Source organism: Scyliorhinus canicula, chromosome 5, assembly GCF_902713615.1.
Source record: "Scyliorhinus canicula chromosome 5, sScyCan1.1, whole genome shotgun sequence".
Taxonomy (NCBI): Eukaryota; Metazoa; Chordata; class Chondrichthyes; order Carcharhiniformes; family Scyliorhinidae; genus Scyliorhinus; species Scyliorhinus canicula.
This window is the reverse complement of record NC_052150.1, coordinates 47,247,319-47,314,948: the sequence shown is the minus strand read 5'-3', so window position 1 is coordinate 47,314,948 and position 67,630 is coordinate 47,247,319. Positions and strand designations below refer to the sequence as shown.

Genomic DNA, 67,630 nt, shown 5'->3' with positions numbered 1-67,630 from the left:
CATGCTTTTGTCAACTCCTGACTCAATGTTACATAGAACATATGCAGGACAGCACGGTAGCATGGTGGTTAGCATAAATGCTTCACAGCTCCAGGATCCCAGGTTCGATTCCCGGCTGGGTCTCTGTCTGTGTGGAGTCTGCACGTCCTCCCCGTGTGTGCGTGGGTTTCCTCCGGGTGCTCCGGTTTCCTCCCACAGTCCAAAGATGTGTGTGTTAGGTGGATTGGCCATGCTAAATTGCCCATAGTGTCCTAAAAAGTAAGGTTAAGGGGGGGGTTGTTGGGTTACGGGTATAGGGTGGATACGTGGGTTTGAGTAGGGTGATCATTGCTCGGCACAACATCGAGGGCCGAAGGGCCTGTTCTGTGCTGTACTGTTCTATGTTATGTTCTATTTCCAAATTTTGAAGTTGATCTTTAAAACCTATTAGATACCATGCCTAACATCTGTTTGGAAACACAGAATTGTAGGAAGTACAGTACAGAAGGAGGCCATTTGGTTTATTGGGTCTGTTAACACTTTGAACAATAGTCATGTCAGTTAGTTTTGCTACTGCTCTTTTTTGATATCCTTGGCCAGAATTTTGCGCTCCTTCCCCAGGTAGGTTCTGAGGTGGGTTTGGGGAGTGTAATATTACATGGATGAGATTCCCAACAATTTCTGCCCTCCACAGCCTAGACACAATTTCATGGTGGAGCAGGCAGGGCCTTTTCCCCTATTAAGGCCCTTTGGTAGCCACTTAAGGGTGTTTAGCTGCCTAGCCTCAATTTGTAGGCTGCAAGGTGCAGGGTGGGAAACTCGAGTAGAAAGCTCCCTTAGGATTTGGGATGCCCTCCCCTCCGGGACCTGGGATCTCTGGCTCTCCTCCTCCCTGGCCTAACCCCCAATACTGAGATCGCCACCTCCCACCCCCGGAACATGTCAAGTGTGGTCCCAAGACTTAGGCTGAGGCACAGTATTGCAGTACCTCTTCTAGCCACTGCAGCACTATGTCATGATGGGCTGGTGAGCAGTTGGCCAATTCGATCGACCTAAAGCTTTCCAAGATGGGTCATCCTTACAAGAACAGACAGAGGCCCTGCCATCTGCCAATCAGTGCTCAAATGAGCATTAAATGGCAGTGGGACATGCCAATTCCTGCCATGCTGAAAATTCAGGATCGTGAAAATTTCTTTCCTTCAAATATTTATCCAGTTCCCTTTCAAAAGATACCATTAAATCTGTATCCACCACCCTATGAGACTGCACTCCAAATCCTAATAATTTGTTGCATAAAAATGTTTCCTTTATATCCTCTCTGGTTCTTCTGCCAATAACCAATCAACTTTTGAAACCCTTAGGTTCCTGACCCTTGAGTCATTGAACACAATTTCTCTTCTAAACCCTTTATGGTTTTGAGCACCTCTAACAAATCTCTTCTTATCCTTCTCTATTATAAGGAGAGCAATCGCAGCTTCTCCAATAAATTCATATAAGTTATTACATCCCTCTAGCCATTCAAGTAAATGTATTGTATTTCTTCTCTGAGACCTTCATGTCTTACTGGGAATAATACTCCTGCTGCACCCAAGCTGGGGCTTTCTTTAGGTTCAGTAAAATTTCTTGGCTTTTGTATTATATGCCTCTACTGTTAAAAGTCCAGGATCCCAAATGCTTTACTAAGTGCTTTATTTGCCTGTCCTAACATTTTAAAAGATTTGTGCAGAATGGCTATACTACAAAAGGAGAAAGGAAGACAATTAAACTCATTGAATCCACGTCAGCATCTATTTAATGTCATTTAGCTGGCCATTGCACGAGCCATTGTTTTCTTGAAGTCGACCATCATTTTCCTTCCTGTTAACTACGTTTATCTGCAAATTTCCAAATTTTGCCCTGTACCACCAAATCCACGTCATGAATGTATATCAAAACAGAACCACCAGTCTGGAGAAAAAAAAGCCATTCACCACAACTCTGTTTTAGCCAATTTTGTATCCATGCTGTTACTGCCCTTTTTATCCCGTGGGATTCGATCCTAATATGTCCATCTTTCAGATGCCTTTCTAAAGTCTATAAACACAACATCAACAGCACTACCCTGATCCATCCTCTCTTAACCTCCTTTAAATCTCAATTTAACAATCCTGTACCAGCCTCCCCGGAATGTGGCGACTAGGGGCTTTTCACAGTAACTTCATTGAAGCCTACTCGTGACAATAAGCAATTTTCATTTTTCATTTTTTTTTCATTTCATTAATTCAGTCAAACACAATTTGCCCTCAACAAATTCACGTTGGCTATTCTAGTAGTCAATGCTTGTTAATGTTCTACAGGATAATCAGTGTTAAACTGACCGGCCTGTATTTACCAGGTTTATCCTTCTTGGTTCGATGTCAAACTTTGATAATGTTCCTGTGAAGCCTCTAGAGGAGTAGGCTTCAAACCTGTTCCGCCATTCAATAAAGTCATGGTCTGTGACCTAACTTCCACTTCCCCATATTCCTTCATACCTTTGGATAATGAAAATCTATTGATCTCCAATTTAAAATTAACAATTGATTAGTATCAGTGGCTGTTTGCAGAACAGTATTCTGTATTCATCCTGTGTCAAGTGTTTCATCGTTTCATTCTGGAAATGTTAGGTTCTACTTTTTTGACTATGCTCTCCAATTCTACACACTCTAACCAGCAGAAATAGTTTCTATCTGCCCTAGTTTGTTTCCATTAGTATCTTTAAATCTTTGACTCAATCATCCTGAAATTACCAAATTCCAGGGAATATAATCGTGTAATCTCTTTGGGACTCTGCGGGAGTCTAGGTGTCATTCTGCTGAAACGAAAGCAAAATACTCTCGATGCTGGAAATCTGAAACCTGGACCTCTCCATTTGACCTTGTACCCTCTCTGACCTGGTACCACTTTGTTCTCTCAGGTCCAACCTTATCAGCAGTTTGGATGACAATGTTAAGGGTTATGATGCTCTTGTCTGGTGTACTGACTTTGACCGAGCAGAGGCTGAACACCAACTCTCCGACTCTTCCTGCACCCTCCACCTGTCCACAGAGTCCCAATACTGAACATCAAGCTGTCACTGAGCTTCTCTCCTCTGGAGATCTTCCTTCCACAGCCTCCAATCTCACTCCCCCAGCCTCGAACAGCCTGCTTCCACCTCTTTCCCAAAATCCAATAATAGACCTTGCCTTGGTCATTTTTCAACTTGTTCATGTCTCGCTGTACTCATTTAAGAACATAAGAACTAGAAGCAGGAGTAGGCCATCTGGCCCCTCAAGTCTGCTCCGCTATTCAATGAGATCATGGCTGATCTTTTGTGGACTCAGCTCCACTTTCCGGCCCGAACACCATAACCCTTTATTCCTTTATTCTTCAAAACATTATCTATCTTTATCTTGAAAACATTTAATGAAGGAGCCTCAACTGCTTCACTGGGCAAGGAATTCCATAGATTCACAACCCTTTGGGTGAAGAAGTTCCTCCCAAGCTCAGTTCTAAATGTACTTCCCCTTATTTTGAGGCTATGCCCCCTAGTTCTGCTTTCATCCGGCAGTGGAAACAACCTGCCCGCATCTATCCTATCTATTCCCTTCATAATTTTATATGTTTCTATAATATTCCCCCCCCCCCCCCACCCCGGCATCCTTATAAATTCCAACGAGTACAGTCCCAGTCTACTCAACCTCTCCTCGCAATCCAACCCCCTCGACTCTGGGATTAACCTAGTGAATCTCCTCTGCACACCTTCCAGCACCAATATGTCCTTTCTCGGGTAAGGAGACCAAAACTGAACACACTACTCCAGGTGTGGCCTCACTAACACCTTATACAATTGCAGCATAACCTCCCAATCTGAAACTCCATCCCTCTAGGATGGAGGACAAAACTACATTTGCCGCCTTAATCACCTGTTGCACCTGTAAACCAATTTTTTGCGACTCATGCACTCACACATCCAAAGCCCTCTGCAGACTTCCGGTATCCTCTGCACTTTTTGCTTTACCACTCATCTCAGTGTCGTCTGCAAACTTGGACACATTGCCCTTGGTCCCCAACTCCAAATCATCGATGTAAATTGTGAACAATTGTGTGCCCAACACTCATCCCTGAGGGACACCACTAGCTACTGATTGCCAACCAGAGAAACACCCATTAATCCCCGGTCTTTGCTTTCTATTAATTAACCAATCCTCTATCCATGCTACTACTTTACCCGTAATGCCATGCATCTTTATCTTATGCAGCAACCTTTTGTGTGGCACTTTGTCAAAAGCTTTCTGGAAATCCAGATATACCACATCCATTGGCTCCCCGTTATCTACAGCACTGGTAATGTCCTCAAAAAATTCTACTAAATTAGTTAGGCATGACCTGCCCTTTATGAACCCACGCTGCATCTGCCCAATGGGACAATTTTCATCCAGATGCCTCGCTATTTCTTCCTTGATGATAGATTCCAGCATCTTCCCTACTAAACAGTGGTGTCACGTTTGCTCATTTCCAATCCGGCGGGATCACCCCAGAGTTTTGTGAATTTTGGTAAATTATCACTAGTGCATTTGCAATTTCCCTAGCCATCTCTTTTAGCACTCTGGGATGCATTCCATCAGGGCCAGGAGACTTGCCTATCTTTCGCCCCATTAACTTGCCCATCACTACCTCCTTAGTGATAACAATTTTCTCAAGGTCTTCACCTGTCATAGCCACATTTCCATCAGTCACTGGCGTGTATTTCTGTCTTCCATGTGTTCAGTTCCTCAGCCGTTTCCTCATCTCCCCCTATTAAATCTCCCTTCTCATCCTCTAAAGGACCAATATTTACCTTAGCCAATCTGTTTTGTTTTATATATTTGTAGAAACATTTACTTTCTGTTTTTATATTCTGAGCAAGTTTACTCTCATAATCTATTTTACTCTTCGTTATAGCTTTTTTAGTAGCTTTCTGTTGCTCCCTAAAGATTTCCCAGCCCTCTAGTCTCCCGCTAATTTTTGCCCGCCAGGGTATTGAAACCATGGAACGAGGCAAGCAGCTGGCTGCTCCACCTCTGATGTGCACCTTGAGGACACACCAAGATGTAGTGGTAGAGCTAGGAGGGCAAAGCTCATCGAGGATCACTCTGGGCACCGGGGGAGGGGGGCGGGGTGGGGGGTAGGTTGGGCACTGGGGGAGGGGGACGGGGTGGGGGGTAGGTAGGGGGTATAGGGGAGGAACCATTGGGAGAGTGGGGAATTGTTACACACAATGACACAATAAACACCCTTATGCACAAACAGTGTGATGCCTCTGTTGCTTCCTTCTGCAATGCGGGCCGACCTCCAAACCCTTGGCCCATCTCGCCAGGCATTCCCCCCTTCTCTCTCTCTCTCTCTCTCTCTCTCTCTCTCTCTCTCTCTCTCTCTCTCTCTCTCTCTCTTCCCCCCCCCCCCCCACCCCCATGTGCAGATGATGGATTTGAGCGGAGGCCGGGTTCAGACTATGGAATAGATTGAGGAGCGCTGGCACTCTGCTCACTACAAGCTATCATCCCCCCCGCCCTCGACAGTGACCCAATGATGGTGTTGACATAGTCCCAGCACCCTGGAGTGATGTGACACAGACCCTGGGAGGGTGGGATATGAGAATGGAGGGGGGGGGTGCAGGTGACGGTCCAGGCTACATCAGTGAAGCGGGCAAGTACGAGGGCCTCCCTGGCCCTCCAGGCTAGCCGAACCCTCGCCACTGCTATCTGTCCTGCAGCCTCCGGCTGGTCCTCCGGTTGCTCCCTGGCCTCGTCCTCCAGTCCTCCAGCCCCTGCTGGTCTAGCGCCTCCTCATTATCATCGTTCTTCTCCTCATTATCCTCGTTCTCCTCCTCCTCCGAGGTGGTCACATTCCTCTTCACCAACCTCAAGCTCATCGCCCCCTGCTGTGCGAGGTTGTGGATGGCACAGCAGACCACCACAAAGTGGGCGATGCTTAGGGCAGTGTACTGCAGGGCACCACCAGAGCAATCGAGGCATCGGAACCGCATCTGGAGGAGTCCGGTGCACCACTCAATCACAGCCTGGGTGGCCACATGGGCCTCGTTGTATCGGGTCCCCACTTCGGTCTCCGCGCTCCATTCTGCTGTCATTAGCCAGGTCCTCAGTGGGTATCCCTTATCCCCCAAGAACCAGCCGCCCATCTTGGGGTGGTCCTCGAAGAGGCCAGGGATGTCTGACTGCCCCAAGATGTAGCTGTTGTGCGCACTCCCCGGGAAACATGCACAAAAGTGCATGATCTTCATGTGATGGTCACACACAAGCTGTATGTTGAGGAAGTGTTTCTGTTAACGTAGGGCACTCCCAGATGGCCTGGTGAGTGTAGGGCAACATATGTGGCATCTATTACCCTTTGATCCCGGGGCATCCCGGAGATGGTGGAGAAACCGGCAGCTCGGGCACCTTGCTGGGCTTGGTCCATGTCAAAGTTGATGTAGTTTTCAGCCTGGGCTTAGAGGGCATCGGTGACCGATCAGATGCAGCTGTGGGCGGTGGCCTACGAGATGCCACACCGGTCCCCACTCGAGCCCTGTAAAGATCGTGAGCCATAAAAGTTCAGGGCTGTGGTGAACTTAATGGGCACCGGGAATGAGTGTCCTCCTCCTTCTCCAGGTGGTGCCAAGTCCACGGGGACACGGCACAGATGCCGCGCCATCTCCTTGTTGAGGCGGAGCGTCCTGCGGCACGTGCTGTCCGTCATCTGTTCAAACGACCAGCGATGCCTGTACACCCTGTGCCATCGCAGGACTCCCCCCCCCCCCCCCCCCCCCCCCCCCCCCCCCCCCTCTCCCTGGCCTCGTGGGTGGCCAGGTCCTCAGGGTGTGGGGCGAGCCCCAGCACATGGTCCACCGTCTCAACCATCTGTAGACACTGCTGTTGCCACTGCCGCCAGCGTCTGGCCACCTGTTAATTGTATGGAATTAAGTGGTGATAATTGGTTTCCCACCATACTACAGCGGGATCCCGATTTTGCCTACGGGAGCGGGCCGGTTGTGTCGCAAACTGTTTGGCACCTGCCACGGTTCTCGTTTTCGGTCTCCCCCACTATTCACCGCCCTGGTTTCACTCGAGCGAGAGCACAGCGAGGCCGGAGCATCGCGCCCAGGCTTTGTAAAGCTCAAACATAACTTCGACTCCTTGTATTCCGCCAGATTTCCATTAGCCTTTTTCATTATTTTCTGTATCTGTCCATGACATTGTAATGATTTATGTACCTGGACCCCAACAGCCTTTACACTTCCATTGTTTCTATGTTACTTCCTATTACATCATCTAAACCATTCGTGGCTGTGGTTGAATAGTTGAGGCTCCAACACAGATCCTTACAAATTGCATCCTGATAATTAAAGTACCTGTCAATTAGCCTTCCTCTGTCTTCTGACACTCGGCTAATTTTCAAACTGGGTGAATAATTTCCTTTCAACTCCATGAGCTCCAACTTTCATTAACAATCCCTTATGAGGGACCTTATCAAATGAGTTTCGGAAGTACATTTGAATAGCATCCATAGATATCTCCATATCCACTATTTTGGTCACCTCTTTCCATCACAGTCCTGACTTGTGCCTTGTAGGTGGTAGACTGGCTTTGAGAGCGTCAGGAGGGCAGTTATTCACCACAGATGCCTCTGACGTGCTGTTGTAGCCACATATTTATATGGCTGGTCCGGTTAAGTATCTGGTCAATGGAAACTCACCTCTGACTCCCCAGAATCTTTGTATTATTTTCAAGATGCCAGTCAGGAGTGTGGTGGAATACTCTCCCCTTGCCTGGGTGAGTGCAGCTCCAACACTCAAGAAGTTCAACAACATCCAGGGCAAAGCAGCCTATTTTCATTTGCTCAAAACCCATTACATTTTTATCTTTCCTCCGCTCTAAGTTGAGGTCATCAATCTGAAATGTTAACTCTGTTTGTCTCCACAGACACTGCCAGGCTTGCTGATCATTCTGGGAAAACTTTGCCGCCTGATTGATTGGCATCCCATTGACCGCCTTAAACATTCACTCCCTCCGCCAATGGCACGCTGTGACTGTGTGTGTGTATACCATCTACAAGATGCACCGTAGCAGCTCACCAAGCTTCGTTCAACAGCGCCTTCCAAACTCGCAACGCCGGCCATCTAGAAAAACTAGCCAGCGTTGGACTGGGGTGAGCACAGTAAGAAGTCTTACAACACCAGGTTAAAGTCCAACAGGTTTGTTTCAAACACTAGCTTTCGGAGCACAGCTCCTTCCTCAGCTCCTTCACCTGAGGAAGGAGCTGTGCTCCGAAAGCTAGTGATTTGAAACAAACCTGTTGGACTTTATACTGGTGTATCAGGCCTATGGTGTGACGGCCTTTATTGGTAGAGGGATTGAGTTCCGGAGCCATGAGGTCATGTTGCAGTTGTACAAAACTCTAGTACGGCCGCATTTGGAGTATTGCGTACAGTTCTGGTTGCCTCATTATAGGAAGGACGTGGAAGCTTTGGAACGGGTGCAGAGGAGATTTACCAGGATGTTTCCTGGTATGGAGGGAAAATCTTATGAGGAAAGGCTGATGGACTTGAGGTTGTTTTCGTTAGAGAGAAGAAGGTTAAGAGGTGACCTAATAGAGGCATACAAAATGATCAGAGGGTTAGATAGGGTGGACAGCGAGAGCCTTCTCCCGCGGATGGAGGTGGCTAGCACGAGGGGACATAGCCTTAAATTGAGGGGTAATAGATAAAATCCAGAGGTCAGAGGTGGGTTTTTTACGCAAAGAGTTGTGAGGCCGTGGAATGCCCTACCTGCAACAGTAGTGAACTCGTCAACATTGAGGGTATTTAAAAGTTTATTGGATAAGCATATGGATGATAAGGGCATAGTGTAGGTTAGATGGCCTTTAGTTTTTTCCATGTCGGTGCAACATCGAGGGCCGAAGGGCCTGTACTGCGCTGTATCGTTCTATGTTCTATGTTCTATGGTGTTGTAAGACTTCTTACTAGAAAAACTAGGCCAGCTAACACATGGGAACACCACCACCTTCAAATTCCCCTCCAAGTCACGCATCACCCTGACTTAGAACTCCATCACCTTCATTGTCACAGGGTCAAAATCTTGGAACTCCCTCCTGAATGGCACACCACATGACTTGCAGCATTTCAAGAAAACCGCTTACCACCACTTAAGGGAAATTAGGGATGGAGAATAAATGCCGGCCAATCACTCACCAGTTACAGAAGCATATCCAAAATTTAGCCCAAATTTTATTTTAAACTCGTGAGGAACTTCGCTAAATCCTTTCCGAAAGCCCCCCCCCCCCCCGCCAACGAGTGACATCAAAAAGATTCCCCTAGATTAGTCAGCTATGACTTGCCCTTATAAATCCTTAATGACTCTGACGAGCTTAAATTTGTCCAAGTACTCATTCTGTCATGCGCTTTGATGGCATGATTGTGCTATATGAGTAAGTACTTTTCCTTCTATTTAATTTGTGATGCAGGGTTACACACACAATATGATGAACCTTCTTTGTATGTCCAACATTGCTTTGGCTATGAACTTTGGCCACTGCCTATTTATGTATTTTTTTTATTCTTCCGTGGGATGTGGATGTTGTTGGCAAGTGCTGGAGTATGTTGCCCATCCCTAATTGCTGAACGACTTACTTCAGAGTGCATTTGAGAGTCACCCACACTACAGTGGGCCAGGAGTCACGTGTAGGCCAGATCAGGTAAAGATGGCAAATTTCCTTCCCAAAGGGACACTAATGAACTGGACGGGTTTTTACCACAATTGATGATGATTTCATGGGCACCATTACTGAGACTGGCTTTTAATGCCAGAGTTTATAATTGAATTCAAATTCCATTTGAACCCATGTCCTCAAAGAGCATTTGTTTTGGCCTTTGGATTACCAATCCAGTGGGCAGCACAGTGGTTAGCACTGCTGCCTCACAGCGCCAGGGAGCCGGGTTCGATTCCGACCTCAGGTGACTGTGGAGTTTGCACGTTTTCACCTTGTCTGCGTGGGTTTCCTCTGGGTGCTCTGGTTTCCTCTCCCAGTCCAAAGGTGTGCAGGTTAGGTTGATTGGCCATGATAAATTTCCCCTTAGTGTCCAAAAGGTTAGGTGCAGATACGGGGATACAGGAGATTGGGCTTTAGTAGGATGCTCTTTTGGAGGGTGGGTGCAGACTCGGTGGGCAGAATGGCCTTCTTCTGCACTATAGGGATTCTATGACATTACCGCTATTGCACCATCTTCCCCAACTGCATCATCTGAAATTCAGAATCAGGAGGTAAATGAAGTAACACATTTTCAAAAATTTCAGGTAGAAGTGGTCGTTGGACGGATAGAAATCAGACATATTTCCTTATCCTGGTAGCGCAATGAACAGGTAGGTATGGAGCCATGATCTTATTAAATGGCTGAGCATGCTCAAAGGGCTGAATGGCCTACACCTGTTCCTATTTCTTGAGGTCTTACAGAAGCTTGTGCGCTGAGTGTTCAAACCTGAACTTTGGTTGAGGACAGTATAAGACTTGAACATGGTGTTTCAAGTTTGGACCTTGCAAACATTGACAATTTAACGAGAAGATTACTGACCCCACCATAGAGCTACCTTAGGAGGGGATGGTTACAGTCAGCCATCAACAGGACCTCAAAGCTGAAGGTGACTCCTTAACGCCATCTAGTGGTTAATTATTTTATTACCACGGCCTTATTTTTCCACATTGGGAGTGGGCAAGGCTTCTTTAATTATAATAATAATTGCTTATTGTCACAAGTAGGCTTCAACGAAGTTACTGTGAAAAGCCCCGACACCACATTCTGGCGCCTGTTCAGGGAAGCGGGTACGGGAATTGAACCCGCGTTGCTGGCCTATTTCTGCATTACAAGCCAGCTGTTTAGCCCACTGTGCTAAACCAGCCGACTCTGAACAGTCCTTTCCTGCCATCAGTGAATAACAATCTTTCTGATGACTGAATAAATATTAACTTGAGTTATTTTCTTCACATCCTTGCTGACAGGAGAAAAGCTCACTAATGAATCCCTTTCTCACTACAGGGATGTTGTCTCGGGAAAACTGGAGCAGCATTGCACTCTTACTTTCCCAACCTATATTGAGATATTTGAAATTCCCTATTTTTATTACTGTAAAGTTCCTTCGCCTTTTTGCAATTTCTGCAAATTTGCTTCTCTATTTCTTTCTACTATTTGATGGCCTATGACAGGCACACAGCAGTGTAATGGCTCCTCTCATTGTTCTTTAATTCTAATTGAATAGTTTTTGGCCTTGAATACTCAAATACATCATTACTTTCTAGTTCTATAACTATATTTTATTAATATTGCCACAGCCACAATATAATTCCCTCCCTATGTTTTTGAATACATTGTAACCCGGAACATTAAGTTTCTAATCCTCCCATGGTTTGAACTAGGTCTCTATTATCGCCATTACATCACAATCCACATGCTCAACAAGCAACAATATGTTGCTTAGTAACTTTATTTACCACACTTTAGACATTTATATACAGTCTACCTTTTCTGATCCCTCTAATTTCTAAACTATTTATTTGCTCTGAAACTGTTTATTTCTCCCAGTGCTCTGTGCACGTTGTATCTACTCTCTAATGTTATATCTTCATGCCGCTTCCTCTGCTAAATTGGTTCATATCGCACTAATTAGCCTCTCCATGAGGAAATTGGTCCCAATCCTGTTGAGCTGCAACCCAGCTATTTTTTACATATCCCAGCTTCCCAGAAATTTGAGGTCCTCTCGCCTGCACTATTTTTTCAGTCACAGATTTATCTGCCTTGCTGCTTCAATGCTCACTAGCATGTGCTACTGGGTGTAATCCAGAGATTACTACCTTTTAGATCCTACCCTGTAATTCCCCTCTAGCTCCTGAATTTCTGTCTGTAGGGCCCCAGCCTATTTCCTACCCTCGTTGTCTGGCCCAACATAGACCATGACTTCCGGCTGTCCCCTTCCTCCCCACCCACCTGCACAAAATGTTCTTTATTCAGACGCCAGGTTGCCAACAGACCACATGAGACTCACTGGCAGCTGCAGAAACACCCACCTATCAAATCCACTATGTTCACAGCATTTCTACGTTTTGCTGAGCCTCACTATGGAGCTACTTGCCCTACAGTGCCCCTGTGGGCTGACCACTTCCTGGAATGTACACAATAGGAAATGTTCAGCCTTCCATGCTCAGAAACCCAGAGCTTACTTTCAGCCAATTAGAGGCACTTCCTGCACATGAGGTTATGTAGCACAAAGAAGTTCCTACAGTACAGAAGGAGCCATTCGGCCCATTGAGTCTGCACTGACCCACGTGTTTAGCAGTGGCCTGGAGTTCCCACCTGGCATAGCAATTCCAGGCAATGGGTATCGACCGTCTCATCAGTTTGCTTCAAACTTTAGCTATTGTATGTTTTTAAGTTCAGTAACCTTTTATTTTTATTGTTAATTTATTATTTCTGCATGACAAATTTTCGATTAAAGTAATTTAGATTCTATTAATTTTAATACCCACAATTAGTTTAAATGTTATCCCCTTTAGATCTAATTAATTACTCTGTATATTTAATACCTTTTGCCTTCTCTGCACTGAATTCTCACTCTCAACAAATTTCTGTCAATATTCTGTTTAGTAAGCCACTCCATTTAGCAAATTCATCAACAAGCTTTGTGCTCATACATATCGTACAAAAATGTCATGCCATATGACATGCATGTGACTTAGAACTGATTTCTGTGCATTAACCCTTAAGAAAATTAAAATTCATATAGCCAAGACCAAGGTACATCACGTGAGTACCATGAGCCAGAGTTGGAGCTTTGGAATAGGTAAGGATTTTAGGTAAGGTAATAGGTAAGGTTTTAGGCAGTTTCTTAAAGGGGGAGAGAGAGAGATGGAGAGGTGAAGTGATTTAGGGAGACAATTCCAGGGCTTAGGGCTTCTAGGCAATTGTTAGTTGTCCAGCAAATGAAGTAGGATGCACAAGAGGCTGGAGTTGGAAGAACGCATTGAACTCAAGAGAGTTGTTTAGCCCAAAGAGGTTGGTGAGATAGGCCAGGAAGGGATTTGATAACGGGAATAAGAATTTTCAATTTGATGAGTTCCTTCAGGTGGTCCCGAAGCCAATGTGAGATGGGTGAATGGAAAAGAGATCATGAAAATGAAAGCTCTTTCTTCCCATCTGCAACTTCATTGGCTAGATGAGTATGTTACTGTTGTTACTGGAGGCAGGGCCCCTACTCGACCTCTCGATGCAGAGGCATGTGTGTTTGGAACCTGTCTGATCGTGAGTGACTGGGGAGCTGGATAGAAATACCATTCAGATTCCAGCAGAGGGCAACACGCTGCCGTTCCAGGAGCTGTGCGCGCGCAGCCGCTGAGGGGGCAGTGACGTTTGGTATTGTAGTAACGCGCCATGGTAACGCGGAGTCCGTGGCAACGACAATGAATGGGCGGGGTGAGAGCGCATGGGAATGTAACGAAAGTGGAGAGGGGAGTTGAGCAGCAGGGGGCCGGTCGGAATGGGATGCGGCACATCTAGAGCGGTTTCCACACAACCGGAGGCCGGAACCGAGGACAGTCTAGAAAGAAAACGCAAGGTAACCGGCCACGGATAGAGAGAGCAGGCGGTCTACATTGAACCTGGAGCCAGCAAGACAGGTCCCTGAGAGGGTGGGAAAGACACTGGCCATCCCATAGACTCCCCAAATTGATGACAAATATATCTGTAAACACTATTAGGTTGAAGCATTACTGGGAAGATGCAAAGATACAGTATCTGTCTCCATCTCTCTCTCCCCACCCCCCAACACCAGAGGATAAGGTCCAGGGGGATTTAATAAATTATAATTTACAGGATGTGGGGGGTCGTTGGCTAGGCCAGCATGCATTGCCCATCCCGAATTTCCTTCGAGAAGGTGGTTGTGAGCCCACCTTCTCGAACCGCTGCAGTCCCTGAGGTATAGGTACACCCACTATGCTGTTAGGGAGGGAGTTCCAGGATTTTGTCCCAGTGACAGTGAAGGAACAGTGATGTAATTCCAAGTCAGGATGAGGAGTGACTTGGAGGGGGACTTCCAGGTGGTGGTGTCCCCCTGTGTCTGTTGCCCTTGTCCACCTAGATGGTAGCCGTCATGGGTTTGGAAGGTGCTGCCTAAATGGTGAGTTCCTGCAAGTACATCTTGTAGGTGGTGGAGGAAGTGAATTTTGTGAATGAGGTGCCAATCAAGTGGACTGCTTTGTCCTAGATGATGTCGAACGTCTTGGGTGTAGTTGGAATTGCACTCACCTAGGCAAGTGGAGAGTATTCCATAACACTCCAGATGTGTGCCTTGTAGATGGCAGACAGGCTTTGGCGAGCCAGGGAACGAGTTACCAATTGCATAATTCCTAGCCTCTGACATGTTCTGCTAGTCACACTATTTATATGGCTAGTCCAGTTCAGTTTCTGGTCAATGGTAATGCCATTGTATTGTGTTTTATTTGCCACCAGTGCAAAATCACTACAACTAGTTCCACCAAGTGCCCTTGACATTGCACCATCTTCATAAGAATTTACAAACTTGTCTATAGCAGTTCTCTCTCTGTATGTGTGCATATTTGTTTGATATATAAATCATAGAATTATAGAATTTACAGTGCAGAAGGAGGCCATTCAGCCATTGAGTCTGCACCGGCCCTTGGAAAGAGCACCCGACTGAAGCCCATACTTCCATCCTATCCCCGTAACTCAGCAACCGCACCCAACCATTTTGGACATTAAGGGCAATTTGGTATGGCCAATCCACCTAACCTGCACATCTTTGGACTAAAGGGAGGAAACCGGAGCACCCGGAGGAAACCCATGGAGGCACGGGGAGAATAGATCGCGCAGACTCCCCACAGACAGTGACCCAAGCCAGGAATCGAACCTGGGACATCTGTGGCTGTGAAGCAACAGTGCAAACCACTGTGCCACCGTGTCACCCACTGGACTGGTATATCATAAAAATATGCAAAAAATTGATTAATTGTTAGCACAGATAGAAATAATTATGTATGACCTGATAACTATCATGGAGACATGGTTGTACGGTCCAGTGCTGGGACCTGAATATTGATGGAAATTTGGCACTTCGAAAAGATAGGAAACTAGGAAAAGGAGGTGGGATACCTCTGTTAATTAAGGATGTGATTTGTACAGTAGTGCGAGATGACAGCTTAAAAGAGCAAAACGTAGAATCAGTTTGGTTAGAGATAAGAAATAAGAAAGGTAAAAGGTCAGTTGAGGGAGTAGTTTACAGATCTCTGAAGTTGTAACACTGTTAGACAGAGTACACAGGAAGTAATAAATGGGGTGTGTAAGAAAGGTACAACAATAAACATGGATAACTTTAATCTACAGCTACATCTGACAAATCAGATTGTCAAATGAAGTGGGATAAATGAAATTATTTTATTAGGATTGACATGAAAACATGAATTAATAGCTTTAGAATAGATATTGCATTTGGCCGCAAAATAAAGACCTTGTCTGGATTTTTCTGGCCGTTCCTGCCGGTGGGATCTTTCGGTTCTGTTGACGGTGAATGGCCACTGTGGGCATAAAATGGAAAATCCAGCCAATCCGTGAAACACTGCGGAGACATGGAAAGTCCTGCCCCTTATTTACTCAAAGCTCACCGATTTGGAGTGGTTGTTTTTACCACATCACAAGAGTATGCAAGTCAATTGCTGAGAGCAATACATAGTAAAGCCAACCAAGGAGCAGACTATTCTGGAACTGGTAACGAGCAATGAGACCTAATTAATCAATAACAGCATGGTAAAGGAGCCTTTAGGTGACAACGATTATAATATGATAGAATTTTATGTTCCGTTTGAAGGGATGAATTGTGGGCCTGAGAATATTGTTTTAAAGAATAAAGATGATTATAAGGATGCAAAAGCAGAGCCAGCTAAAGTGAACTGAGAAACTAGGTTGAAAGGCGGGACAGTAGAGATGCAGTGGCAGATTCTTAAGGAGATATTAAATAATTCTCAGCAAAGATTTCTCCCAGTAAGAAAGAAAGACTCTTTAAGATGGATGCATCATCACAGCTCCAGGGTCCCAGGTCAATTCCCGGTTTGGGTCACTGTCTGTGTGGAATCTGCATGTTCTCCCCGTGTCTGCATGAGTTTCCTCCGGGTGCTCCGGTTTCTTCCCACAAGTCTCGAAAGACGCGCTGTTAGGTAATTTGAACATTCTGAATTCTCCCCCTGTGTACCTGAACAGGTGCTGGAATGTGGCGACTAGGGGATTTTCATAGTAACTAGTTAATGGAAGCCTACTTGTGACCATAAAGATTATTTAAAAAAATAAAAAGTCAAGTATTTTATCTAATTGAAATATATACTTTACAAATCTGCAAAGATGAGTGTTGGGCCAGAAGATTGGTCAGATTTCAAGGACCAGCAAAGAATAACTTAAAAAAAAAGGGAATGTTGAGTATGAGGAAAATGCTTGCTCATTTCTACAAATATTTAAAGAGAAAAAGAGTAAATAAAGCTAGTGCTGATCCTCTAGAGCAGTGCATCTCAAACTATCTGATGTGGCGTACCGGCAGTTTTTTTTTTCAATGTGCCAGGGACCGGTGAGCGAAACAAGCCAATCCAGGATTACTGTCTCTTTCTTTTCTGGAAACACTCCAAGTACCGGCAGACGATGGCTCGTGTACTGGCACCGGTACGCGTACCACACTTTGAGAAGCACTGCTCTAGAGCATGAGTCTGGGGAATTGATCATGGAAAATAAGGAAATGGCAGAGGCGTTGAACAGATATTGTGTGTCTGTCTTCACCGTGGAAGACTTAGAAAACTTCCCAAAGATACTTGTAAATCAAAAGGTGAACAGAAGGGAGGAACTCTGGGGAAAATGTGCTGGGAAAACGATTATATCTCAAGGCTGACAAAATACCAGCACCTGATGGACTGCATGCTAGGGTCTTAAAAGAAGTGGTGACAGAGATTGTAGATGCATTGGCTACAATCTTCCAAAATTCCTTAGATTCTGGAAGATTCCCAGTATACTGAAAAATAGCTAACGTGACACCGTTATTTAAGAAAGGAGGGAGACAGGAAGCAGGAAGCTACCGGCCAGTTAGCTTGGCATCTATCACAGGGAAATTGTTATAATCCATTATTAAGGAGGTTACAGCAGGATACTAAGAAAAACATAATGTGATGAAGCAGAGTTAACGTGGTTATGTGAAAGGGAAATAGTGTTTAAATAGTTTATTAGAGTTCTTTGAGGAACTAACTGGCAATATGGATGAAGGGGAACCAGCGGATATTGCTTGGATTTCCAAATGACATTTGATGAGGTGCCACATCAAAGGTTGCTACAAGGTAAGAGAATACAGTGTAGGGGGTAACATATTAGCATAGAACAAGGATTGGTTAGCTAACAGGAAACAGAAAGTAGGGAAAATGGGTCCTTTTCAGGTTGACTAGTTCTAACTGGTGAAGTGCCACAGCGATACGTGCTGAGGTCACATCTATTTTATAATCTACATCAATGATTTGGATGAAGGAACTGAATGTATGGTAGTTAAACTTGCCAATGATACAATGATGGGTAGGAAAGTAAGTTGTCAAGAGGAGGTTGAGAGTCTGCAAAAGGATATAGGTAGGTTAACGGAGTGGATAAACAATTGACAGATGGAGTATAATTTGCGAAAATGTGAACATGTCCCCTTTGGCAGGAAGAATAGAAAAGCAGCGTACTATTTAAATGGAGAGCAGAACTCGATGGTACGACAATGGGATGTTCGGACACAATTTAACGGCTTCAATGTGACCGACTTAGTGTCGCGACGAGGCCATTGAATCTCGCGAGGTTTGCGACGCTCGAGATGTCGCGCAAGATTCAACTGAACCTCGCGGGAATTCGTGATCTGGATCTTTTTTTTAATTTAAAATTTAGTGTATTCAATTATTTTTTTCCAATTAAGGGGCAATTTAGCGTGGCCAATCCACCTAGTCTACACAACTTTGGGTTGTGGGGGCGAAACCCATGCAAAAACGGGGAGAATGTGCAAATTCCACACGGACAGTGACCCAGAGCCAGGATCGAACCTGGGACCTTGGTGCTGTGAGGCTGCAGGGCTAACCCACTGCACCACCGTGCTGCCCAGTGATCTGGATCTTACCCATGCTCTATGAAATCTAGATCATTGGATCCCCTGGGCTCCCGGACCTAATGGCCTCAAGGGGGGGGGGGGGGGGCTCACTTAGTTGGGGGGTGGGGGGTAATGTGCGGGGGTGACATTTCCCATGGGTGGGAGGTGGGGGGAACCCTCAAGCTCACTTAGAGATCGGGCACCCTTTTAAGATGGCCGTTCAAAATTCAGCCCCATTGCTGAAAAAAATTCTAACTGTGGGCTGGACTGGGAAGAAACTCCCCAAGGCCCAAAAAACTGATGAAGTGTGGGTGAATATCGGTCTGGATCTCACCCAAAATTCCAGCAGGAAACACCCTGCAAAACTCACCCAAAATGATACTTAGAAATGTTTTGGTTAAATCACATCCTTGGTGTTTATTGCAAGGGAATTGGAATATAATGTTTTACTGCAGAGGTGAGACCATACCTGCAATACTGTGTACAGATTTGGCCTCCTTATTTCAAAAAGGATATAATTGTGTTAGGAGCAGTTCAGAGAAGGTTCACTCGGCTGATTCCTGGGATGAAGGACTTATCCTATGAAGAAAGGTTGAACAGGTTGGGCCTATACCCATTGGAGTTCAGAAGAAGGAGAGGTGGTCTTATTGAAACATAGTCAGTCTTGAGGGGATTTGATAGGGTGGATACCATGAGAGACTAGAACTCAGTGACACAATTTAAGAATCAGAAGCCTCCCTTTTAAGACTGAGATAAGAGAATCTTTTTCTCTCAGGGTCATTAGCCTGTGGAATTCGCTTCCCCAGAAATCTGTGGGGGCTGGGTGATTGAATTTATTCAAGGAAGAGTTAGACAGATTTTAGACAGACAAGGGAGTTAAGGTGCACAGAGCACACGTCGCCCATTCCATATATGGTGGTCACGGTCATATGACCTCATCGTGCCCGACTCTTCGGCGCAACGAGGCTGGTAAATCTCACTAGAAGCCTCTTCAAGACTTACAACACTCGGGATGCATCGTGACATCTAACAATATATCGCGAGATGTTGGGATCTGGATCTGGCCCTTAATGGGTGGGAGCCAGATTTGCATATTTATCAAGTTATGAAATGTCAAGTTAAGCTCGCTTAAATATGTTCGCACCGGAGTCTCCCCAGCCCCAGGATCGAATGGCCGTGCCTCGGAGCCCTCACCATGGTGCCGTTCAACAACAAACGTGGACCTGGTGTAACGGCACCTGGCGAGATCTTTCAGGAAATCGGAGGCCCCAGGGTGGCTGGGCTCTGGGCAGGGTGGTACCCTGGCCCTCCCAATGCCACACAGGCACATTGGCACTGCTACTTGAGCACCTTGGTAGGGTCACCCTGGCAGGGTGTCCAGGTGGCACTTCCAGGCTGTCAGGGTGGCAGGCTGGCAGTGCCAAGGTCCCCGGCGGTAGGTTGTCCATGCCAGGGATCGGGCCCAGGGCGTCCTTGTCCTTATGAGATAGGCTGCGTGAGGCTCGAAGACTCCCTAATCAGTAATTTGGGGCATTGGGGAGTCTGGAGGTCGTGGTGCGGGGGGGTTGAGAGATTGGGGCGGCATTTAAAAATGGCACTCAATCTCTTCCTGTGCTAGTTTTCCTGCTCTCTTGGGATCCAGCCTCAGAGACAGTCAGAGCCTGTGAGCAACAACTAGAACATACACCATTTGGTAGTAAGATAGTCTGGTCAGGTTAGCCTCAGGTCTTCAGTCAACTTAGCATAGTGTCAACCCACAGTTAAAGTATGTATGATAGTTAAGAGTTCAATAAAATAGATTTGCATTTCTTTAAGTGTTGGAAGCCTGTCTCTCTCACTACTGCAATAAACGCAGTCCTCGCAGACCCAGCTTACCCAACACAACATTCTCGGCACTGCAGACAGCATGAAACACCCCACTAAATGGGACTTTTTCCCCCCATTAAATATTGCCCGGTTACTGAGGTGCCATTGAGTCTAGCCAATACTGAAACTGAGGTGCCGGTGAATCTGGGCGATGCTGGGATATATACAAAATAATGTTTTTATTTGGTCAAGGTCGAGCAGCTCCAGTCCCAGCCAGCTTCCAGGACAAGTACAGACTTGTTCTTGCTCTCCTCTGACCAGTGCCTGTGTTTACTTGACCGAATCCCCTTCAGGTCAGGCTGTTTAATTTAGATTGTCCAATTCTGTATCTGGCCTTGCTTTTCAAGCCATTAGCCACTTGGTCACAGCTCCAAGGGTCAAATAGCCCACTCCTACTCCCAAGTCCTTTGTTCCGATATCCACACCTACACACACACTCACACACATGCGTATGCATACAAATACATCTACTTTTACCTCTGCCCCACTTCAAAATCCTGTGGCAATGTACTAATTTTGGTGATTTCCCTTCAGGGCATTTTAGTTGGTTTGGTTTCATTTATAGAAGTGACCTGAATTTGGAAAGTAGGTTTCATGAGGAACAAAGCTGCAGCAAGCTGCAAAATTATGTCTCACTATTTGAGCAATCTGAATTATTCAGTGACTCCGGTATGCAAAATCAGCTGATGCTGGCTGTTTAATTGGACAGACACTAAGGAAATGTAACTTTAATTGCATTTCATTTCATTTTCATTCCTTTTACACCATGATGACCTTAGTTATCCAGTCTGGGATTGATTCCTCCGATAGAAAACCAACCTTACTTATTGCTGCCATTTTTGCTTTGACATCCCTGGGGTAATAGGTTTTGGCTAAGATCAGCGTGAGGTCAGGTGTAATGCCTGGAGCCAGTATGTCTCTCTTGTGGGGACCATGACTTGGATTCAATTTGAATTGGTTTTTGGAGCAGGCGGGGAGCTGGATTACGTGTTTGCCCCCTGTCCACACTCTGACCTCTGGCTTTGTAACTCTGATAAAGTAATAATTTTAAAAATGAGGCTTTGGGAATGGACTGATGAATGGAGATGGTCCATTGTGCTGCCTGCCTGATTCAATAGTTTCTGACATAAGAGAATATAGTGCAGTGGGACTAATTGGATAGTTCTATCAAAGAGCTAACCAGGGCACGATGGCCTGAACATCCTTATGAGCAGTGTCGTTACAGGATTGTATGGGCAGGATTTCTGCACCCAGAATTTGGTGGGGGGGGGGGGGGGGTGGTTAATGGAGGCCGGTGACTGCAAAAATCGGAGGCCCACCTACTGATTCTGTTTTTTTTTAACTTAATGTGTTGTAGAGAGGGCGCCTCAAGATAAAGGCACCTCACTCTCTCTCTCTCTCTCAGTACCTGAACTGCAGGATGTTGCTCGTTTGGAGCTGGGGGGCCTCCTATTGGTCCTTCAGTTTCAAGAGCCCACCCTCCATCCTTAATTGGACAGTGAGCCTTTCCTTTGCTACTTATGGGCCAATTACTGCGGGGTGACTGTTTTCGATATAGTACATGTTTGACCACAACATCGGGTTGTCACCTAAACTGAAATTCTGCCCTATGATTTCAAGCTAAAAATCTGAAGGCATCATGTAACGTTCTGCTAGTGTCCTAGCCAATATTCCTCTCCCTCAATCAAAAACGTTTTGACAATTTCAATTGCTGTGTGTGAGACCTTGTTTTCACTTTCCTGACCAAAAATGTACTTGCACTTCAAAAAATAAGTTATTTAATTCTCCTAAGGAAATGGAAAATATGAAGGTAGGGTAAAGGAAGGGCTGGTATTTGTTCTTGGGATGTGGGATATGTTTGTACGGTTACCTTAGCCATGGTTAAATTTGAGAAGGTGGCTGTGGTGAACCTTTTCCCCTTAAATTACATGTGGGTGGATCCACAATGGTACTGGTAGGGGATTTCAGGCTAATAACGATAAAGACCAGTGATACGTGTGATGCACGATCAATTGCACAAAGACGAGAGTTGAATACAACTGAGGCTTTATCACACTAAGATGTGTGGCCTCCTACAGCAGCTGGCGAAATGGCTGCTGTATGGGGAGAACACATATTTATACTCCGTCTACTGGGCGGAGCCAGCAGGCAGGGAGTACCCCCGTACCTGTAGTGCACGGTCTTACCACACATCTCCTAATATATACAACAGAGGTGATTACCACATTCACCCCCTGTTAAAATTGAGTCCGGCGGGGGCGGCGGAGAACTATATACAGAACAAGTTTAATATATAGAGGCAAAACATTTTTTTTTTGAAGTCCAGTACAAGGTGCTTTAACAGACCCAAACCAATTACAGGTTTAGCCGGTCCAGGGCCTTGATATGACGTTGGGAGCGGCGCAGTGGTGGCGGCGATTCCGGTGGTGGTCTGATCCTCGGTGACTCCGGGAGCATGCCAAAATCCTCTTCATCCTTGGGCGTGGGCAGGGGAATGACCGATGGTCCTGGGGGAGGGTGCTGCTGGGTGCGCGGGGGGAGGGGAGGGTGGCGCCGGTCCGGAGGGGTGTGTGTGTGGAACCTGCTGGTGCCAGGTCCCTGAGGGAGACAGTATCCTGGCGGCTGTCGGGGTAAGCCACGTAGGTAAGCCACACCACGTGACCTTGATACGGTTGAAGGCCTGTTGAGCCTCGGCCGTCAGGGGAAAAAGGGTGGACTGGATGAGTGGGCGAGCTTCTCCGCATAGTTTGGCGCCCACTGGGCATAGTAAGAAAAGAACCCCAGGCAGCGCTTGAGGGCCTTGGGGCAGTGGGGAAGGGGAAGCTCCATGAGGGGGCGCATGCGGTCGGGATCGGGCCCAGAACCTCTGTTCGGGACCACATAGCCGAGGATGGCTCAGCATTTCGTGCTAATTACGCACTTCTCCTTGTTATAGGTGAGGTTGAGGAGAGAGGCGGTGTGAGAAATTTGGCAAGGTTGGCATCGTGGTCCTGCTGATCGTGGCCGCATAGGGTGACATTATCTAGGTATGGGAAAGTGGCCCGCAGCCCGTACCATTCGGTCCATCTCCCTTTAGAAGACCGAGACCCCATTGGTGACGCCGAAGAGAACCCTGAGAAAGTGGTAAAGATGGCCATCTGCCTCGAAGTCAGTGTATGGGCGGTCCGCCTTATGGATGGAGAGCTGGTGATAGGTGGATTTCAGGTCCACAGTTGAGAAGACCTGGTACTGTGTAATCTGATTGACCATATTAGATATGCGTGGGAGGGGGTACGCATCGAGCTGCGTGTGCCAATTGATGATCTGGCTGTAGTCAACGACCATCCTGTGTTTCTCCCCAGTTTTCACCACGACCACTTGGGCTCTCCAGGGGCTCCTGCTGGCCTTGATGATGCCTTCCCGAAGCAGTCGCTGGACTTTGGACCTGATGAAGGTCCTGTCCTGGGCGCTGTACTGTCTGCTCCTTGTGGCAACGGGTTTGCAATCCGGAGTTAAGTTTGCAAATAGGGAAGGTGGGTCGACCTTTAGGATCGCGAGGCCGCACACAGTAAGGAGTGTTAGGGGCCCACCGAATTTCAGTGTTAGGCTCTGGAGGTTACACTGGAAGTCCAGGCCGAGTAGAAGGGCAGCGCAGAGGTTGGGGAGAACGTAGAGGCGGAAGCCGCTGAATTCTACGCCCTGGACGATGGGCGTGGATATACAGTACCCCCGGATCTCCACGGAGTGGGACCCGGAGGCCAGGGAGATTCTCTGATTGGTGGGGTGTACCGCAAGGGAGCAGCGCCTTACCGTATCTGGATGGATGAAGCTTTCGGTGCTCCCGGAGTCCAGCAGACAAGAGGTCTCGTGCCCATCGATCTTCACGCTTGTCGAGGCGGTAGCTAGATTGTGCGGGCGAGACTGGTCAATCGTGACCGAGGCGAGTCACGGCTGGTCGTCGCCGGTGTCGAACAATGGGGTGCCCGGGGGGCATGGGTTCTGGAATGATGGTGGCGCCCATGTGCCGTGGGGAGACAAGATGGCGGCGCCTGATGATCTTGGAGTGGACAAGATGGCGGCACCCACGGGCCGCACGTGTCGAGGGCTGACAAAGATGGCGGCGGCCATAGGCCGCACGTGGTCCGAGAAGGGGAAGATGGCAGCGCCCACTGGCCGCGCGTGGTCCGAGGAGGGGAATGTGGTGGCGCCCATTGTCCGTACGCGAGCGGGGTCGGGGCGATAGCGGCAACTGCGCGGGCCTGGCAAACCGCAGCAAAGTTCCCCTTTTTGCTGCATGCCTTGCAAAGGGCGCTGCGGACCGGACAGCGTTGGCGGGGGTGTTTCTGTTGCCTGCAGAAGTAACATCAGGGGTCCTCGGGGTAGGCTGGCTGGTGGGTGGCACAGGCGTAGGGTTGGCTGAGTGGGGTCCCCCGTGGGGAGGCCGACTATGGAGTCCACGATGCATAGGAGGGGTGGGTCGCGGGGCTGGGGGTGTAGGCCTAAGATTGCGCAAGGCGACCGTCATCGATAGCGCCAGCTTTTTTGGTTTCTGCGAGGTCGAGTGTGGCCCCCTCTAAAAGTCGCTGGCGTATGAGGTCTGACCCTATCCCCATAACAAAAGAGTCCCGCATGAGGAGGTCCGAATGTTCTGTAGCCGTGACGGCCTGACAGTCACAGTCTCTGACCAGGGGAATTAAAGCACGCCAGAAATTGTCTACAGACTCACCAGGGAGTTGCCTACAAGTAGAGAGTCCGTGTCTGGTGAAGAGCGTGTTCGTCCGCTGGGTGTAATTCTCTTTCAGTAGCGCCATGGCTTCATCGCAGGTCGGCGCGTCATGGATAAGAGGAAATACGTTGGAGCTCAGCCGTGAGTAGAGTATCTGGATCTTCTGAGCTTCCGGAAATGGGTCTGGTGCAGACCTGATGTAAGCTTCAAAACAGGCTAGCCAATGTTGAAAGTCCTTTTTGGCGTCGCTTGATTGCGGATCCAGCTGCAGGCGATCCGGCTTGATACGGAGGTCCATCTTCTGAAAATCTTAGTGTAATAAATTGATGCCCGATCAATTGCACAAAGACGAGAGTTGAATACAACTGAGGCTTTATTACACTAAGATGTGTGGCCTCCTACAGCAGCTGGCGAAATGGCTGCTGTATGGGGAGCACATATTTATACTCCGTCTACTGGGCGGAGCCAGCAGGCAGGGACTACCCCCGTACCTGTTGTATAGGGTCTTACCACACATCTCCTAATATATGCAACAGTGGTGATTACCACAAAGTGCTAACCGTCAGAATGTTATGTTAGTTGAATCAGAATGTGGGGGTGATTGCATTCTGCTTCTCTTATCCTTCTCAGTGGCAAATGCCAAAGGGGAAGGTGCAACCACTCTAGTACCTTTTGAGTTGCTGGATTTGATAGGTCTACATCTACTGTAGCCACATAGTGTTAGGATGCCCATGGGAATATATAAACCAAAATAACTAAATTGAACAACCCCCAATGAAGAAATTATTTGACAAGATTTAACTTTTTGTTACTTTTGCTTTTAACATGAGCCAGAGTCAACATAAATTAACTGGCAAATTAAGTTTGTATGAACTATAAATTGCATGTGGAAAGCAGTTACAACAGAGACTATCTCATAAAAGCAAATTACTGCGGATGCTGGAATCTGAAACGAAAAGGAAAATGCTGGAAAATCTCAGCAAGTCTGGCAGCATCTGTAGGGAGAGAAATGAGCTAATGTTTCGAGTCCGATGACTCTTTATCAAAGCTAACAGACAGAGAAAGTGGGAAATATTTATGCTGTGGAGTGAGAATGAAAGATGAGTCATAGCCACAGAAACCCAGGATAAACTGGGTGCTAATGGCCACAGATGCCAAGGGAAAAGAGTTAATGGCAGTCCCCAGAGAGGACAAAAGATGTGAAATAACATCAGAGGGTGAACTGTAGGTGTGGGGGTAGGGGAAGGGGGAAGCAAAGAGGAGAAAGATGCAGGAAAGGTGGATAAGATTGGGGGGGGGGGGGGGGGGGGGGTGGAATTAAATGTATATTAAGAAAGAAAGAAATGGTAAAAGACAGTTAAAATGAAATGAAAACAAATAGGTCGAGGTGGGGCTGATCATCTGAAGTTGTTGAAGTCGATGTTCAGGCCGGAAGGCTGTAGCGTACCTAACCGGAAGATGAGCTGTTGTTCCTCCAGTTTGCGTTGCGCTTCACTGGAACATTGCAGCAGGCCAAGAACAGACATGTGGTCACGGGAGCAGGGTCTTTTGTTAAAATGGCAAGCAACAGGAAGGTCAGGATCCTGAATGCGCACAGACCGAAGATGCTCAGCAAAGCGATCACCCAGTCTACATTTGGTCTCTCTGATATAGAGGAGACCACATTGGGAGCAGCGAATGCAATAGACCAGATTGGAAGAGGTGCAAGTGAAACGTTGCTTAACCTGGAATGAGTGTTTTGGGCCTGGAATGTTAAGCATGGAAGAGGTAAAGGGGCAGGTGTTACACCTCCTGCGATTGCATGGGAAGGTGCCATGGGTGATGGGAGAGGTACTGGGTATGGTGAAGGAGTGGACTAGATTGTCTCGGAGGGAACGGTCTTTGTGGAATGCTGACAGAGGGAGTGAAGGGAAGATGTGTTTGGTGGTGGCATCACGCTGGAGTTGGCAAAAATGGCAGAGGATTATGCTTTGCATACGGAGGCTGGTGGGATGAAATGTGAGAACGAGGGGGACTCTATCCTTGTTCTGGGAGGGAGTGGAAGGGGCGAGGGTAGTGGCACGGGAGATGGACCGCACACTGTTGAGGGCCCTGTCCACAACTGTAGGTGGGAAATCACGGTTGAGAAAGAAGGAACACATTTTCGAAGCACCATTTTGGAAAGTGGCATCTTTGGAACAAATGCGACGGAGGCGAAGGAGTTGAGAGAAAGGGATGGAGTCCTTCCAGGGTATAGGGTGCAAAGAGCTGTAGTCCAGATAGCTGTGGGAGTCAGTGGGCTTGTAGTGGATATTGGTGGATAGTCTATTGCCGGAAATGGAGACAGAACGATCAAGGAAGGGAAGGGAAGTGCCTGAGATGGACCAGGTGAAAGTGATGGAGGGGTGGAAACTGGAAGCGAAGTTGATGAATTGTTCCAAGTCCGGGTGAGAGCATGACGCGGCACCAAAATAGTCTTCAATGTATCGGTAAAGGAGTTGTGGCAGGGGACCCGGATAGGCCTGGAACAAGGAATGTTCCACATACCCCATAAAAAGGCAAGCGTAGCTAGGACCCATGCTGGTGAGACTATCTCATGTAGTTGGCATGCAGTCCACTCCACTTGTGTGTTTTCACTTTCAGCCGCACAGTTCTTCCAAGCAGAATTCCAGTCCCTTGAAGGACTTAGCAGATTCTCGACATGCAGAAACTTCTGCATAAACAGGGTTCTGCCCATACAATGTTTTGTGTATGGTGCACTTTTTGCCAGAACCTTCACACGTCCCATCTCCCATGAGTCATGGTAGGGTGCATTGACCAGAACCTTTTCTTTCCAGCTCTCCCCCTTCCTCTTTGTGTCTGCCTGCCACACAGCTTCCATATTTTAACTTCCTTCTGTTTGGTACTGCTTCCTGGTCAAGGGTAACTGGGTCACAAATACTTGTATTTCTTCATATCCAAAAATTTAAAATTAAAAAAGGACTTTTAATGGATCATATAGTATGTCTTTAAAATGTTTGGAGGGGAAAAAAATCACAGGTTCCTCAAACTTTTTGAAGTACAGAGTAATGACAAATTTTCCTTACAGTTACAGTTTCTGGGTTAAAAGTGGGGCACAGAGTGTGGTGGATGTGGTGAATCACAGTCCGTGTAATTCACGCTGTTGTTATAAATGATGTACTGTGTCTCTGTAAGCTCGGTATACGAGCAGTTGCGTGGTTCTGCCCCTAGGGGGAGATGAGGAGTTTGTACTGGGCTCCACCCTTGGCTCCGCCCATGGCTCCTCCCACTAACCGGAAGTATAAAGCCTGGCAGTCTGAGCCTGCCTGCCAGTTCATCTCGGCACAGGCAGGCTCCGTTGTAAGATCATTAAAACCACTGTTCACTTCCAACTACGTGTCGTGTGAATTGATGGTCACATCAGTGGAATGGGTGGCTACTGAGTCCAGTGACAGGGAGAACATTAAGGGTGGCTTGGGCCACCTTGATATCCAGTGCCTTTCCTGAAGTTTACCTCATTTGATTTCTCTGCTCTTTTCCTCTGAGGGCATCAGTATTGATAGTAATTGAGGAGAGTAGCACACCATGTTATACCATCTAATAGACAGCTTCGGGAGGAAGTGTTAACCAAGCTCAGCCTGAGGAAACACCTGCGCTGTTAGAATCACCTCCAAACTCTTCTGGCCCATTCCTTCAGCCGTCACCTTCACTTGGTCCTTCCCACCCCCCACAGGCAGCAATGACACCTACATGACTCGAGCAGGAGTATCATAAATGAATGCAAATCAGGATCCTATGACATCTTTAGTACCCTAGTGGTATTTAAATCCTGCTGCGGCTATCCTGCTCCAGGGAACGTGGGGTTGGATTCTCCGGTCCCCCAGTCGCGTGTTTCTTGGCGGCACGCTGCTTACTAGTGGTGGGATTCTATACTTCTACCGCTTGGGAATGGGATTTCCCATTGAAGCCACCCCACGCCGCCAGGAGACCTGCGGGCAGGGGTATGCAGCCAGTGGGAAAAGTGAATCGCAACGGCCGGAGGGGACTCCCCACAGTTCACCCGAGTGCCTCCAGGCCACCCACTCTTCGTGCTGCCACCTGCTTCTTTCCCATGTTTAGGGTGGCCAGCTGGCTGGTGGAGAGGGAATTCTAATCGGGAACTTCAAATTGATCCTGGCAGAAAATAGGAGAAGGGTGTTACTCATTCGTCCCACTCCTCGCTTTTAATGTACTCCCGATTAAAATCCTCTTCTTCCCAGTGAGTACGAATGTGCCTAATGGGTCATTTTCATTTTTTTCAACGGTTCATATTGAAACATTTTGCTATGTATGCCACCAATGACGAAACGAAAGTGAGCGCATCCAGAGGTTGACAAAGTAGAACAGAGCGAGTCGCACCAGAGCTCAACCTAAACCATTTCAACAACAAGTTGATTAATGCAAACAAATTCTTTTATATCCCCCCCCTTTTAGATTAAGAACAATAGGAAAAGCAGCAGACTAAACATCATTGACGATTCACCCGGATCCAAAGTGTCAGAGGAGGATTTGATAACATTGCCGGGAGCAGTGCAACAGTCCTTGCCACCATTAAGGAAAGCAAATGGGACATTACTACAAAATGGATTTAATGATGGTATGGAGCAAGCTCATTAACAGTGAACAGAAAGTGTTGTACATGGAGCAGTACAATCTGCTTGTTCATACCTAATTGAAATAGATAAAATACCCAGGTTCTCCTAGCCTTGCTGTCGAGTTCAAACATGCGAATGTTACGCGAGTTGCGTTGTGGGGTAGCCAATCGTGCCCTTCAATTAAATAATGCTTCTGAGTCTATGGGGATTCTAGGTTTGGCTGGCTCCCACATATATTTAGTGTGCAGGCCCTAGCATAAAGCAGTCGCCTGTTTTAAATTCAGCAGTATCGCCTCAGCAGGTAGTTACAGACAAGAGAGGTGCTGTTCCCCATCAAGGGGAAGCAGCCTGAAACTATTGTAAATCACAACCTCACAAGAATAACAACTTGCATTTATATAACATCTTTTATGGAGTAAAACATCCCAAGGCTTTCCACAGAAGCATTATCCAAATATATTTGGCACCCAGCCACACAAGGAGATATTAGGGTTGATGATCAAAAAAAGCTTGGTCAAAGAAATAGGTTTGCAGAAGCATCATAGAGGAGAAGGGAGTAAGAGGCGATACGAGAGTTTAAGATTCAGGCAGCTAAATCAATGGCACATCCACTAAAATTTGAGTAATAAAAATCAGGGATGCATAAGAGGCCATAATTGGTGGAACCCAGAGTGTTAAAGGAGTGAACAAGGTTGCAGAGATATGGAAGAGTAGGAAACAAAATCACAGAACCACACATTGCAGAACAAGTCCTTCGGCCCATCGAATCTGCACCAACTATTGAAAAAGACAGGGGGCGAAATTCTCCGACCCCCCGCAGGGTCGCAGAATCGCCCGGGACCGCTGAAAATCCCTCCCCCGCCGTGGCAGAAATTCTCCGCCACCCGGGAATTGGCGGGGGCGGGAATCACGCTACACCAATCGGCGAGACCTCCGCGCCGATCGGCGTGCCCCCTGCGGCGATTCTCCGGCCTGCGATGGGCCGAAGTCCCACAGCTGGGAGGCCTCTCCCGCCGCCGTGGTTTGAACTACCTCTGGTGGCGGCGGGCCCACGGGGTCCTGGCGGGGGCGCGGGACGATCGGACCCCGGGGGATGCCCCCACAGTGGCCAGGCCCGCGATCGGGACCCACCGATCGGCGGGCGGGCCAGTGCCGTGGGGGCACTCTTTTTCTTCCGCCGCCGCCACGGCCTCCATCATGGCGGAGGCGGAAGAGAATCCCCCAGCGCGCATGCGCCGGTGATGACGTCAGCGGCCAGCCCCGGCGCCGGGCGGCGGGCGTCAAAGGCCGTTGGAGCCGGTCTTGGCGCCACTCCGCTACGCTGGCACCCCCCGCCCCGGGTAGGGGAGAATCCCGCCCATGATCTATCTACCTAATCCCATTTACCAGCACTTGGCCTTCAATGTTATGATGTACCAAGTGCTCATCCAGGTACTTTTTAAAGGATTTGAAGCCTACACCTCTACCAGCCTCCTAGGCAGTGCATTCCAGACCATCACCATTCTCTAGGTAAAAACGTGTTTCCTCATATCCCCCCTAAACCTCCTGCCCCTCACCTTGAACTTCTGTCCCCTCGTGACTGACCCTTTACTGCAGGGAATAGCTAACCCCTATCCACCCTATCCATGTCCCTCATAATCTTGTACACATCAGGTCACCTTCTCTGCTCCAGCAAAAACAACCCAAGCCTATCCAACTTCTCTCCATAACTTAAATGTTCCATCCCAGGCAACATCCTGGAGAATCTCCTCTGTACCCGCTCCAGTGCAATCATATCCTTCCTATAATGTGGCGACCAGAACTGCACACAGTGCACCAGCTATGGAAAAAATTAACAAAGCAGAGTGTGGAGAAATAAATCTTTCATGAGTGAAAAAACAGAACCCCAACCAAACCTTGTTACTGAGTCGTTTCAAAGGGAAATAGAATGGGCCCATGATTACTATTGGAAATGAAGATTTCTACAAAGTGACACCGTTAATTGAAAAGTTCTGCTTTTGGTCAGACAGACTGTTGAAAAGGGACCCACATATTTTGCTGTTGTTGTGGATTGATAGGCCTCTATTATTAAAGGACCATAATGTAACAAGAGAAAAATAGTAACAACAATGAGGTTTGGATCCTTTAGACTAATGGTGTGTAATTTGTGGCCTGCAGGCCGCATGCAACCAAATAGGGTTTTGAGTGTGGCTCACGAGACATTTTGTTGACTTGTTTTTAGAAAATATTTTATTGAGGCATTTATAATTTTAACAATTCTAAACATCAAATTTCAACAAGACCAAAACAGTATATAACTAACAAACCCTCCAATAACAAACCCCAGCCAACATGGCTTACACAGACAGTGCACCTTCCCCAGCCTCCCTTCTGTTGGTTCTCCTGCCCATACTTATCCTCCCCGTGCCTCCCCACCGACTCCCCCACCCCTGCTGACAGCTTAATGTTTCTTAAAGAAGTCGATGAACGGCTGCCACCTCCAAGTGAACCCCTCAAGGCAAATATAATTTTCTTGAGTCTGAGAAATCCCACTGTGTCGCTAACCCATACCTTTGGGGCTTCAAGTCCATCCTAGTAGGATCTGTCTCCAGGCCACCAGGGAGGCAAAGGCCAGGACATCGGCCTCTCTCACCCCCTGGGCTCCCGGGTCTTCCGACACACCAAAGATCGCCACCTCTGGACTCGACAGCACCCTCAGTTTTAAGACCTCTGACATAGAACATACAGTGCAGAAGGAGGCCATTCGGCCCATCGAATCTTCACCGACCCACTTAAGCCCTCACTTCCGCCCTATCCCCGTAACCCAATAGTCCCTCCTAACCTTTTTAGTCACTAAGGGCAATTTATCATGGCCAATCCACCTAACCTGCACGACTTTGGATTGCGGGAGGAAACCGGGGCACCCGGAGGAAACCCACGCAGACACGGGGAGAATGTGTAGACTCCGCACAGACAGTGACCCAGCGAGGAATCAAACCTGGGACCCTGGCGCTGTGAAGCCACAGTGCTATCCACTTGTGCTACCATGCTGCCATGACATCAGCAAACCCCTGCCAGAAGCCCCATCAACCTCAGACATGCCCAAAACATATGGACATGGTTCGCAGGACTCCCCGCGCAGCGCCCACACCTATCCTCCACCCCCTCAAAGAACCTGCATTCACTGGGCCACAGTCATGTGTGCCCTGTGAATCACTGTAACTTGTATCAGGCTGAGCCTGGCACATGGCGAGGATGCATTGACCCGCCTCAGGTCCTCCTCCCATAATCCAGCCTCCAACTCCCCATCCAGATCTTCTTCCCACTTTCTCTTCACCATCCCTATCGGGGCTCCCTCCCATTCCATCAGTTCCTTATAGATCTCTGAAATCTTCCCCTGTCCTACTGTTCTCAACACCACCTTATCTTATAGACCCTAGTGCGGCAGGTGCGGGAAGGTCGAAACCTGCCTCCGCACAAAATCTCTTACTTATAGATACCGGAATCCATTCCCACCTGGCAACTGGTACCTGATATAACAACCAGACCCAGTCCACAAACCCCTGCCCAAACCCAAACCTTCCCAGGACCTCCCATAAGTATACCCACTGCACCCGATCAAAGGCCTTCTCTGCATCCATTGCCATCACCACCTCTACCTCGCGCCCCTCATCACATTGTGTAACATCCTAATGTTGGTTGCCAGATGCGTTCCCGAAACGAACTCTGTCTGTTCCTCCCAATCACCCTTGGGACACAGTTTGGCATCTACATTTAACAGGGAGATCGGTCTTCTGACCCACATTTTTCGGATTCTTAATTCGCTTTAAAATGAGGGAGATCGATGCCTGTGGCAATGTTGGGGGAAGTACTCCCAGATCCTTAGCTTCATTGAAGGTCCTTACCAGCAACGGTCCCAACACCCCTGAGAACTTCTTGTAAAATGAGGTGGAGGTGGAGATGGGGAGGCTGAATACCAACAGAAAAGGCTCCTGGAAAAGGTGGAGGACCTGGAAAATAGGTCCCGTCGGCAGAATTTGAGAATCGTTGGTCTCCCGGAGGGGGCTGAGGGAGAGGATGCCGCCGCGTATGTGGCAGACATGTTCCAGAAGCTGTTGGGGGATGATGTCTTCCCTCGTCCGGTGGAGGTGGACAGGGCACACAGAGCGCTGGCGAGGCAGCTGCGAGCACACCCCCCCCCCCCCACCCCCCCGGGCGATGGTGGTCAGGTTCCACAGGTTCCTGGACAAGGAGCGGATGTACAGTGGGCCAAGCGCACGCGGAGCTGCCAATTGGAAAAACAGTGTCTTGTGCATCTACCAGGACCTGAGCGTGGAGGTGACCAGAAGAAGGGCAGGCTACAGGCAAGTCAAAGAGATTCTGTTCAAGAAGCAGGTGAAGTTTAGGCTGCTGTACCCGGCACGCCTGTGGGTCACGCACGAGGGACGGCACCGTTACTTTGAGGAACCCGAGGATGTGATGGACTTCGCCAAGAGAGAAGGGCTGGTGCCGAACTGAGGACTTTTTGAACTTGTGTTAAAAAGACACTAAGCGATGTTTACGCGTTTTTCTTGTGTTGTCTTTTTTCCAGTTTTTCTCTCTCCTGTATTCAGGTTTTCACTGGAAAAAGAGGGTAGTTAAGGTATTTGGTGCTGGGAGCTTTTTGTGTTTGGATCGGGGTGGTTGGAAGTGCATATTACTTATTTTGTTTTATTCGATTTGCGCTAGCGTCGGTGTTTTCTTTGTTCTTTGTTTTTTTTGTCAGAGCAATTGCTCGAGGATGGCTGGTTTGGGGAAGTGGTGTCGATGGGCGGTGGGGGGGTGGGGATGGGTCAGAGAGAACAATAGGTGGGAGACTTGTTGGCGCCGGAGTCGAGAGTCACCAGGCTAGCTGGGTGAGCTGGTCTACGGAAGCCAGGTGGGGGGTGTGCATATAGCTAGTTTCTGGCAGTGGTTAGGTTACAGGGTGTGGTTGCTAGGGGGGGGAAGTGGGGTAGTTGATCTGCTGATGAGGGAGCGACTTGGGTTTGGGAACATGGAGGAGGTCGGAGATGGGGGCTGCCAGGAGGCGGGCCATGGGAAGCGCGACACAGGGGCTGGGGGCGGCCCCAAGAAAGGAGATGGTTGATTTGAGGGGGGGGGGGGGGCACAGTGCCCCTCAACCAGGCTGATCACCTGGAACGTTAGAGGGTTAAACGGGCCGGTAAAGAGGGCACATCTGTTCGCACATCTGAGGGCGCTGACGGCGGACGTAATAATGCTTCAGGAGACCCATCTGAAAGTCGCTGAGAGGGAATGAGTTCAGGTACTTGCAGGTGCGGGACTTTCTACGCAGACAGATTCCATCCTTTCCACGCCTGCCGCTTAGGGGGATCCAGGACAGGGTAGTGTCCAGTGGATGGGTGGGGGAGTGGAGGGTCTCGGATATATATAAAGAACTTATGGGAGCAGAGGTGACGCAGATCGAGGAGCTGAAGCTTAAGTGGGAAGAGGAGCTCGGGGGTGAGATGGAAGAAGGCTTATGGGCGGAGGCGCTGAGTAGGGTAAACACGACCGCAACATGCGCCAGACTGAGCCTGATTCAATTCAAGGTCGTCCACTGGGCCCACATGACAGTAGCCCGGATGAGTAAATTTTTTGGATTGGAGGACAGGTGCACCAGATGTTCAGGAGGACTAGTGAACCATGTCCACATGTTCTGGGCATGTCCAAAACTCAGGGGGTACTGGCAGGGATTATCGGACGTTATGTCCTGGGTACTGAAAGGGTGGTGATGAGTCCAGAGGTGGCTATTTTTGGGGTTTCAGAGGACCCGGGAGTTCAGGAGGAGAGAGAGGCTGATGTTTTGGCCTTTGCTTCCCTGGTAGCCAGGCGACAAATTCTGCTGGCATGTAGGGACTCAAAGCCCCCGAAGTCGGAAGCCTGGCTATCGGATATGGCGAGCTTTCTTGGTCTGGAGGAAATTAAGTTCGCTCTGAGAGGGTCACTGTAAGGGTTCGCCCGGAGGTGGCAACCATTTATCGACTTCTTTGCGGAAAATTAATCATCAGCGGGGGTGGGGGTTAGGGTAACGTAGATTAGGGGGGTTAGTTAGGCGGGTCCTTGTAGGGGGGGAGCTGGTTTTCTTGCACTGTATTGACTGTTCTTTGCACACTGCTCAATATTGTTGTTGTGTACCATGCCAAAATGTCTTAATAAAATTGTTTATCAAAAAAAAAATGCCCCCCCCCCCCCCCCCCCTCCCTCCCCAATAATCAACCGATAAGACTCCAGGTCAGGGATCCTCCCCAGGACACGCCTCATAAATTCAACATCGTCCCAATTCAGGGCACAGATGTTTCTGTGGTAGTCACCACTAGTAGTATTACATGTATTACGGTAAGGCCTGTATAGTAGAGGTACATGGGTAAATCCCTGCCTGCTGGCTCTGCCCTAGGCGGTGTAAAAATGTGTGTGCTCGCCAGTGCTCCAGCCATTCTGGTTCCAGCTACAGGAGGCACAACATCTTTGCTCAATAAAGCCTCAATTATTCCACTACTCTCGTCTTTGCTAAGACTATCGGCATCCCCTCCAGTTTCCCGCTCACCATAACATAACGTCTCCCAGAGTCAGCCACTATATTTCCCACCTCAAACACCACCCGCTTAGTGATCAAAATCACCACCTCCTTCGTTAGAGAGTCCAATCCCAAATTGTATACTTTGGGCAGCACGGTAGAATAGTGGTTACCGCAGTTGCTTCACAGCCCCAGGGTCCCAGGTTCGATTCCCGGGTTGGGTCATTGTCTGTGTGGAGTCTGCACGTTCTCCCCGGGTATGCATGGGTTTCTTCCCGGTGCTCCGGTTTCCTCCCACAGTTCAAAGATGTGCAGGTTAGGTGGATTGGCTGTGCTAAATTGCCTTTAATCTCCAAATAGGTTAAGTGGGGTTACTGGGTTTATAGGGATAGGTTGGAAGTGTGGACTTAAGTGGGATGCTCTTTTCAAGGGCCGGTGCAGACACGATGGGCCAAATGGCCTCCTTCTGCACTATAAATTCTACGATGACTTGCCCAACCCATCCATTCCTCAGTCTAGTCTGGTCCCCCACTTTCAGGTGAGTCTCCTGTAGCATGGCCACATCTGTCTTCAATTTTTTTAAATGTGCGAACACACGGGCCCTCTTGACTGAGCCATTGAATTCTCACACATTCCATGTGATCAGCCGGGTCGGGGAGCACAACCCCCGGCCGATCAACCATAGAACCATAGGCCCTCTTGGCCAGCCTCCAGCCCGCCACCTCCTCAGGTCCACCCTCGGGTGCCCACCATCATCGATCCTCCTCCCCTTACACTTTAATAGCCCTTCCCCTGTCAGCAGTACCCCCCCCCCCCCATCAGTTCCCCTAGCAACAACTCCTGCCCCCATCCCCCCACTAATCTTTCGCTCACCCCCCCCACTGCGTTTCCGTGAACTAGCCCGGCCAGCTAGCCTGGCAGCCCTCGCACATGTCCCCTAGCATCCTACCTCCCACTGATTCCCATCCCCCCCCCCATCTCAAACCTCCTGGTAGTGCAAACAAACAAAATCAACCCCTCCTCAAGCTCAGACGAAGAGATCAACCCCCATCTTCCAACAGAGAACAAAACGGTTTGCTTTTGGTTGCTTCGGTTGAAGCCAAAAAAAGAAATGGCCCCAAAGGCAAATTAACAGCAGCACCAAAGCATCTCCACTAAAGTTCAAAGTCCACCTTGTCCGCCAGTCCATTGACTCTGATAAATTCTATCGCCTCCTCCGCCAACCCAAAGTACAGCTCCCAGCCTTCATAGGTCACCCATAGATGTGCTGGGTACAGCAACCCAAACTTCACCCCCTTCTTCTAGAGGGCTGCCTTGACCTTATTAAAACTCGCTCTCCTCTTGGCCAGCTCTGCACCCAGGTCCTGGTACACTTGGATTTCACTGCCCTCCCAGGTGCAGCGCCTCGTCTGCCTGGCCCACCTCATACTTGGCTCCTTGTCCAGGAAACAGTGGCATCATCATTGCCCTCGGCGGCTCGTTCCCTTGGGGCTTCCTCATTAGCGCCCTGCGCGCTCAATCCACCTCCAAAGGCCGTGTGAATGCACCCTCTCCTAGTAGCTTCTCCAGCATATGCGCCAGCGTCTGCTCCTTCACTCCCCTCCGCAGGTCCACAATCCTGATATTCTGCCTACGCGACCAGTTTCCAGGTTTTCAACTTTCTCCTGGAGCCTCCGCTGCTGATCTTGCATCCGCCCCATCTCCGCTGCCATCGAGACGAGCTGCTCCTCTAGTTCCCCCACCACCTCCTTCATCTTCTGGATCGCCTGACCTTGGGCCGCCAGGTTCGTCTCCACGCAGTCGACCACCGCCTTGATCGAATCCATCGCCCAGGCCAGGTCCTCCAGACTCTCCTTCCATTGCTGGGTGAACTTCTCATTCAGGAAGCTCACCAACTGGTCCGTTGACCACTGAGCCGGCAGAATCATTCCCTGCCCCTCCGCCATTCCACATGCAGGCGCTGCACCCCAACTCTTACAGATTGATTCCCTCTTTTGCGACCACTTCTGGCCCTCAGCTCCATACACCAGTGGGTCAATCTCTTCCACTCACTCTCCTGCACCTTTTTGCCTCCTCACATCCACCCATTAACCGGGGGAAAGGTCCAAAAAAACTGCCACAAGCAGGAGCCACCAAATGTGCAACCACTCACACCATGGCGGCCACCGGATGTCCATTTTGTTGACTGTTGCCCATACGCAGGGTTGCCAGACTCCGCTAGTTTCCGTCCATGTAGTATTTTTCCTACTGGTATTACTAAAATGATGCACACATAACGCAAGGGCAAGTGGAGTAAGGTTCATGCTGATTACAGACAATGACTGGGAGAACCCTGCACTTCACTGCGCACAATAAAAGCACTACCATGGTTCAATTGGCACACTCTGCAAGCGCAGTTAGCAAAATTACCCTAACCCAGGAAATTGTCTCAGTTACAACTCTGGTGGATGTGGGAGTCGCACTTTGTTACTTTTGCCAGTACTTTAATTTGTCCCTAATTATACAATGGATCACTTTGTGTGGAAGTGGCATGATATAGATCCAACCAGAAGGTACGCTGACTAGGATGTAAGTAAGGTAAATATTTTTATTTTTACCATTTGAAATTGATGACAGTTCTATTAATCTTTGAATGTATAAGTATTTTCCAAACTCACTAAAATACTCGACGTGTATTAAATGTATGTCATAGGGTCAGGGTTAGTACACATGCCCTATTTCAGTCTTGCAGCCTATGGAAATGAAGGAGGGTCACACATGCACCCCACTCACTAGCCTGGATTTCCCATCACGGCTTTAAGCCAAGACCAATCTATCTTTCCTGAGGTGCCAAGCAGGTGGTAGAGGTGTAAGTGGGGGAGCGTTTTGGTGATAGTGACCATAACTCGGTAAGATATAAGGTAGTTATGAAAAAGGACAATGATGAGTTGGGAGTAATGGTTCTGAATTGGCGGAAGGCCGATTTTAATAGGATAAGACAGGATCTGACCAAAGTGGACTGCGAGCAGCCACTTGTAGGAAAATCCACACCCGACCCCGGTTTAGCTCAGTGGGCTGGACAGCTGGTTTGTAATGCAGAACCAAGGCCAGCAGCGCGGGTTCAATTCCCGTACCGGCCTCCCCGAACAGGCGCCGGAATGTGGCGACTAGGGGTTTTTCGTAGTAACTTCATACTTGTGACAATATAAGATTATTGTTGTTAGTACCATATACAATTAGCTTCCTGAATGGACTCCTCAATAAGTGCCAAATTGGAGCCAGTTTTGTAAAATGGGCTTGGGCTGGGTGGAGATTGTCCAAGAGCCTTTCTCCTTCAATCCAGACTGCATTTTAATCCAGGTTCCAAGTACAAGACAGTAACATTTTATTGCACTTTCCCCCAAAGCAATTTCAACCCATAAAGAAAATAAAACGGTAAAAACTGGGAAATAGGTATTCTGGTCCGACCTGTTTTTTCCTATTGGGAAGTAGCTTCCCTCTACCACCCCACTTCCCAAAGAAAAGTGGTGCCACAAATAAATACCTGATGACCTGCCCAAGCTAAAAGTGAATATTCGCGAGTGACTCATTACATGACAATTTGCAATAGTGGAATTGACAAAACATCCAAAGCCTGCATGGTCTGATGGTCGCAGACACTTCCAGTGAATTAATATACACCGCATGATTCTAATCCCTGGTTATGTGAAATGTGGTCAGCTAGTCAGTCGCAGAGGCCCTCCCAGGCAATCATGAACAATTTGAGGCTTTAGTGAATTTGGCTAGCTGTGATTCAACCTCAGTTCCAATCCAAAAGCATGTTGGCATATGCAAAGAGACGGAGTGAAGTCTGAGCCTTGAGACACTGTTACTCACTGTTTTTGAATACCCTGTCTTCAAATTGTTCTTAATTCTAGTATTTTTTTTTTCACCTGCAGATTTAGCACTTACTGCAAGTAGCTTGCTGAAAAAGAATGGACCAATACAAGAAATCAGGGAGAGACCAAGGTCTGTTGACATTCTGCAAGAACTTTTAGTTCAGGGGATCTTAAACCAGGCCCACAGTGAAGAATGGCAAGAGGTTCACAGTCCTCTGGTATGTGCTAACTTCCATCTTCTGCACATTGGGAACATGAAAATCAAACATGGTTTTTGCATCGGTATTAATCAAAAATGAATAGCGATTTGTTTTAACATACCTTGAGCACCAGCTGGAAATGAGCAATCTTGCACATGTACAGCTGTTCAAAAAAACTTATGGCCATGAATTATTTAATTTTGTGATTACAAATCTTTGTCAATGTCCTCACGGGCACCACCTGCATTGTTCCTTCAAGGAGTGCCAAGTATTCTATTGGACTATAAATTACCCCAGTCAATTTACTTTAGTTATTCACTCATTTCTTTGAATTTAGTCTTATAACCGTATGCACCCAACTCCTGATTTTTTATATTTCTGACTCCTTGATTAAACTGATAATTCAGTGACAGCTGGTCTTCTGGGATATTCCAACTTCCATTTCCTACACATTGTCAGGCCATGAATGAATTACCAGGTCAAGATAAATATGGAGTGTGACTCTCTGTCAGCCGACGGCGGAATCAGGAAAAGCAATTAGGCAGAGAATCGGGCGTGTGGTGAAAATAATGGCCAGCGCTGGCTCCCAACAGAATGCCATACACCAGTACTTCGACAGCAGCGTCAATGCGTTCTACTTCGCACGGACAGTAAACGCTGGCATATCATTAGTGCACTTGACCCGGTATTTTCCGGGGCCTCTGCGGTGCTCCGTCTCCACCAGGAGGAATTACCAACGGCGAGTTTCACTTGTGGTTTTAAAAATCGGGGTACTGGCGCTGTTGTTGATGAGGGAGAGGAGGTAGGACCCCAGACAGCTGCTGGGGGGGGGGAGTGATGGGTTGACCAGGGGGATGGGCTGTGGTTCAGGGTGACCCCCCCAATGGGACCGGGGAGACCAGGCCTGCCATTGCCGTGGCCTCAAGGCAGTCATCTTGCTATGCACCCCACTGACCATAACAACGCATGAAATGAAAAACATACACATCTTACTATGGATTTACCTTTCACCAAATATCTATTCCTAGAGTAGTGAGCTAGACACACTGGTTTGTAGGGTGTTACTTTGTCACCGCTCCTCACTGAAAGCAGATCTGCCATAAGGAAATGTTGTTCTATGATGGGATTTTCATATTGATCTTGCTGTGAAAATCCCAGCATAATTTGCAGGGAAGCTTGTCCATGACTTTAATATTGTTTTTTTGAACAATTTACTTCACAAGTTTTTTCAAGCATGTTGATTTGTTGTGAATGCTTTAACAACCCTTTGAAATTAATTTTTGATGCCTCTTTTTGTTTATTACCATGTTAGTTTGACATGAAGTCAACAGAGGGAATTTTAAAGAAGCCTCCAACAAGACTCGATAAGCTAAGGAATGAAACAGCTAAACAAAAGAATGTGACAATAGAAGAGATTGAAAATAAAATGATAGCAGCAGAGGAAAGGAGGAAGGTATTGTATAGAACAGGGGTGGGCAAACTTTTCCGTGCAAGGGCCGCATTCAGAAATTCACAATTCACAAAGGGCCGCATAGTATATTAAGTAAAATAATTACTTCACCCGGTTATGATTGTGGGCGCCTCATATAGAACATAGAACAGTACAGCACAGAACAGGCCCTTCGGCCCTCGACGTTGTGCCAAGCAATGATCACCCTACTCAAGTCAACGTATCCACCCTATACCAGTAAGTAACCCAACAGCCCCCCCACCCATTAACCTTTAAAAAAAAATTAAAAAAAAAAAAAAAATTTTTTAAAAAAAAATTTTTTTTTTTTTTTTGAATGACTTGGTGGGCCGCAGAAATACCTTTGGCGGGCCGCATGCGGCCCGCGGGCCGTAGTTTGCCCACCCCTGGTATAGAACAATCCTATAGTATAATACCCACTTGCAGTACTCAACCACCCTACTGAATGGTACCACCCTAGAGATGTATCAAATTGGTTTTTGCACGCCAAATTGTATTTTCAATAAAATGACCATTTACAGTTTTATATAGTTACACAGATTGGTTGCAGGTCAGTCTGCAGCTTATTTGGGGTGCTTTGTGCCTGTTTTCTGCTGGTACATGGCCATGACGCATGCTAATTTCTCCCTGCAGAAACCTTTTGTTGCCATGTGAAATATTTATCCACCTCTCCGGCCTTCTATAGCATGTCAGATATGGGACAAACCTCCTTGAACTCTTTCCCAGTAATGTGCCTCAGAACTTTAGAAACACACCTTCCACTGCTCCAGCATGGCACCTTATTTCCCCACAATATTCTCCTCCAGGGGCTGTAAAGCTCTAATGGCTAGTTAATAAGCGAGTTGGAAGTCAATCCGTTACTGCTTCCAGACAGAGCTTTATTCCAACTCACAAAACACTCTCTAGATCATCACCCGTTTCCCCATTAGAGTCTTTGTTTGCATGTATCATATTAACAAGTAAAGGGGCTTCTCTTTATACTCTATTAAAGCAACAACTAGACAGTTCAACAAAATTGACCAAAAAGGCTGGATTGTGTGTGGGAAGCCCTAGAAAAGGACACTGAAACAAAAAACAAATTCCAGAGGAAACTTCAAAGGCTCAAATTAAAATGTCATTGTGGGGGATGAGAATGCACTCCAGCCCCTGCAGTGCCCGACGTTAACGCAAGGCCTCCAGTGTGCTGACAGACACCACATGCTCCATCTCCAAAGGCACCCAGGCTCAAATGTAACCTTGATAGAGAGGCAGGCAGTCTGGTGCAACCCCCCCACGGCGGCCTGTTTATGGCCAATGTGACCAGGCCCAGGCCCACGAGACGGTCCTTAAACCTGCATCATTGGGTGCCCAAAGATCAGGAGGAGAGTGGAGCTGAAGTGCAACCATTAAATTAAATAAAAGTCCCTCGAGATATCTACAAAGACCCTGAAACCTATTACAACCTTTGTTAACATTGTCCATGGACTCCGACCCTGCAAAAAACACAAGCAGGGCCTGGGAGTCCATGAACCACTGCAAACTATGGGTGTTTCTCATTTATATGCACCCAGTGATGTGGTTAACCTATTAACCTCCAATTTCTAACTTGGGGCTGAATTCTCTGTTTGGGAAACTAAGGGCGCGATTCAATCAGAAAACAAAATCTTACGTCCAGTTTTGGGAGCGTTTAGTGGGGTGTTTGTTGGTAGAAAGGCACACCGCTATTCAATGGCAATTTGCCCTTTCTTTTGGCCTCGGGGTGTTTCTCTCCGCCGGGGCCTCACTTCAGAGTCATTTCCTGCTGGAGAGCCCACCAGGAAAGGCTCGTCGCAGATCAGTGCGCCATTTTGTCCGGCAGCTATGATCTCACGATCCCCCCTTTCAGCCCTCGCCACCCCCCCCCCCCCCCCCCCCCCCCCCCCCCCACTAACCTCGCGGAGGTCCCCGGGAACAGCCCTTCACTACCCCCATCCGCCTGTTAAGGTCCCCCCTTCCCAAGTGGGCCTGATCCCTGGTAGTGCCAACCTGGGCACCCTGCAGTGTCAGGGTGACGCTGCCTGGGTGGCACTTCCAGGGTGCCAGGCTGGCAGTGCCATGGTGACCAGGGGCCAGTTGGAGTGCCAGGGTGCCACCCTGCCCCGTCCCTGACAAGCCGGGAGTCTACAATGGCCTGGAAGACCCCCCCAGGTGCCATTACGACTGGGCCACGTTTGTGGAAACCAGTACTAAATGGCGCCCTGGCGAGGTCTCCTAAAGGTGGCCTTTAGGTCCTGGGCACCGGGAGAATCCCATGGACGCATATTTAAATGATCCTGATGACCCAGTGAGGGGAAGATCTAATTTGCGCCATTTCAAGCGTCTCACAAGCGGTGTCGTCCGACACCAAGTCGGGCACGGCGAGTCCGTTAAATCGCGCTCCCACTGGAACTGAATGGTGTGCAATTTGTGTTCCCGCTGGAGGCGCTGTGTGAACAAATTTCGGGAGATGCAAATAGGCCAGCACTCTGACCATCTGAATTGCAAGCAATTCCCAGTGTCATTGGCATCATATTTGCTGCGGCTGGAATTTTTTTGTTAAAGACCCTGACAAGCTGGAGCTGCTTATAAGCAGTCCACTCACCACACTCATTCCAGAAAATCGCTCTGAGGTCTGCCCCCTATTTCAGAAGTCTGAAGTGGACCAACTGCTTAATGCCATTGAGGAGAGGAGGGACACCCTTATCCCAAGGCTGGGGCGGAGCCGTACGCCCGCCCTCCTGAACAGCCCGCCCGGGAGTAGGTGGCAGAGGCTGTCAGTGCTGCCAGCATCTCCAGGAGAACCAGCACACAGAGCTGTGCATTGAGGTGGGCCTGGTCCAGATTGAAGGTGATGTGGTCTGATGTCCAGGCGCAGAGGGCATCCAGCACAGCTCTGATGCACCTGTGTGCGGACGTTTACGAGATCCCACACAGGTACCCGCTCAAGCCCTGGAAAGAGCCAGAGGCATAAAGCTTCAGGGCAACTGTCATCTTGATGGCCGCCGGGAGCAGGTGTCCTCTTAAACCCCCTGCAGCGCCAGGTGAACCACCATCTGGCACAGGTGGCGCATGGTCTTGCTGATGAGCCGGAGTTGGCATTGATGCAGATGATCTGGCAGCTCCTCAAAGGATAGGCGTCGATGGTATATACGTGCCTTGATGTGGTGCCTCCTTAACACCTTCTCCTCGGCCTGTTGAATGGCCAGCACTTGAACCTCACTGGCTGGTCCCTGCTCTTCTGGGGCAGGCTCATCTTGTGCAGGGTCCTCCTTGGGCTGGCCCTGGCTCTCTCACCTCCGCACGTCTGCAAAGGCAGCAGTGGCCAGGTAGATAGCGAGCATAGCTGGCTGTCCTTTGAAATCCATATGTCTCTGCGGGGGTAAAGGAGAGGTAGAAGGGACAGAGAATGTTAGCAAGGTGACGACTCTCTTAACCATCCAAAACCACCAGAATTATACTGCTGTGCCACCCTCAATATGCCCCCCAGTCCACCCCTCAATATGTTGTCCTCTGCACTGCATCTCTGTCCCCATCAGTGAGTGGCACCTGGCCTATGATGTGGGATCCTCGATCTTCATCACCCATTTCTGTTCAGCAGGGCTATCAATGGCAGCTGCAACCTGTATCAGCAATAGCTTTGTGGCACCTCTACTGTTTACCCCAGTGGGGTCTACTGTGGATCTCCTCACTGGTGGGCTGTGTGTTATACCACCAGCAGGGTGGAAACATGTGTGATGGAGACGGTCAATGTGAGCTCTCTGTCGCCTCCATGCTAAGAGGCTTGTGTGCGGGCAGGTCCTACAGATGGGAGTGGGCAAGGGAAATGTGTGTTTGCTCGGAGCTTCGCTGCAGTGTGATGTGGAGCCTGTGTGGAACATACAGGTTGTGATAGAGAGCTGGTCAGGTTTCCTGCCAGGGGTAAGATGGATGGGAGCAGGGGGACAGTGGACAGGCAGGACCCGCAGACAGCTGCTGGTCCTAAGGTAAGCATGGGCTACCTGATAGTGTCACTGGTGTAGTTCTACCCAGAGAGGCTGAGTGCTAGGGAGGATACCAAAGGCCACGGTGAATGGGTCCATTGTTTGGGGTGAGCTCTGCTAATCATCTGCTTCCTCTGCTGTGGGGCTGTGCTTCTGAGGAGTGCCAACGCCTGGTGGGCCAGCAACTAAGTATTGCCACACCCATCCCATTGATGATACTGCTGAGGTCTGAAGGTTTCCAGAGGGGCAGCCTGGGTGGATTCCCACATGACCAGAGGGCTCTTAGCATTTACAGGACACAGTGAGCACTCAGCAGTGTGAGCAGCCAGGGGCCTGTAAGTAGCACCAAGGGGTGCGTTTAAATAACCTACTGCAGCAATGGCGGTCTGAGCCAGGCCACCCCGATCCCGAGGCAGCACCCAAGAGCCCGGACTTGGCTACTCCCTGGGGTCCAGGCAGCCACCCCGCTGCAAGCCTGACAAGTTTTCTTACCTTCTCGCTCCCCCTCAACAGACATGGTGCCCAGGTCCCGCTTGCAAATACTTGTACCCATTGGAGAATCGCTGAGCGGTGAAGCATGCAATGTCCAAGATGCTAATAGCATTCAAATCCATGTAAATGATGATTTGCATGGGCCATGAACCTCACTGCCACCGCTGGGGCAGCGGAGGGGGGGCCAAAGCATCTCGTCAAAATTAAATTCCAATTTTTGCTCCAGCTAATCACGATTCTTGCTGTTGGTGTCGGGCAGCAGAGAATCCAGTCCTTCATCACTTGTTGACTATTAACTATTTCATATCCCAACAGAGTCCCCTCTTTCTTGAAAATGAAAATAATCCTCAAGTGGGACAAAGAAATAAAAGTGATCCTTTTTTTCCCATTCCATACAATACAATCATCCACAGAAACCCTACAGTGCAAAAAGAAGGCCATTCGGCCCTCTGAAACAGCATCCTACCAAGGCCCATACCCCTGCCTCATCCCTGTAACCCCATCTAACCTGTGGACAATAAGGACAATTAAGCATGGCCAATCCATCGAACCTGTAAATCTTTCGGTTACAATTCTCCTTTCAAACTGACGCGTGCATTCGAGATGGTCAACATTTACGCCATGAATGCTGCTGGAAAGGAATGTTTTCCGAGGAATTGTTTAAGAGCTTCTGACATCTGTTCCAACAGTGTGTCTTTCCGTAAAATTCCATAAAAACCTAGAAGTCTATCCATATTTGATACTTCAGCACAGTTTAATAATTTAAATACCAGCACCGATTGCAAGAATTCCATCTAGAATTTCCCAATTTTGCATATAGTCTCCTGAATTCCATTATATAATCTTCTATGGAACTATCCTGCAACTTTCTAAATTTGTCAAAATGTGACCATGCCTTGAAGACACTTAATAAGTCATCCTTTTTACCCATAGGGTTTCTATGGTTCACCCGGCACAGAAACTCCCTCCCCCCAAAAATCATTGAAGTGTAAAGTATAGAAGCAGCAGTTCAGCTCATCAAGTCATGGGTAAACCCAGCAAATGTTTCCTTTTTTTTATATTTACCATTACATGAACTTGTAATAAACCTGCCCCACGTCCGAGAACCCATGCCAGACCCACTTGGTCTTGGACACACCCAGAGCATGTGGACGTGATTCACGCCCCCAACCCCCCCCCCCCCGCCCGCCCTGCGCACCGCCCACACCTACCCTCTACCCCCTCAAAGAAACTACTCATCCTCGCCACCATCATATGAGCCCTATGTGCCACTTTGAATGGATGTGGCTTAACCTCGCACATGTTGAGGACACGTTCACCCTCAGCAAGGCCTCCGCCCACATCTCAGCCCCCACCTCCCGTCCCAGCTCTTCCTCCCATTTCCTCTTAATATCCCCCGCCAAGGCTCCCTCCCACTCCATCAACTCCTTATAAACATCCAACATCTTCCTCTCCCCTATTTCGTCCTCCAACATACCTTATCCTGCCACCCCAGGGACGGCAGAGCAGGAAAGGATGGCACCTCTCTCGTTACAAAGTCCTGAACCTGCAGGTACCTAAAGCCATACACATCCTCCAGGTCCTCCAACTCAGCAAATTTGCCACCTTTAAACTAGTCGCCAAAGCACTCAATCCCTGCCTGCCACCACCCCTGAAACCTCACATCCAGCCCCACCAGTGCAAACCTGTGGTTATTACAGATCGGTGCCCACACCGAGGCACCCTCCAATCCCAGAAGCTGCCTCCACTGCCCCCACACCCTGAGGCTCAACACCACCACTGGGCTCACGGAGTACCTAGCTGGCAAGAAAGGTAAAGGCGGCAACAACAAAGCCCTTAAACACATTCCCCTCCACGATGCCGCCTCCATCCGTCCCCACACCAACCCCTCCCCTAGGGCCCATCTCTTCTGACCATAGCAATATTCACCGCCCACTAATAGTTAATTATATTCGGAAACGGTCCGACCCCCCTCGCCCCTGCTCCAAGAAAGCCTGCATATCCCACATAGTCTTCCCCGCCCACAAACCCAGAGATGTGCCCATCGACCTTCCTAAAAAACGAGTTGGGGCCAAAGATTGGACAATTCTGAAACACAATCAGAAACTTTGGCAGCACTGTCATTTTACTGTCTGCACCTGCCCCTCCAGCGACAGCGGAAGCGCATCCCACCTTTTAAAGTCCCCCTTCATCTGCTCCACCAGCCGAGCCATGTTCAATTTATGTAACTGCGCCCAACTCCACTCCACCTGGGTACGCAAATATGTAAAAGTCTCCCCCCACCACCCATAAACGGCAGCTCCTCTAGTCTCCTTTCCTGCCCTCTGGCCTCAATCAGGAACACCTCGCTTTTCCCAGATTCAGTCTGTATCCTGAAAACCAGCCAAACTCCCCCAGGATCCCCATGATGCCTCCGATGCTGTCCACCGGGTCCAAAATATACAGTAACAGATCGTTTACATACAATGAGACCCTTTGCTCAATGCCCCCCTGCTCAATCCCCCTCCAGTCCCTCGACGGCCGAAACGCTTTGCCAGCGGCTCTCTCGCCATGGTAAAAAGCAACGGGAAGAGCGGGCACCCCTGTCACTCGGTTTGTCCGCACAATCATGACTGACGCCTTATATAACAGCCGGACCGAATCTACAAACCCCTGCCAAACCCGAACCGCCACACCACCTCCAACAATTACGCCCACTACACCCGATCAAACGCCTTCATCCATCGCCACCATTACCTCCATCTCTTGCCTCACTGAAGGCATCATAATTACATTGAGCAGCCTTCTCACGTTCGCACTATCCTTCACCACCCTCAGCCCAATTGGGGCCCCCAGTCCCTGAACCAGCCCCTCCTCCACTTTGGGAAACTCTAACCCATTAAGGAACTGCTGCATCCTCTCTCCCCCCCCCCCCCCCCCCCCCCCCCCCCCGAACTGGACGCTCCAACACGTAGAGCCTCCTATAAAACGCATCAAACACCCCATTCGTCCCCCACGCCCCGGTCCATCACCACCTTGCCCTTATCATCCCTAACTCTGCCGATCTCCCTTGCAACCTCTTGCTTTCCCAAATGATGGGCCAATATCCCATTGGTCCCCTAGCTTCAGGTACGTCTGCTGCAGAAAAGCCACGTCCGCCTTCAAATTCCACAGAACCGCAAACACACGCGACCGTTCAACTGGTCCATTCAACACCCTCACATTCCACCTAACCAGCCTTGTCAGGGGGCTTCCGGCACCCTTCCCCTGCCGATCAGCCATGCCATTTTTTGAACCAGTCCCTGGCCCACATCACGCAACCCTCCAGGCCCTCCCTCGGATGTCCACCATCATCGATCTCTTCCCAGCTGCGCTGCACCAACCACACACCTGTTGGCAACCTCCCCCCCCCCCCCATGCCTTCCTCTGGAGAAACCCTCCATTTCATTCTTGTTAACTAGGCCACCCATCTAGCATGGTGGTCCCCAACCAAGGCTTCCAACCCTCCTTCCTCCCTCGAGTAACCCAGCCTCGATCTGCCCAATCATCAATCCCGAAAGAGTAACAAACGGCAGTCACCATCGTTGCTCCCCTGTGAAAACCTGCCCCAGAAAACCCACCACCAAACACTTTAAAAAGCACACCAAATTTCTCCAAAGTTCAATGTCCTCACACTCCTCCCAGTCCATTGTGCCTGATAAATTCCCTCGCCTCCTCTGACGTGTTGAAATAAAGCTCTCACTTCTGGAAAGACACTCACAGGTAGGCCTGGTACAAAACTCCAAAATTCACCCCCTTTCCAAAGAGGGCACCCTTAATCCAATTAAACCCGGCCCCCCTCTTCGCCCGTTCTGCACGCAGGTTATGGAACACTCGCAGCTTGCTCCTTTCCCAGGTACATTTCCTGGTCTACCTCACCCATCAAAGAATCTTCTCCTTGTCCAGAAAGCAGTGCAACCGCTCCACCATCGCCCTCAGCGGCTCGCCGCCTGCGGTCTCCTCCTCAGCCCTGTGTGCTCGGTCCACCTCCAGAGGACACAAGGCTCCCCTCCCCCATCAATTTCTCCAGCACGTCTACCTCCGCACATTCAATGTCTTTGGGCATTCCAACAATCCTCCTAATCCCCTAATTCTCCTAATCCTTCACCTTCTCCCTCAACCTTTCCTGTTTCTCCCGCATTACTCCCACCTCAGCCACCAAAAGACCAACTGCTCCTCATGCTCTCTGACCGCCTCTTCCACTTTCTGGATTGCCAGGCCCTGGGACTCCAGCCTCTGCTCCACTTGCTCGATCCAGATCTCAGCAGTTCCACCACCTTGGCTAGGTCTTCCAGGGCCTCTTCTTTCCTCTGTTGCCAGAACTTATTATTCAGAAACTCTACTAACTGTTCGACCACTGGGCAGGCAGCGTGGCCTCCTTGTCCTCCACCATCATTTCTTGTGCTGCACCAAGAAGACGCTCCAGCTCCAGCTCCTTTCTTCCTTGCACCAGTCCTTGTCCGTGAATCCATCTACCAGCCACACCAGAGGAGTATTACCTCCCCCAAGCACTCCTGTACCCTTTTGCCCTTTTTAATGTAGTTTTGGTAGTGTCAGTTGAAGGAGTCCAAGTATAATTGGGAATTACATGTTCAGTAAAAAAGTGATGTTTATTCTTAGATGAAGGAAGTCAAGTTAAAGGAAAAACTAAATAAGTTTAATTCTTCACCGGTAATGATGCAAGATGAACCTCCGGAGGTGCCTCCAGAACCTGACCATGCAAAATTGGAGGAAGTTGTTGAGAAAATTAATGCCAAACACAAAGAATTCCAGCAGGAACAGCAGGAGATAGCCAAGGAGAATGATGAAAGTGACGACCTGGTTGACAAGACAGGAATAAACCAACTAGAGAGAAAGGTTAATGCAGAGGACTGTTGTGAAGTTGTAGAATTAGATGATGGACATTATTTGACAACAAAAGTAGCTGATGAAGTAATTGTGAACAAAATTTGAATCAATACTGCACATCGTACATCAATTAATTGCCTAATGACTTGCTTGTAATGTCTTAGTGAAAATTTTCCTCTTAAAACCTGTGTTGCATTGTCTTAAACTAAGAATTGCCAAAGTCTACCACGCCATTGTGAAGAGAATTATTCTGTGTCAATAAAGGTTGTCCATAACGATGTTGCTTCTTTCAGAAAATCTTTTTCAAAAAAAGATGTGTTTCACTTGTAAAATGTTAGCTAAGGCAGAGAATAATCAGATGAGAAGTGGAAATGGTCCAACACATTGCTGCATGGAGCAGTGGAGTGTGAGTTTGCAGCCATGATTTGCTACATCCTAATTTCTATGATCTCAGAAGAGCCTTACCGAGGATACAGAAGTTAACCAAAAGTGAAAAAGGATAGTTGAGGAGATTTTGAAGGGACAGTAAATACACTGTTTTCATGTACCTCTGAGATCTCATATCAGGGCAATACCTGAAAGCAGATTAATTTCCAATCCTCTAATCCAGGAATGGTGCAGTGTGTGAGGGCTCAAGAAAAATAATTGGAAGACAAAAATGACCTTTCAGTTGAGTTAAGTGCTTGAAATAGAAACACAGGAAGAGGAGAGGGTCATTTAGCCCCTTGAGTTTACTGCACCAGTGATTTAGATCACGACTGATCTACACCTTAACTCCATTTACCCACAGTAGCTCTGAATCACTTGGTACCCTGAACCTTCGAAAAGTGAACAGGCAATCAAGACTTTTTTTAAAAAATGGACGGATAACTTTGCAATACAGGAGCTAGCTTTTAATAATAATAATCTTTCTTGTCACAAGTAGGCTTATATTAATACTGCAATGAAGTTACTGTGAAAAGCCCCTGGTTGCCACATTCCGGCACCTGTTCGGGTACACAGAGAGAGAATTCAGAATGTCCAAATTACCTAACAGCACGTCTTTCGGGACACGTGGGAGGAAACCGGAGCATCCGGAGGAATCCCACCCAGACACGGGGTGAACATGCAGACTCCGCACAGACAGTGACCCAAGCCGTGAATTGAACCCGGGTCCCTGGCGCTGTGAAGCAACAGTGCTAACCACTGTGCTACCATGCCACCCTTACAAAGATGATTAGCCTCACACACTGGCTAAAGAGTCAGGGGTGAGCACACCTCTGTTAGCTGGGGTAGCCATGCCTGGATTTTATGATTGCCAAGCAGTCAATTGTCTAACGCCATAATTCCTATCTCCATGTGTGCAATGTTCCAATTAGAGGTCCGGCAGCTCCCCAGTCCCAGCAGTGTCACTGTGAGAGGTGGCCAGTGCTGGGATCGTGGGCAGTCTGCGACGTGGATCCCTGGTGGAGTCTGGACTGGATGGTAAGTGAAGCTGGAGTCAGTCAGGCAGGTCCCAGCTGTAGCCATCTAAGATGGCCACCTGCAAAGGACCATGGGAATTATGGCCAACCCAGGACTCAGACAGATACACAGCCTATGTGTATCTAAAACACAGGTAACCAGATCTGACTGAAACCCCTGCTCGTTTACATTTCAATGGCCCATTTTCCCAGGACAATAGAACTCCAATCAAGCAACCGGAACAGCCACAGGCTGATCAGCACCACTCCCTTGCTCAGAAAGCACAACTGCCAAGGTCAATGACCGCTAAGGACCTGCCCAGCTACCAAGGCATCCTCCCCTTTATTGGCTGAAATCGAAGAGAGTGATCAGAGCCCTGTTGAACTATTGGGTCCAAGGTTAAGGACCATCCCAAAGAGCACAAAATCCCAGGGGGATAAAAGAGAGCACAGCCATGTGTTCTGTCTCTCTTGAATCCGGCCTGTGCCTAACCCAATAGCAGCAGGAACAGCCAGTTAAGTTCAAGACCAACGATCGTTATCTGACGGATGAGCCCAGCAGAGACAGAGCTCCTTTCTTCGAACCGGCCAAGTGAAATCCAGATAAAGGCCTTTATCCATTTGCACAGTGCCAGTCGCCCTGAAGTTAAGTATAGGTTATTGTAGCTGATAGGTGTAGTTTAACCCGTAGTAGATATTGTGTTTGCATGTTGAGATAACTCTTGTGTATGTAAATAAACCATCTTTGAACTAACTAACTGGTTGTGTGTTCATTTGATCGATATAAGGGAAGGCTTGTGGTTCACCGAGATAAATAAATAGAGCAACACAGCGAGGTGGGGGACTGCGATCAGGAGGTTGGAGGGGGTTCAAACTGGGGCAGCCCTTTTGGAATGTCGTCGATTGGGCACGGGGTACCAAAACAGGAGAAATCCCCAACCACAAGTCTGCAATCAGGTTTTCAGAGTTTACCACAAGGACCTCAATTGGCCCAAGGGCAAGCGGGCCACCTACTCCACTGCTGGCAAAATATCAGCAGAGGCAGGTAGATGATGGGCATGGTGCCTCTTGCACCAAATCCCACCCAACTTTACACCAGCCAGCCCACTCCCAGGATGGGATTTTAAATTCTGACCATAGTGATGTGTGGATTGTAAGATCCCACAAAGTAGAATTACATTTACTCCGCCACTAACTAAATATCACAGCATTTTAGCTCAACATCAACAGTGACACAAACATTGAAGTTATTTTGACCTCCCACCAGATGCCAGCCACTGATTAGTGATGGTGCAATACTTCTACAGATCTCAATTAGATTGGGCATAACTGGCAGTTCTTGATTCTTGTGGAGTTTATGGGCTTCCATCAGAACAGTGATTCATTTTTTTCCCTCCTGTGTGGTTCTTTTCATGACATTGATGATAAAGTAGAACTGGGGCCACATCTATTTGTGCAGGGTAAAGTGAACCAAAAATGGACTTCGGCACCTCATAAAACATCAAGAGCTTTATTTCAAAGCTTTGGCACACTCTGCACTGACAATAGGTACGGCCTAAAGATTTACAGCTTGCAGCAACCTTTCAGATCAAAGGTAAGTTATGAACAATCCTTTCTGCCCTCTCATTTGTGACTCCAGTTATCAGCTTTCCCTTTTTCACCAAGCTAGACGCATCCAAGGTGTTCTGGCAGATCCAACTCGACGCATCCAGTTGGAAGCTCTGCACCTTTAACACCCCATTTGGCCGGTATTGTTATAACCGGATGCCATTTGGCATCATCTCTGCATTGGAAGTGTTCCACAGAATTATGGAACAGATGATGGAAGGTATCGAAGGGGTTCGCATATATGTGGATGACATCATTGTCTGATCTACCACCCCGCAGGAGCACATTGATCGCCTCCAACGCATCTTCCGATGAATCCATGAGCATAGCCTCCGCCTCAACAGGGCCAAATGCTCCTTTGGTCAAACAGAGACCACATCTCACAGTTTGGCGTGCAGCCAGATGCTGACAAGGTGTCGACCATCAATGCCATGAAGACACCGGAGGATAAGAAGGCGGTCCTCCGCTTCCTGGGCATGGTCAATTTCCTGGGGAAATTCATCCCTAACCTCGCCTCCCACACCACGGTTCTCAGGAGCCTGGTCAAGAAGTCAACAGATTCCAATTGCTCCCCGCCCACGAACAGGAATGGCGGGAACTCAGGGCGAAGCTGAGCAAGGATCCGGCCAAAGAAACAAAGATTTCCACGGATGCCAGTCAGTCCGGCATTGGAGCAGTGCTCCTTCAACGTGCGACGCCTCCTCATGGGCTCCTGTCGCAGACGCATCACGTGCAATGACGCCCACTGAACAGCGCTATGCGCAAATTGAAAAAGAGTGCCTGGGCCTTCTTACCAGAGTCATCAAATTCCATGACTATGTCTATGGACTCCCAACGTCCACAGTCGAGACAGACCACAGGCCACTGGTCAATATCATTCAAAAAGATCTTAACGACATGACGCCGCACCTGCAGCGCATTCTCCTTAAACTCAGGCGGTACGACTTCAAGCTAGTCTACACCCCAGGTAAGGAGCTCATCGTTGCCAATGCACTCTCCCGATCTGTCACCACACCCTGCGACCCAGCGGGCTTCATGTGCCAGATTAATGCTCATGTGGCATTCGCTGCATCCAATCTGCCCGCCACGGATGAACGACTCATCCAAATTCGTCGAGAGACGGCCAACGATCCCCTGCTCCAACGTGTCATGCGCCACCTGACAGATGGGTGGCTCAAGGGCCAATGCCCTCAATTCTATAATGTTAAAGAGGACCTAGCGGTGGTAGATGGAATTCTACTCAAGTTGGACAGGATCGTCATCCCGCACATCATGCGCAACCACATCCTTGAGCAGCTCCATGAGGGCCACCTTGGAGTGGAGAAATGCCGCCGATGGGCCCGTGAGGCAGTGTACTGGCCTGGAATCAACGAGGACATAGCCAATGCCGTTCTCAACTGCCCAACATGCCAGTGATTCCAGCCTGCTCAGCCAAGGGAAACCTTGCAACCCCATGAGTTGGTCACGTCCCCGGACCAAAGTGGGCATCGACTTGTTCCATGCGCTTGGCCGGGACTACGTCCTCATAGTGGACTATTTCTCGAACTACGCGGAGGTAGTTAGGCTGCATGACCTCACCTCAACTGCGGTCATCCGTGTGTGCAAGGAAACCTTCGCCCGCCATGACATCCCGCTCATGTCCGACAATGGCCCATGTTTTGCCAGTCAGGAGTGGTCCAATTTTGCCAAACGATACAACTTCACGCATGTCACGTCCAATTTCCATTACCCCTAATCCAATGGCAAAGCAGAAAACGGGGTGCACATCGTAAAACGACTCCTGTGCAAGGCGGCCGATGCAGGTTCTGATTTTTACCTTGCCCTGCTTGCTTACAGATCCGCTACATTGTCCACCGGCCTGTCACAGGCTCAATTATTGATGAATCGCACGCTACGGACGATGGTGCCGGCCATTCATGTCCCGGACTTGGACAACGTTCTGGTCCTTCGACGAATGCAGCTGTCTTGGGCCCAGCACAAATCGGCATACGACGCCTGTGCCACGGATCTCCCCGATCTAGCTCCTGATGACGAGGTCCGTGTCCAACTTCCAGATGGTGGCTGGTCCGCCATCGCTGTGGTGCTCAGACAAGAGGCCCCCAGGTCATTTTTGGGTCATCTTCTGCGCCGAAATCGGCGGGCACTACAACTCCTTCCTCGCTCGCCACCAGATCATCATGTCCAGCCTCGCCATCATGACGAGCCCGTTACGGACTTTGCAGACCTCCCTTTCGCTCTGCCACCCTCTGGGTCTGACACAGTCCCGCCCATTCCTGACCAGGCGGCCCCTGACCCACCCTTGAGGCGGTCAACCAAAATTCGTTGCCCACCTCAGAGACTAAATTTATGAACTGCCTGAATTCATTGACTCTCTGAACTCATGAACTGATTGTTTTGTTGCATTGTTTGATTATTTACCGAAATTCACTAGACTCTGGGGTGGTCCCGGTGGATTGGAAATTAGCAAACGTGATGCCACTGTTTAAAAAAGGAGGTAGGCAGAAAGCAGGAAATTATAGGCCAGTGAGCTTAACTTCGGTAGTAGGGAAGATGCTGGAATCTATCATCAAGGAAGAAATTGCGAGGCATCTGGATAGAAATTGTCCCATTGGGCAGACGCAGCATGGGTTCGTAAAAGGCAGGTCATGCCTAACTAATTTAGTGGAATTTTTTGAGGACATTACCAGTGCAGTAGATAACGGGGAGCCGATGGATGTGGTATATCTGGATTTCCAGAAAGCCTTTGACAAGGTGCCACACAAAAGGTTGCTGCATAAGATAAAGATGCATGGCATTAAGGGTAAAGTAGTAGCATGGATAGAGGATTGGTTAATTAATAGAAAGCAAAGAGTTGGGATTAATGGGTGTTTCTCTGGTTGGCAATCAGTAGCTAGTGGTGTCCCTCAGGGATCCGTGTTGGGCCCACAATTGTTCACAATTTACATAGATGATTTGGAGTTGGGGACCAAGGGCAATGTGTCCAAGTTTGCAGATGACACTAAGATGAGTGGTAAAGCGAAAAGTGCAGAGGATACTGGAAGTCTGCAGAGGGATTTGGATAGGTTAAGTGAATGGGCTCGGGTCTGGCAGATGGAATACAATGTTGACAAATGTGAGGTTATCCATTTTGGTAGGAATAACAGCAAACGGGATTATTATTTAAACGATAAAATATTAAAGCATGCCGCTGTTCAGAGAGACTTGGGTGTGCTAGTGCATGAGTCACAGAAGGTTGGTTTACAAGTGCAACAGGTGATTAAGAAGGCAAATGGAATTTTGTCCTTCATTGCTAGAGGGATGGAGTTTAAGACTAGGGAGGTTATGTTGCAATTGTATAAGGTGTTAGTGCGGCCACACCTGGAGTATTGTGTTCAGTTTTGGTCTCCTTACTTGAGAAAGGACGTACTGGCACTGGAGGGTGTGCAGAGGAGATTCACTAGGTTAATCCCAGAGCTGAAGGGGTTGGATTATGAGGAGAGGTTGAGTAGACTGGGACTGTACTCGTTGGAATTTAGAAGGATGAGGGGGGATCTTATAGAAACATTTAAAATTATGAAGGGAATAGATAGGATAGATGCGGGCAGGTTATTTCCACTGGCGGGTGACAGCAGAACTAGGGGACATAGCCTCAAAATAAGGGGAAGTAGATTTAGGACTGAGTTTAGGAGGAACTTCTTCACCCAAAGGGTTGTGAATCTATGGAATTCCTTGCCCAGTGAAGCAGTTGAGGCTCCTTCATTACATGTTTTTAAGGTAAAGATAGATAGTTTCTTGAAGAATAAAGGGATTAAGGGTTATGGTGTTCGGGCCGGAAAGTGGAGCTGAGTCCACAAAAGATCAGTCATGATCTAATTGAATGGCGGAGCAGGCTCGAGGGGCCAGATGGCCTACTCCTGCTCCTAGTTCTTATGTTCTTATTAACTCACTGGTTTGTACATACTGTTGTTCTAGTTATTTTTCTGTTACATACTGTCCATCTGCATGAGACACCTTCGACTGTAAATATCTTAGAGTTTATGTACATAATCTTGTAAATATGCTCACATATGCCACACATAGTTAAGAACATTCACATCATACATTATTTATTACCACGGACACACATTTCTTTTTTAAAGGGGGGATGTCATAATATACACATCAGTACATGATGGTGCAGAGACACACACTGACTGACACACTGCAAGACCAATCAACACACACACCACAGCAGCCAATCACCAGATAGGGCACGGTCACTATAAAGCCAGAGGGCACTAGTTTTCCCACTCATTCGAGATGCAGCCTCTGAGACAGACAGAGCCAGCAGTCAGTAGCACAAACATCTACCATGTGCCAGCAGTATAGGCTGGTCAGGTTAGGCATAGGTCTTCAATCAATCTAACAGTGTCGACCCACAGTGCAAGTATGTTCAACAGCTCTTAAGTTAATAAAATAGAGTTGTACTATTACAAGTGTTGGTAGCCTGTCTATGTTACTGCTAAGGTAAACACAGTCACCACAGATCCAGAGTACCCAACACATCACTTCCTTCTTCTAAATTCCCCCTTACAATATTCTACTCCTGCTACCAATGACTTGATGTTCATTCTGACATCCCAACAACCCATTGTGGGTCCTCTGCGTCACCTGCTTTGAACCAATACATAAGCTTTCCCCCAAAACTGTTGGAACCATGTTCCTATAACGATGAGATGTGGGGCAGATGGCATGGAGTTGAGACCATATCCAAATTAGGCATGACCTTATTGAATGGCAGTGAGTTCAAAGGGCTGAATGGCCTACTCATGCACCAAAGTCCTATGATCCTATAGAATGTTTACAGGGCCCATTCCTCTGCCACCAAACTCAGCCGACTGTTCCCAGACTCTAACTTTCTTCTGAGCATACCCAGCTACCCCCCCCCCCCCCTCCCTGCCCCAATGCTCAGAGGCCTTGACCCATCTTAGTGATTCCAGATCCCAGCAGTAACCCAGCCACTTGCTCCCTAATCTAAGGTTCTGAAGAGTTCCCAGGATCAAATATCAATGCTCCCAGATTTCAGCTCTCCTTTTCTCATTTATCCATGCCAGGACTCCAGGATCCCCACAGTATCTCCATGGCTCAGGCTCAATAGGTGGTCCCATGTGCAAACACCAACAGTTATCATTTATTGCCTTTCCGGTAAAATGTCCTAGGACATCTCACAACAGCATTTGTGAACAACATTGGACACCAAGTCAAAGATGGTCCGGGCGGTATTCTCCGCTCCCGACGCGGCCTGGGAGAATCGCGGGAGGGCCTCCCGGTGACATTAAAACAGAGATCAAGGGCGCGATTCTCCCAAAACGGGAGAAATCGTAAGGCTGGCGTCAAACCCGGGCGGGTTTGACGCCAGCGCGCCCCTTCCCGACCGGGAACTGATTCTGGTCCCCGGTCGGGGCTAGCAGCCCGACGCCGCAAGCTCCGGCATCACGGGCTTAACGAATTTCGTTAAGCCCGCTTGCCCGAGTTAGCGCCGGCTGACGCGTCATATGACGTCAGCCGCGCATGCGCGGATTGGAAGACTCCAACCTGCGCATGCGCGGATGACGTCATCGCGTATTTGCGCGAAACCCGCGCATGCGCGGGCCGGGATGCCCCTCAGCCGCCCCGCGAATGGATACTGCGGGGCGGCGGAAGGACAAGTAGTGCGCGGGCATCGGGCCCGCTGCCCGCGATCGGTGGGCACCGATCGCGGGCCCATGGCACCCTTGGCACGGCCGTGGTACTGCCGTGCCAATCGGTGCCATGGTTATAAAAAGCGAGTTGTTCCCGCCGTTTTTACGAACGGCCAGACCAGGTCTGTTTGCTGTAAAAACAGCGTGAAGGGCTGGGACTTCGGCCCATCGAACAGCTGTGAATTGCTGCCGGCCGTAAAAAAACGGCGGCAGCGATTCGTGTCGGGAGTTGGGCGGGGGGGGGGGGAGAGAATAGCGGGAGGGCGGGAAAAATATCGGGAAGGCCCTCCCGCTATTCTCCGACCCGTCGTGGGGGTCGGAGAATTTCGCCCCAACTGCTTGCTTGAACGGGCGGTATTCTCCGCTAAGGCCAAAAATCGCGGAGGCCGTGGTGAACTCGGCCGTGGTTCACGACGGCCAAGGGGCCCGCTCCCCGCACCTAATTCATCTCCACCCGGGGGGCTAGGAACGGGCCCCCGTCGTTCCCGGCCACGACCTCGGCCGCCAGAAATGACGCACGAACGCGCTTTTCATGATGTCACCGCGCATGCGCGGGTTGCCGGTTCCAATCCGCGCATGCGCGGGTTGCCGGTTCCAATCCGCGCATGCGCGGATGACATCACCGCGCAGATGGCACGAACCCGCGCATGTGCGGTGCCGTCTTTCTCCACCGCCGCCCGGCAAGACGTGGCGGCTTGATCTTGCCGGACGGTGGAGGGGAAAGAATGCATCCATTTTGGACCCTGGCCCGACGATTGGTGGGCACCGATCACGGGCCTGTCCCCTCCGGAGCACAGTCGCGGTGCTCCCGTCCCAATCGGGCCGCTAGATGCCCCAAACGGGCATCTGCCGCCCGTTTCACGAATGCAGCGACCAGGTGTGGTTGACCACGTGGTTAAACGGGCGTGAAGGGCCGGCCGCTCGGCCCATCGGGCTCGGAGAATCGCCGTTTGCCGTGAAAAACGGCGAGCGGCGATTTTTCCGAGGGGGGGGAGAGAATCGCGGGGGCGCCAGTGTGGGCGTAAAAAATGTCGGGAGGCCCTCCCGCGATTCTCCCAGGCCGCGTGGGGAGCGGAGAATTCCGCGATTTTAACAATGTCTTATAAAGGAGAGGGAAGTGGAGGTTTAAAAGAGTTTAGGCCTTAGAGAGCTGAAGGTACAGATGGAATGGTGGGATGAAGGAAGTATCACATGAAAACAGGCATGCAGACCCCTTCCCATTCATACCATATAGTTTGTGTGAAAAAAAAATAAAGAAACAATTATGGAGTTTGGACACCGTATCCTTCCCAGGGCACTGGGCAAATGGCTAATGTCCACTCTTGGCAAACTCTCCCTCAGTCTTAGTATTTGTTCAGCCCTAGTTCAAGCCCCAGGTTTTATGAACCAGGCTCGGTTTCAAACCATGACAAATGCATTACAAACTTTCCTAAAGCAGTTCAGTAAAGGAAGCATTTGGACCAAGATCAGGAGGGGATGCCTTCTAAGCTCTAACATGGGGCGGCACGGTGGCACAGTGGTTAGCATTGCTGCCTCACAGCGCCAGGGACTCGGGTTCAATTCCAGCCTTGGGCCATTGTCTGTGTGGAGTTTGCACATTCTCCCCGTGTCCACGTGGGTTTCCTCCAGGTGCTCTGTTTTCCCCCCACAGTCCAAAGATGTGCAGGTTAGGTGGATTGGCCATGCTAAATTGTCCTAAGTGCCCAGCGATGTAGAGGTAAATTACGGGTATAGGGTGGAGTGAATCGGTGCAGGCTCGATGCACTGAATGGCCTCCTCCTGCATTGTAGGGATTCTGAGAGACATATATTCTATAGGTCAGACTTTCAACAGAAACAAATAGTATTATGTAACTTTCCTATGGCCGGAACGGAGGGGGAGGGGGAGGGGGAGGGGGAGGGGGGGGTGGGAGGGGGGGAGGAGGGGGGGGGAGGGAGGGAGGAGGGGGGAGGGGAGGGAGGGAGGAGGGGGGAGGGGGGGGGAGGGGGGGAGGGGGGGGAGGAGGGGGGGGAGGGAGGGAGGAGGGGGGGGGAGGGAGGGAGGAGGGGGGGGAGGGAGGGAGGAGGGGGGGGGGGAGGAGGAGGGGAGGAGGGGGGGAGGGGAGGGGGGGGGGAGGAGGGAGGGGGGGGGAGGAGGGGGGGGGGAGGGGGAGAGGGGGGTGGGCACATGCCCAACCTGGAAGTGAGCAAAATTGGCGGTCATCTTCCAGGATTCCATAGGCCCTGGAACAGGTGCTACAGATTGGAGGGTAGCTAACGTAACCCCACTATTTATAAAGGAAGGTAGAGAGAAAAGAGAACATTGTAGACCAGTCAGCCTGATGTCATAGTGGGGAAAATGCTAGAGTCCATGATAAAAGATTTAACAGCAGAGCACTGGGAAAACTGTCAGAACGGACAGAGGCTGCGATTCTCTGGTTGACAGACTTCAGCAGCAAGCCATTCATTTATTTCTCTTAGTGGGCAGTGATCTGAGGAGTTTAAACTCAGCCCCCAAGCACAGTTTAAACACAGATCACTGGTTTTCTCTTTCTAGGAATGGACAGGTGGTCTGAGCCAGCAGGTGTATTGCCCAGGTGAGTGTAAAAGCGGTAGTTTATTTTTTACTGCTCTGCCTGGATTGCTCTCTAGCTTCCAGACAGGCGTCTCTTCTGGGGGGTCTGTGGCGGGAGGGGTCCTTTAGTTAGGGGGTCTCTGTGGGGGTGGGGGTTCCTTTAGTTAGGGGGTTTCTGTGGGCGGTTCCCTTTAGTTAGGGGGTCTCTGTGGGGGTGTCCCTTTAGTTAGGGGGTCTCTGTGGGCGGTTCCCTTTAGTTGGGGGGTCTCTGTGGGGGTGTCCCTTTAGTTAGGGGGTCTCTGTGGGGGTGTCCCTTTAGTTAGGGGGTCTCTGTGGGGATGTCCCTTTGGTTAGGGGGTCTCTGTGGGGGTCGGGGTCCCTTTAGTTAGAGGGTCTCTGTCGGGGGTTCCCTTTAGTTAGGGGGTCTCTGTGGGGAGTCCCTTTAGTTAGGGGGTCTCTGTGGGGGTGGGGGCCCCTTTAGTTAGGGGGTCTCTGTGGGGGTGTCCCTTTAGTTAGGGGGTCTCTGTGGGGGTGGGAGTCCCTTTAGTTAGGGGGTCTCTGTGGGGGTGTCCCTTTAGTTAGGGGGTCTCTGCGGGGTGGTCCCTTTAGTTGGGGGGTCTCTGTGGGCGGTTCCCTTTAGTTGGGGGGTCTCTGTGGGGGTGTCCCTTTAGTTGGGGGGTCTCTGTGGGCGGTTCCCTTTAGTTAGGGGGTCTCTGTGGGGGTGGGGGTACCTTTAGTTAGGGGGTCTCTGTGGGGTGTCCCTTTAGTTGGTGGGTCTCTGTGGGGGTTCCCTTTAGTTAGGGGGTCTCTGTGGGGTGTCCCTTTAGTTAGGGGGTCTCTGTGGGGTGTCCCTTTAGTTAGGGGGTCTCTGTGGGGGTGGGGGCCCCTTTAGTTAGGGGGTCTCTGTGGGGGTGGGGGCCCCTTTAGTTAGGGGGTCTCTGAGGGGTGGTCCCTTTAGTTAGGGGGTCTCTGTGGGGTGTCCCTTTAGTTGGGGGGTCTCTGTGGGGGTGTCCCTTTAGTTAGGGGGTCTCTGTGGGGTGGTCCCTTTAGTTAGGGGGTCTCTGTGGGGGTCGGGTTCCCTTTAGTTAGGGGGTCTCTGTCGGGGGTTCCCTTTAGTTAGGGGGTCTCTGTGGGGTGGTCCCTTTAGTTAGGGGGTCTCTGTGGGGGTGGGAGTCCCTTTAGTTAGGGGGTCTCTGTGGGGGTGGGAGTCCCTTTAGTTAGAGGGTCTCTGTCGGGGGTTCCCTTTAGTTAGGGGCTCTCTGTGGGGGTGTTCCTTTAGTTAGGGGGTCTCTGTGGGGGTGTCCCTTTAGTTAGGGGGTCTCTGTGGGTGTGGGAGTCCCTTTAGTTAGGGGGTCTCTGTGGGGGTTCCCTTTAGTTAGGGGGTCTCTGTGGGGTGTCCCTTTAGTTAGGGGGTCTCTGTGGGGTGTCCCTTTAGTTAGGGGGTCTTTGTGGGGTGTCCCTTTAGTTATGGGGTCTCTGTCGGGGGTTCCCTTTAGTTAGGGGGTCTCTGAGGGTTGGTCCCTTTAGTTAGGGGGTCTCTGTGGGGTGTCCCTTTAGTTAGTGGGTCTCTATGGGGGGTCCCTTTAGTTTATCTCCTTATTTTTTTTAATTTTTCTAGAGGTGCAGGCATCACCAGCTGGCCAACATTGTCGCCCTTTCCCAATTGCCCTTGAGAAGATGGTGGTGATCATTTGTTTTAGGTTTTCATTAGTGTGAACAATTCCATGGTAAATCAGCGAGTAAATTATACTCAGTTACAGTGTCAGACAGCTAGATGGCACTCTGTTCTTACAGTACCTTCAGCTTTTGTTTCCATACTCACAAAGCATTTTTAAATCACCTAAGCTGTTTTCTTTTTCATGCTTTCACAACACATTGAATGAACTTTTAACTTCAAGGATAGGAAATGCAGACTGACCATGTGATGGTGCCATAAAGCGAATGTAGGCAACATGAGCAAATGTCTGTTGGAGAAAACTGCTAATTACTAATCCATAAAATAAAACACCAAAAGTTGAATTTTCTTCCATTTGAAAAAAGGAACAGAATTGTGAATTTTACTTCTTCGTTCATGACAATGCATGGTCTCAAAATGGCAATTTTTAAGAATGGACTTTTTTTTGAAAAATAGCAGTCAATCCCAAGACATTTGCAATAAATATTGCACTTTCTAGCATTTCCCAAGCAGCTAATGAGGCCCTTGGGCCAGTAATGTAGAACGGTCAGGGCAGCACGGTAGCATGGTGGTTAGCATAAATGCTTCACAGCTCCAGGGTCCCAGGTTCGGTTCCCGGCTGGGTCACTGTCTGTGCGGAGTCTGCACGTCCTCCCCGTGTGTGCGTGGGTTTCCTCCGGGTGCTCCGGTTTCCTCCCACAGTCCAAAGATGTGCGGGTTAGGTGGATTGGCCATGCTAAATTGCCCGTAGTGTCCTAAAAAGTAAGGTTAAGGGGGGGTTGTTTGGGTTATGGGTATAGGGTGGATACGTGGGTTTGAGTAGGGTGATCATTGCTCGGCACAACATCGAGGGCCGAAGGGCCTGTTCTGTGCTGTACTGTTCTATCAATCTATACCCAGTTGTGTCGTGCATGCAGAATTTGTGCTGGGTGGTTCAGTGCCAAGCTTGTGCAGCCTGATTTAGTTTGGAGATCTTGTGATGGAGAAATGTCATCACATTTTTGGTGGGGAAGAATCGCAACAAGAAAGGAGTAGAATCTTGGAGGATCTGGCAGGAGGCTTGGAAGGAATTGCTCCATTTAAGGATGAGCAAAGAGGCCTGGCCCTGAATGTTGTCAAAATGACAGCAGGCTTACACTTACGTAAGAAAAACAAAAATCTGCAGATCATGGAAGCCTGAAGCAAGAGTAAAGAATGCTGAAGAAAAATTTACTCCTAAAATGTTAACTCATCTGGTCCTCTGAATGTGTCCAGTAGTTACTGAACAGAAAGGAAAGTATTAGTTGTTAAATATAAGCCAAATAAATTCCAGTGGCACAAGGAAATGTCCTAAGTATTTAAAAAAATTAGTATGAGGTTTATGTGTAAACAGTCCTACCTCAATCTTCACTGGTTGCGTTGGTTTAGCACAGGGCTGGTTTAGCACAGGGCTAAATTTGCTGGCTTTTATAGCAGACTAAGGCAGGCCAGCAGCACGGGTTCGATTCCCATACCAGCCTCCCCGAACAGGTGGCGGAATGTGGCGACTATGGGCTTTTCACAGTAACTTCATTTGAAGCCTACTTGTGACAATAAACTATTTTCATTTTCATTTCATTTCACTTATGCCTATGGCCAAAAGTGGTGTATAATTTGACTTTGGGGGCGGCACAGTGGTTAGCACTGCTGCCTCACAGCTCCAGGGACCTGGGTTCAATTCCGGCCTCGGGTGACTGGCTGTGTGGAGTTTGCACTTTCTCCCCATGTCTGCGTGGGTTTTCTCCGGGTGCTCCGGTTTCCTCCCACAATCCAGTGATGTGCAGGTTAGGTGCATTGGCTGTGCTAAATTGCCCCTTAGTGTCCAAAAGGTTAGGTCGTGTTACGGGGATAGGGTGGAGGCGTGGGCTTAAGTAGGGTGCTCTTTCCAAGGGCGGTGCAGACTCGATGGACTGAATGGCTTCCTTCTGCACTGTAAATTCTAAAACAAGTGGACACAATATAGAACAGCAGGTATACCATAACATGAAAGCAATCACAATTTTTGAGGAAAGGATTGTTTATTTTCTTTGAGAAAGCGTTCAAAAGGCACCAGTTATCCTCAGATTTTGGAAGAGAGCTGGGAGCTTGCGGTACAAACATGCATGATAGAAGGAGACACTTGGGGCCATCACACCTATATCACATTTTTGAAAGAGCTATGCCATTAGTCCAATGACCTTGCTCCTATATGTGTAGCCCTTGCCTTCTTCAGTTTAGCTCAGTTGGCTGGACAGCTGGCTTATGATGTAGAACAAGACAAACAATGAAGGTTCAATTCCCGTACCGGCTGAGGTTATTCATGAAGGTGCAACTTTCCCCCTCACCTGAGGAGGGGTGATCCTCAGATTAAATCTCCCCCTCAAAGGGGAAAGCAGCCTATGGTCATCTGGGACTATAACAACTTTACTGTCTTCTTCGGTCTAATTGGTTTTATTGCCTTCTCTGATTTTGCTTGTCTTAAATTTTCATTCTCATTTTTAATTCCTTTCATAGCCCTGTCCCTGCCTAAGTCTGCAAACTTTAACTTTTAAAGTTAATTTTGAATAACATGTACCATATTATTCAGATTGCTATGTTATTTTAATGTATCCACAAACTAAGAAGATGGGGAGAGACGTACAGGAAATGAATTATGTCTAAAAAGATCAAACAGGAATGGGGAACATAGGAAAGAATAAACTAAGTGAGTAAATAAACTTTGATGGAAAGGCAACAAGTAGAATTATGGAACAGGAGCGTAATAGGATGATCAAGTATAAAGTAAGCGGAACTGCTATTAAGAATAAGTTAAACTGTCTGAGTGCTCTGTAAAAAAAAGCAGGAGAACTGGAGACAATAATATACTGTGATGATCCAGACATAGTGGTGATTACTGAGAAATGGCTACAGAAAAATTAGCACTAGGAAAAAAAATACCAAAGAGTGTAATTATTTAGAAAAGATAAAGGGAACAATGGAGGTGGAGTAACTACTTATTAGGATATCAAAATGATAGTCGGAAAAAGTGACGTGGCTATCAGCAAGACAGAAATAGAATCCACATGGACGGAGCTAAGTGGTGATAAAGGATCAATCACACTGATAGGTGTAGCCTACAGAACAGTGAATAGTGGAAAAGGAGTCAAGGAAGAAATCTACAAGCAAAATAAGGAAGTGAGCGAAATGAAAGTCGCCATAAGACCATAAGATATAGGAGCAGAATTAGGCCATTCATCCCATCGTGTCTGCTCCACCATTCAATCATGCTTGATATGTTTATCATCCCCATTCTCCAGCCCTCTCCCCATAACCCATGATCCCCTTATTAATCAAGAACCTATCTATCTCTGTCTTAAAGGCACCCAGTGACTTGGCCTCCACAGCCTTCTGCGGCAATGAGTTCCGCAGATTCCTGAGGACCATAGGCTGCTCTCCCCTTTTGAGAGAGAGCTGACTGGTGGTGATTTAACCTGAGGGTCACTGCACCTCAGGTGAGGGGCAAGGTTGAAAAGGTAAGGTGCTGGATTCACTGTTTCTGAGACTAAGTGTTGACGCCAGCGGAGCATGTGTGGAGTTTCACGACAGAAAAATTAGCGTGAAACCCTCACCGATTCCAGTACCGATGAGGGGCTAGCACCGGCGCCAACTAAAACTTCCACGGATAGTGCCGAAAACGGCCGGAGAATGGCCGGGTCCCAGGTCGCACATGCGCACGGCTGTCGACCTGCACTTGTCACGCTGTAAATCATGGTGCCGGTCGTGCACGAACCCAACACACCTACCGCGAACTCACAGTCCACCCCCTGGCCACCCCCCACCTGTCCTCCCAGCCCTAGCAGAAGCCCCCCCCCCCCCACCCGCCACCCGGGAAGCGGCACGGATCCCGGCCAAATGTGGCGAACCTGGACACTGTCCGCAGCCGGCA

At 48.8% G+C, this 67,630-nt stretch overlaps 1 protein-coding gene across 1 annotated transcript; it reads left to right on the top strand.

The window, feature by feature from the left end:
- Nucleotides 1–13,447: 13,447 nt before the first annotated feature.
- stmnd1 (stathmin domain containing 1) lies at nucleotides 13,448–51,011 on the top strand. The gene is made up of 5 exons (XM_038796996.1): nucleotides 13,448–13,613; nucleotides 29,176–29,338; nucleotides 39,789–39,946; nucleotides 41,241–41,381; nucleotides 50,504–51,011. The coding sequence occupies exons 1-5, from the start codon at nucleotides 13,536–13,538 to the stop codon at nucleotides 50,834–50,836; spliced, it is 873 nt and encodes a 290-aa protein (XP_038652924.1). The 5' UTR covers nucleotides 13,448–13,535; the 3' UTR covers nucleotides 50,837–51,011.
- Nucleotides 51,012–67,630: the final 16,619 nt, after the last annotated feature.

Coding starts and splice junctions, on each gene's coding strand:
- stmnd1 (XM_038796996.1), top strand. CDS start 13,536: ATGGGATGCGGCACATCTAGAGCGGTTTCCACACAACCGGAGGCCGGA. Junction 13,614..29,175: donor GTCTAGAAAGAAAACGCAAG/GTAACCGGCCAC, acceptor CCCCCCTTTTAG/ATTAAGAACAATAGGAAAAG. Junction 29,339..39,788: donor ACAAAATGGATTTAATGATG/GTATGGAGCAAG, acceptor TTTCACCTGCAG/ATTTAGCACTTACTGCAAGT.